Source organism: Canis lupus, chromosome 13 (genome assembly GCF_003254725.2).
Source record: "Canis lupus dingo isolate Sandy chromosome 13, ASM325472v2, whole genome shotgun sequence".
NCBI lineage: Eukaryota > Metazoa > Chordata > Mammalia > Carnivora > Canidae > Canis > Canis lupus.
This window is the reverse complement of record NC_064255.1, coordinates 16,767,618-16,839,706: the sequence shown is the minus strand read 5'-3', so window position 1 is coordinate 16,839,706 and position 72,089 is coordinate 16,767,618. Positions and strand designations below refer to the sequence as shown.

Below are 72,089 nucleotides of genomic sequence, written 5' to 3'. Positions count from 1 at the left end.
ACTATAAAATCATTAGAAGAAAACAAAGGGAAAAGTTCGTGCCGTTGGTGTTGGCAGTGATTTCATGGAGATGACTCCAAAAGCATAGGCAACAAAGCAAAAATAAATAACAGGGATTCCATCAAACTAAAAAGTTTCTGCACAACAAAGCACACAAACAACAAACTGAAAAGACAGCCTATGTAATGGGAGCAAATATTTGTAAACCATCTGTTTGGTAAGGAGTTAATTTTCAAAATATATATGGAACTCCTACCATTCAGTAACAAAAAACAAATACTCAGATTAAAAAATGGGCAAAGAACTTGAATGAACATTCCTTTAAAGAAGACATACAAATGGCCTACAGGTATATGAAAAGGTGCTCAACATCACTAATCATCAGAAATGCAAATCTAAACCTGTTAGGATAACTATTATCAAAATAACAAAAGATAACTAGTGTTGACAAGGTGTTAGAGAAAAGAGAACCCTGTACATAAATGTAAAATGTAAATTGATACAAATACTTTGGAAGGTCCTCACACAATTAAAAATTAAACTATCATATGATACAGCAGTTCCACTTTTGGATATATACCCCAAAGAATTGAAATCAGAATCTCAAAAAGATATCTATACTCCCATGTTTGCTGTAGCGTTTATTTACAATACCAAGATATGGAAACAATCTAAGTGTCCATTGATAGACAAGTGGATAAAGAAAGTGTGGTGTATACATACAATGAAATATCATTCAGCCTTTAAAAAAAAAAAAAGGAAATCTTGCTAGTTGCAGCAACATGAATAGAGCTGGAAGATATGCTAAATGAAATTAGCCAGATACAGAAAGACAGAAATACTGCAGGTCCCACGTATCTGAGTTATCTAAGGTAGTCAAATTCATAAAAGTGGAGAATAGAATGGTAGTTTCTAGGGGATGGAGCAAGGGGAAATGAGGTGTTGCTGTTTATTGTGTATAAATTTACAGTTATACAAGATGAATGAATTTTATAGATCTGTTGTATCACATACTGCCTATAGTTAACAATACAGTGTTGTGCACTTAAAAACTTGTTAAGAGGGTAGATCTCGTGCTCTTGCCTCTGACCCCTGATTAAAAAAAATAAAGTGAGGTGCCCAGGTGGCTCAGTCAAAGTTAAGCATCTGCCTTCAGCTCAGGTCATGATCCCAGAGTCCTGAGACTCTCTCTCAGGAGATGTCCCTCAGACATCTCTCTCTGTCTCAGATAAATAAATAACTCTAAGGACTCCTGGGTGGTTCAGCAGTTGAGCGTCTGCCTTCAGCTCAGGGTGTGATCCCGGGATCCAGGATCAAGTCCCACATTGGGCTCTTTGCAGGGAGCCTGCTTCTCCCTCCGCCTGTGTCTCTGTCTCTCTCTGTCTCTGTCTCTCTTATGAATAAATAAATCTTTTAAAAAAATCTTTAAAAAAAGCATAAAAGCACAGGAAGTCAAGAAATCTTTTCAAGATAATGAATATCTTTATTACCTTGATTATAGTGATATTATCATAGGTATATGTATATATGGATATGCATATATGCATATATGCACTTGGATATATCCAATATATATCCAAATATAAATCAAAATGAATACATTAAATATGTGCAATTTTTGTATATTAAGTAAAAATTAATGAGGCTGAAAAAAGAATACAAGAAAAATTTTAACTAAAAATAAAGCAACCAATTGCATTCAATAGCATATTTTAGATTTTTAATAGAAGAGTGGTACTACTATTAAATTGTTAATATATGTGTGTTTTATGTTAGTTTAGAAAAAAAAAAGAACAGATTTTCATATTACTACAAATATTTTTTTTTTCTCTAAACCCTCCTCCATTCTCCTTTCTAAAGCAAAATCTCAGAAAATTACCCATAATGTACTTTGGGTCAACAGTAGTGTCTCATGCTACATTAGGTGCCAATGATTAAACTGACACCATCTGGTCTGAAACAAGTTATCTTTGCCTGATGTCGAAAGAGCAAAGACAGCAGAAGTCATATTTAGTGTGCTGGTAACTTCTAAGTATCAATCCACAGAAGGCTGCTGAGGTTGAGAAAGCAAAATCCTAATATGTCACAAACAGCTCACCATCCTAGGATTGTCTGGGAAGCCTAAGAAATGAAAGAGAGCACAGCTTGCAGTCTCAGGAGACATCACTTCCCTATAGTGAGAAGGGGGAAATCTGCACCTCTCCTCTGACCCTTTGCACAGAGGGCCCTCAAATGAGATTTGTGCCACACAAAGCCAAGTGGATAGGCCTTAATCTCCATAGTTAAGAGGATGTGAGGCCTCCAGAATTTACGTTGGGATTATGGTCACGCTGTAACAACCCCAAGCCCCGCTGGCTTTAGTGCAGTCAGTAGCAGCCTCTGTTTCCGTTTTGGGTTGTTCAAATAGTTTCAAACATCATTTCGTTGAATTTTTAATAAATAACCTCTTCTGATGTTTATTTTCTAAGTGCAGAATGTCCCATTTTTGCATCAGAAATCTCTGACTTTCAAGAACTTAACTTCTGAGTCATCAGAATCCTGTATCACTCTGAGCAATTGGTCAAACATGCATTAACTCCCCCATAGGACTCTAATAGCCTGTGCTCCCTTATTCACATTTCTGAGTGTCCAAGGTGTTTTTTACAGTGGGCAAATCATAGACAAATCTTAGATGGAGGTGGAGCACATATTAGACATTGCTCCTGCCAGTAGCCCATTTTTTAAATTCTTTCTTTTCTTTCTTTCTTTCTTTCTTTCTTTCTTTCTTTCTTTCTTTCTTTCTTTCTTTCTTTCTTCTTTATATCTTTTTCTTTCTTTTTTTTCTTTCTTTCTTTCTTCTTTCTTTCTTTCTTTCTTCTTTCTTTCTTTCTTTTCTTTCTCTCTCTCTTCTCTCTCTCTCTCTCTTTCTTATAATTTTCAAAACATATTTTAGTTTAAATTTTAGGTTGTTAACATACAGTGCAATATTGGTTTCTGGAGTAGAATTCAGCGATCGTTACTTATATATAACAGCAGTGCTCATCATAACAAGTGCCCTTCTTAATACCCATCATCCACCTAGTCTGTCCTCCAGCCATCTCCTTCCATCAACCCTCAGTTTGTTCTCTATCAGTAAGAGTCTCTTATGGCTTGTTTCCCTCTCTCCTTTTTTTCTTTTCCCCTTTCCCATATGTTTATCTGTTTTCTTTCTTTTTTTTTTTTTATTTATTTATGATAGTCACACACACACAGAGAGAGAGAGAGAGAGGCAGAGACACAGGCAGAGGGAGAAGCAGGCTCCATGCACCGGGAGCCTGACGTGGGATTCGATCCCGGGTCTCCAGGATCACGCCCTGGGCCAGAGGCAGGCGCTAAACCGCTGTGCCACCCAGGGATCCCTGTTTTCTTTCTTAAATTCCACATATGAGTGATATCTTTTATATTTGTCTTTCTCTGACTGATTTATGTATTACGCTAAGTGAAATAAGTCAGAGAAAGACAAAGACCTCCAAGTAGCCCATCTTAAAAAGTCTTAGTACTGAAAGGTAATTTTAGCTATTGGTAATCACTAATTGGTAATTGGTAATTACCACTCACATTGGTAATTCCTCTCATCTCACATTCAGCACGGTAGGAAATAACCAAGTTTCAATGATCAGCTACTGTCTTGACAATTATTTTATCTCTGTTTTATCTATAGATCCGTCTCTGAATTTCTATACATTTGGTATATCAATTAAGATTGTCACAGTAATGCTATGTGAGAACCATTCCAAAACTTAATAGCTCAAAACAGCAAGCATTACTATTTCTCACAAGTCTATGGGTTACCTGGGAAATTTTCCTCTCTGGGTTTAGATGCCCTTGGTTGGCCTCACAGCTGAATCTGCAGCTAGCTAGTGAGTTGGCTGGGGACTGCTGGTCTAGAATGACCTTTCTCACATGACTAGTGAGTACTTCATCTGAGATGACTAGGTTGACTGTTCTGCTCCATGTGCCTCATCCTCTAGAAGACTAGCCAAGAAAAAGGAGGAAGAAAGAGCTGAAGTCCACAAGACCTTTAAAGGCCTAAACTTAGAACTAGCCTTCCTTCATTTCCACTACATGCTGTTACTAAGGCAAGTCACAAAGCAGTTCAATTTCAAGAGTTAGAGGGAACGACTCCACCTCCTCACAGTAGATATGGAACCAATTCATCATAAAGGGTGTGGTTACCATAAACCATTGATACATGCTACTATTGGTAAATTTATTCTTTTGTGTACTGAAAACCTTTACAGTTATCTTTTATTTAGAGGTTGAAAATATTTTTCATTCCTGAACTTTTAATTTATTTTGACTTTCAAGGTGACTCTCAAGAATGGGACTTATACATTCTCAAGGCTCACAGTTTGTTGGACCCCAGAGTGAAGCATTCTGATACTGCTAAATAAGATTCAGATTATGCACAATGGATCAGACTGCCAGGGCCTTAAGAGAAAGAACTTGTGACCCAACCAATAGCTTCTAGCCTTCAACTCCTGCATTTGAACAGGAGTACTCAACCTAACTTGGTCTTTCCTTTGTTCTTGGTCTTCTCTTTCAATCTTTATATATATAAAGTATAAATATAAAGTGTATTTAAATATTAATTATACATATTTAAATATATTTATATATAAACAAATAAAAGATATATTTATATTGAAATACAATAAATACTTATATAAATACATTTGAATGTTTGGGTACATTATAAACTGATGTTTGTGGAAGACCACCTCTCATCTCTGATCTGGTTGAGAAGAGCTGTAGAAATATTGTTTGTGAGTTACAAAATTTGTAAAGCAAATTTATACCAACTAAGTAAATGTATTTATATTAGACATCATATATATACACACATAACACATTTTTGTATGTATACATGATTTGTTTGTATATGTATGTTGTGTTTACATATATATGTATGTGTATATGTATCCACGTACATATATATTTACATGTATCATAAACACACCTCTATAAATTACCTACAATGGTGGCAGGTACTATTAAATATAAGTTTTAGGCTGTGGGTTTTTTTTTTAAAGTTTTATTTATTTATTCATGAGAGACACAGGGAGAGGCAAAGACATAGGCAGAGGGAGAAGCAAGCTCTATGCAGGGAGCCTGATGTGGGACTCAATTGCAGGACATCTGAGCTGAAGGCAGACACTCAACTGCTGAGCCACCCAGGGGTCCTTTAGGCTGTGGTTTTGCTGAGATAAAAGTTATGTGTAAGATTAAGTAAAAGTCAGCATGAAAGTAGGTCCTAAGTCCTGTGAAGGTGAGCAGGGAAGCCCCACAAGCAAATAGGGCAAATCTGACTCTAACCTGAATATAGTGCCTGGAATAGATTTTCAAGACTTGGGTCAATCACTTTATTATCATACTCATGCCCAATTGAGTAGATTAAAATTCCAAACAGCAAAAAACAAAATTCCAAATAAGTCATCCAAGATGAAAAAAAAGTATATGTTCTTCTACCTGAAAACTCCACAAGAAAGACTCTTTCTCTTGGCTCGTCTATCTATAAGCCTGAAGTGTGGCTTGGATCTATCCTATCACCAGGAAGGGGCCTCCAATTAACATATACAAGAAGAGTTTGTCAGAGGGCAGGGGATAACAATGGTCTTTTTAGAAGTTCATCATACCTCTGTCTTTGTTCTCCCCCATCCCCAATAGCCCTGGGCCAAAACTGCCTGGTGCAAAGAAATGGTAATTTTCAAAATCAAACTCCAAAAGAGAGCCTTTGTGTTTCTCCATAAAGATCTATTATATGTGTTTATATACTCTATGAAATGAATTATTGAGAACATGCAGTGTAATAGAAGAAACTCACAAAAATTTTTGCTTCCTGCTGACTTGCTAGTTGGTGAGGCTGAGCTTTTTGGAAATTTAAAAAGCAAACTAATTTGCAAAATAGATAGCAAGGGCTTCCATGTGATTCTCAAGTATAATTTTCAATTTACAAGTCTTTCATCGGTCTTCACTTTTCATCTGCCCTTCCTCCCTTCAATGTTATTTGAACTACAGTGGTTCCATCAGGATGAAGATGCTAAAGAATTGCCTGAAGTTTTCCCCAAGGGGTATAGAACTATCTATTCAGATATTTTAATATACTTTTGATTGTAGGACAGCAGTCTCTGGCACCTGCCCTATGTCATGTGGATTGAGGAAATGCAATCAGCTCAGGGTTAACTTGAGATAACAATAGTAATATCAGTATAGTAATAATACTGACAATAATACTAGCCACCGTGCTGATCACTTCATTTACATTGTCTCCCCAAATCCTGTGACAATCTGTAAGACAGTTCTATTAAAAGCTAAAGAAACTGAGTCAAGTTTTCTTATTTTTTTAAAGTCATTTTTTTAATTTTAAAGATTATTTATGATAGACATAGAGAGAGAGAGAAAGGCAGAGACACAGGAAGAGGGAGAAGCAGGTCCATGCCAGGAGCCTGACATGGGACTCGATCCCGGGACTCCAGGATTGTGCCCTGGGCCAAAGGCAGACGCTAAACCACTGAGCCACCCAGGGATCCCCTGAGTCAAGTTTTCAAAGCCACATTAGCACGTGTCAGAGGCAGGACCGAACTCAGGGTCATCTGACTCCAAAGTTCATATTCTTAACTATTTCTCTGTATTGTTCCTAGAGAAACTGAAATCATGCTGACTTCCATGATGCACAAGTGCTAAGCTGAAGCCAAAGATTATTGATGGCTTTACCTACAGATGCTCCAATATATACACACGACAGGCCAAAACACTGATAAAGGAGATCCATACAGCCAACTTGCAGCAGCTTAATCCAACCTAGACCCTTTCTTGGCAGAAAGAAATAGGTGTAGGTGGTAACTTGAGACAGGCTGACTTGGAGCAGAAAGCATTTTAGCAGCTACCAGGGCAAAGAGGCAGAACGAACGTGACAGATGATACACAGCAGTAGGCATAGCTGCTTATCAAGAATGTGGCACGGAGAGGTTAGATGCTGTGGTCCTAGCCTGGCCATTATCAGCACTTAGATAATTATAAGTAATAGCACTCTTAAAGTGTCAACCTCTAGTTGAGTTCATACATATTACACATATATTTGTATTAGTGAATACTTGTTATACAGAATAACCAGTCTTTTCTATTTTTTTCAGTTATGACATTTCTGCATGCTTTATGTTAAATTCAGTATGTTTTAGTCACTGACTTCTGTCTTTGAAGATTATAGGATGTTGTGGAGAGATAGGCGCATGAACAGCCATTGGGGTCTATTTAAAAAAACAGTCTAGAAATATCATAGTTGAACATTTTTCAAAAATCACTTTGCTGAGTTATGACTGTCATGCAAATAGCTGTATATATTTAATAGATATGACTCGATAAGTTTGGAGATAAGTAAATACCATGAAATCATGGATTCAGTCTATGCTACAATCTTATCTATTACCTCAAAAAGTTTCTACAAAACCTTGTATCAGGCCCATATTGATAAACTGCAAACCATGTTTATTATTATGTAACACAACTTACCAACCATTACCCATGGTAGGCTTGCATTTATTCATTCATTTACTCAATATTATTGTCAATGACTGCGTTCATCACTGGCAAGTACAGTCAATATAGGGTGGAGGAAGAGACATTCTAAAAATACAGAAAATCTATGTTTAATTATAAATGTGATTAGTGCTACAAAAGAGGAGTTCAGGATGCTATGGGGGTGCAATATAAGGGATCTAATCCAGGCCTAAGTGCATCATTTAAATCAAGCTTGAAAATTTAACCCTTATTCTGTAAGGAAGAAGGTGGGAATTTTCTGAGAGAGAAGATTATAATATGCCAAGTCCCTGAAGGAGAAAGTTGGGATGTCTGATGAATGGGAATGTGGCTGGAATAAGAACAGAAGGAAGAGAGGTGCCACGTGAGACTGTAGAGATGGGTCATGGAAGACCTTGTGAACTGTAGTTTGCATTTTAGATTTTATTCTAAGAGCACTGAGAAATTATATGAAGGATTTTAAGCTGGGATGTGACATAATAATAACAAGCCAGAAATTCTTCTAGGTACTTTAAATGTTAGCTCTACGACACTGTCAGGTAGATAATTTGAGCATCCCTCTTTTATAGATGGGACACAAAATTTCAGCAACTGATGTCAGACAACCAGCAAAAAACTGAACTGGGATTCACACCTGGCTCACATTCACAGTCCGGCTCCAGATCCCTAGAACTCTTACATGACGCTGCCTGTAATGATTAGCTTTGTGGTCCAGAGGAGAGTGGATTGATAAACATGTTCCATACACCAGTTATATCATTTGGATACATGAATGAATGAAAGTAGACTAAGACTTCAAGAAGAAATCACTAGTCATCTATCTGCCTTGGGTATGTACTACTGGAGGAGGCCTTTTGACAAATGCGACCATCACTGGCAGAAGTACTTTCTGCACCTATAAGACATTTTGCACTTAAGAAGCTTTGCAAAAATGGGAAGCAGTCCATATTTCAGCAACTTCCATTAAGCTGTCATATACCTTCCCTGCATTTCCTGCCTTATAGCAAGTCTTGGATTAGTATCTTCTTTACTTAGTGGAAGTCCCCCCCCACACACACACACACCTGCCCAGCAATCCTATAGTCTGCTCCTGATAGCACAGTCTAATTACCTTAATGTGAGATGCACAAGGTCACACCCAGATCTTGGGCTCTCTTGCTTGAGTGGTTGTGAGTCATTTGGCAACTACAGCCAGGCTTTAATGATGACAAGAAAGTATGGAAATTTTGGACTTTTTCTTTCCCTCTAATGACTTGTACAAGAGAGCAGTGATCACCCTCCTATGCAAAAATGTCTTTTTTGAAGTTCTACATAAATGTCTGCCTTCCCCAAATCCAGAGTATGAGAAACAGGGGGAATGCAGTGGAAAAAGCTAATCATTTAATTTTGTTTTGCATATTTTTTTTGCATATGGAAAATTCAGAGACTATAGATGTAGAACTCTACATTAAGTATATATTAATTAAGCATTTTATGTTGAAGGTGATTGTTTTTCGAAGTTTATTTTTAAAATGAGTAATAGAGGGGCTCCTGAGTGGGCCAGTAGTTTGAGCTTCCTACTCTTGATTTTGGCTCAGGTCATGATCTCAGGGTGGAGAGATGGAGACCAACATTGGGCTCACTGGGGAGTCTACTTGTCTCTTTCCTCCCTTTTTTCCCTTCACTCTCTGCCTCTCCCCCCTCATGGACCCTGGAGTGCTCTCTCTTTCAAATAAATAAATAAAAATTTTAAATTAAAATAAATAATATATTTATAACAGAAACATAACTTTCCACCAATCTACTAAAAAATATACAGGGATCCCTGGGTGGCGCAGCGGTTTGGCGCCTGCCTTTGGCCCAGGGCGCGATCCTGGAGACCCGGGATCGAATCCCACATCGGGCTCCTGGTGCGTGGAGCCTGCTTCTCCCTCTGCCTGTGTCTCTGCCTCTCTCTCTTTCTCTCTGTGTGACTATCATAAATAAATAAAAATTTAAAAAAAAAAAAAAAAAAAAAAAAATAAAAAATATACATATTTATGTACATATAAAATTCTAGTTACCCATTCTTTAAGTAGAATAAATTGAGGCCTATTTAATGAATGAATGAATTTCTTTGGACAATGTTTTCAGGACGTAGCATGTACAGATTGTGTTTATAGTTCTATAGCTCATGAACCTTGCTAATATTTTGAGTATTATCCAACAGCTGGGAGGATTTTCTCTGAAGCTCTGTGGCCATCAACATCACCATTATTCACACAATTGGCTTCCTCAAATGAGGTAAACTCATTTCTCCTTAGGGATGTGGCCTCAGGAACCAGAATGCACAAGAACAGAAATATTGGAGTACCTGGGTGGTTGAGTAAGTTAAGCATCAGACTCTTGATTTCAGCTCAGGTCATGATCCCAGGGTTGTGAGATAGAGTCCTGCATCCGGCCCCATGATGATCATAGAGCCTGCTTGAGACTCTCTCTCTCTCTCCCTCTCTCCCTCTCTCTCTGGCCCTCCCCCTTGCTCACTCACACACATGCATCCTTTCTCACTCTCTCGCTCTCAAAAAAAAAAAAAAAAAAAAAAAGAACAGGAATACTTTACTTTGAGTCTGCTTAATCCAACCCCTACCTTACCACCTCACTTTCTATGACTAGCAAGCAGTTTTGTCTCTTTGGTTAAGGAGACTCCCTCTTGCCCCTCAAGTTATATTTTCATGTTATACATGTAGCCATAATGAGAAATAAGGAATATAAAATAAAGTTTTAGAGCATGTGTTTGGGAATGACACAATCCTGGGTTTGAATCTATGTTCTATCACTTACCAGCTCTGGTCCAGTCACTTCACCCCCGTGAGCTGTCTCCCATCTGTCACATGGAGGATATCATATATATCATGAAGCTTGTTGAGAGTTAAAGAGGAAAATGTATTTAATTTCTCATCCCAGTACCTGACACCTGGCTAACTTCTGTCATCATTCTTATGGATATTATATCAACAATATATGGCTATCATGATTATCATTTATAATGAGGAAAAGGTTCCTTCCTTCTAGCAGCCTGTCCAAGACTTTGGAAGGGAGATGCCAAGCTTGAGCTACTAATGTGATTTTGATTATTAAATATTCACCAAGTGCTGGGAAGGTACAGCATGTGGGGGGGCAGCCTCCCCAGTTCTGAGTAGAGCTGGGAGCAGAGAGCTGGCTGGGTGTGTGGCTGGGAACAACACAGCCAAAAAAGACCATCTGGCCCAGTGCAGTCAGGGCTCCCAGGAAACCTGTAGGGCCTCTCTGACTAAACCAAATTATTTGGCTTCTAATCAATTTAACATTAAAATTCTCCAAGCCCTCCTGTCTAAGATGCTAATTCCTCATAAAGAGGCATGTGATGTATAGGAACCTACATCAATCAGGCTGCTGCTTTTTCTTCTGCCCCCATCTCACTCCTGTCAGCTGGATTGATCCACTGGAAAACAGAGACTTTTCCCTTATAATAAATCAAAACCCTAATTTGAATAAACACCACTGCCAAACCCTCATTTTAAGAGGCCTAAACTCATTTGGGAGTATATGACTTTACCACTCCAGTAATACTTCTCCTAGAATAGATGCCAGGTTCCCTTTCTTGTTAGGAAATTGGGCTGACTTTTTCAGGCCAACCATACCTTCTAGAATCACCCAGTCCTTGACCTCTAATCCTTCCAAAAATTGTTTGAAGCCCAAGGGTTTCAAGGGTGTCCTGAATTCCGACATAACATCAGTACAGGAGCTGACTCCTCCAACATGTTAATTAGTAACAGGATTCTATTCTAAGTCACAAAATGCACCCTGTAATTGCTTTCTTTATTACCTCCTTGAGCCAGGTAAATGGCATTCCAAGAAGTCTGTGTTCACATTCCCACAACAAGTTAAGTAAGACTTCCTATTAAAATCCTGTTTTATAAATTTGACTTACAGTGGGGAAACTTCAGATCAGACCCTGTGCTTCATTTGCCATTGAATTACTTTGAGTTCTTCAAATATAGTGTCTGGTGTATAAAAGCTGCTCAGTCAATGTTTGCTGAACAGAGTACAATAGTTATGGCCTAAAGAATTATTTCTCAGCCTAAATGGTTTTGTATTTGCAACCTCATGGTCAAGTGGTCTTGCAGGAAAACTTCAATAAGCAATTCTCTACAATTCAAAGAAGCAAATAGTCATTGTGTATACAACTGTGTGTGTTTTAGATATGTTGAAGGTTGGGGAGCAGAAAAGGGGCAGCTATAAAGTCCTATGAAAAGAGGCAAATCTATATGATACAATTTCTACAGTGAGTAGTAATAATAAAATAATGATAATAATAGCCGCTGATTATGTGATAGTTTACAGTCTACAAAGTGCTTTTGCCCAAGATTTCCCATTTGGTCTCCATAACAAGTGCAGGGAGTAAAAAAGATCAAGAAGATTCTTCTTCCCATTTTACTTGTAGTGAGACAGCTCCAGAGTCGGCTGTGAATGATTTACAATGACATAATTGGTTCTGTTGATACCCGTCTTGTTACACTTGCTACCCTCTATTTCCATTTGCTCCCTGCACTCTGCTTTCTTAAAGGCTCAGGCAGGCATCCACGAACCTCTCCTATATTTTAAAAGTTAGTGTATTCCAGGGTGCATGCTTGGCTTGGTCAGTTGAATGTCTGGCTCTTGGTTTCAGCTCAGGTCATGATCTCCTGGGTCTAGAGGATCAAGTGGAGCCTCATCTCAGTCTCTGCACTCAGCGGGGCGTCTGCTTGAAGAATCTCTCCTTCTGCCTCTCCTCTCCCCGCCCCCCGCTCCCCCCCCCCCCCCCGGCTTCCCTCTCACAAATAAATAAATCTTTAAAAAAAATTAATATAGGGGCACTTGGGTGGCTCGGTGGTTGAACATCTGCCTTTGGCTCAGGAGTGATCCCAGGGTTCTGGGATCAAGTCCCACAATAGGCTCCCTACAGGGAGCTTGCTTCTTCCTCTGCCTATGTCTCTGGCTCTCTCTGTGTATCTCTCATGAATAAATAAATGAAATCTTAAAAAAATAAAAAAATTAATATATTCCATAATTATTTGTTCAATAAACAATCCTGTGATTACTTAGATGCTAGGCATAGGATGGGTTCTAGGGGAGGATACAAAGCTAAATAAGACAAAGATCACTGCTTTTGAGATACTTGAAATCTAATTGGGAAAGTCAAATTTGTAAGTAAATATTTTTTTGTGGAATGTAATAAATGCCTACAAAGTGTTGAATAAGCAAAGCAGGTGGAAGAACTAATTTTTCTGAGGGTGGAAGTCAGAGAAGCTTTGGAAAGAGGTGGTCTTTGGCAAGGCCTTAGAGAATGAATAGGAGTCTTTATTTCCTTGGAGTTTTGTTGAGATATAATTGACATATAATATTGTATAAATTTAAGGTGTATAACATAATTATTTGATATATGCATGTATATATACTGAAATGATCATCACAATAAGTTTAATTAACATCCGTTACCTGACATAGATACAAGATTTTTTTGTTGTTGCTATGAGGAGAACTTTTAAGATCTACTGTCTTAGCAGCTTTCAAATATACAGTAAAGTATTGTTAACTATAGTCACACATTACATCCCTGGAATGTATTTATCTTATAACTTGAAGTTTGTAGAATATGAGTTTTTAAGGAGTAGGAGAAGAGAAGCAAGCATATTTCATATAGGGAAAGTGAGCCAGAGTGCAGAGCCATGAACTAGTATGGCCACTTGTGAACAGATGCAGAGCTCAGTGTGCTACGAGTATAGGATGCCTGGGAGAAGTGATAGTGGATGAAACTGAAAAATGAAATCAAACCAGATGACCCCATATTGAAAAGTTTGGTTTTTAATCCTGTGTGTAATGTATAGTCTCAGAACTTAATTTCTGAAAAGGCACAAGATTTATAAGTAAGCATTGTATCTATGTACTTGCTTAATAAACTTTATAATTCCTCCTCTGGATAGAGGCCATGGTTGTGCCAGATATGGATTAGGATATGGGCCTTGAAATTCATGGTGGAAATTGTCTGGGTACCATGACTTCTCCCTGGCGGCTGCATGAAGGAAGGGGGATAGCTCCTGTAGACCTAGAGGAGGAAGCCATACCATCATAGTCAAAAAGGAAAGATATCCAAGTATGGGTTTATTTATTATTATCTTGTTTAAATGGTAGTGATGGTAGGTAGGAGAAGGACTCCAAAGAAGAGATGCATCTCAGGAGCATGGAGAGGAGACTAATAGTTATCTCATCTCCCATCTCCTCCTGGTGATTCTCCTGACACTGATCATGGATTGTATTTCCCTGAGGGCAGTGCTTCACTTTGCACACATGCCTGCACGTGTGTGTGTGTGTGTGTGTTGAAAGCAAAGAATTTTTTTTTATTGGAGTTGAATTTGTCAACATATAGCATAACACCCAGTGCTCATCCTGCCAAGTGTCCCTCTCAGTGCCCATCACCCAAAAACCCCAACCTCCCGCCCACCTCCCCTTCCACTACCCCTTGTTCATTTCCCAGAGTTAGATGTCTCTTATGTTTTGTCACCCTCACTGATATTTTCACTCACTCTCTCTCCCTTTCCCTTTATCCCCTTTCACTAATTTTTATATTCCCCAAATGAGTGAGACCATATAATGTTTGTCCTTTTCCTATTGACTTATTTCACTCAGCATAATACCCTCCAGGTCCATCCACATCGAAGCAAATGGTGGGTATTTGTCGTTTCTAATGGCTGAGTAATATTCCATTGTATACATAGACCACAGCTTCTTTATCCATTCATCTTTCGATGGACACCGAGGCTCCTTCCACAGTTTGGCTCTTGCGGACATTGCTGCTATAAACATCGGGGTGCAGGTTTTCCAGCGTTTCACTGCATCTGAATCTTTGGGGTAAATCCCCAGCAGTGCAATTGCTGGGTCGTAGGGCAGATCTATTTTTAACTCTTTGAGGAACCTCTACATAGTTTTCCAGAGTGGCTGTACCAGTTCACATTCCCACCAACAGAGCAAGAGGGTTCCCCCTTCTCCACATCCTCTCCAACATTTGTGGTTTCCTGTCTTGTTAGTTTTCCCCATTCTCACTGGTGTGAGGTGGTATCTCATTGTGGTTTTGATTTGTATTTCCCTGTTGGCCAGTGATGCGGAGCATTTTCTCATCTGTCTTTTGGCCATGTCTGTGTCTTCCTCTGTGAGATTTCTGTTCATGTCTTTGAAAGCAAAGAATTTTTTACAAGGGGTTTTGGGGTACTTGGTCAATCTTTGATCAATTTGTCTGAAAATGTGTTTTGCCAAGACACAAATCTGCCAAATAGCAACATGTCAAGCATCTGTGGTACTTTCCCCTTCCACCCCATGGAGAGCTCTGCATTTACTAAAATTCCAATTCCTTATCATGGCCCACAAGGCTTTACCCTTACCAGCCTAGCTCTTCCCTCTTCCCCTAGCCTTGCTCACAATGCTCAGGCACCATGACTTCCTTTCTCTTCCTCAAGCATGTCAAGTTCTTCCTACCTCAGCCTTTGCTCACACTGGACTCCCTTTACCTCTGCCCCTTTGTATGTCGGGCTCCTTCCTGATATTCAGGCTCAGCCCCTAAGTCATATGACTTACTTATTAATTTAAGTAAAAAAAAAAAAAGGAGTTTATTTGGGCATAACAGAGGAATTATGCTTCAGGAAAAGCAAACTACAGTAAACCAGAGGCAAGTCCAAAGAGATAATGGGAAGGTCAGCTTTTATTAGGTTTTAGGATAAAATTGGGGAGGGTTATTCTGAACAAAAGCTTATTGAAGAACAAGAGTCTGAGATTGTGTGGTTTCCCATTGGCTGCCAGTGGTAGGTCCTGCACTATTGCTGAAGCAGGGAGGGATCTTCCTGCCTTTTTGTAAAGGCAGGAGTTGAATTCCTATGTGAAAAGGGCCCTGCCTTGTTAAAATGTTCCTTATCTTTCTCCTTCCTATTGGTTTTGCAGGCTGCAGTGAGGGCCACATGCATGAGATCTCCCACTTCAGGGCTTTCTAACTCCATTTTAAATGAAGTTTTCTTACTTTATTTTCACATTTATCAATATCTGAACATTTCTCATTTAAGTCTTTATTTATTGGTCTATTGTCCATATTCCCCATTAGAGAGTGAGTGTCTTGGTCACTCGTAGATGCCCATGCCTACCACAGAGCTTAGCCCATACTTGGCAGCTACTAAGCACTCATTAAATAAACAAGTGGATGAAAAAGCAAAGACAGTTTTAGGGTGACTTAAATTCTGTCCTATATTGGCATTAGTATTTCAAATACCCAATTTCTATTTGACATCACTAAGCAAGGAGGGAAATGCCATTTTGTCTTATGCTTGCATCATGTTATTTCAATGCCCTTCACCCACAATTTATATAATTTGTAGATCAGTTTTCATTATTATCCCCAACATGTTACCCTTCTCTCTTACACCATACACCCTCCTTTACCCTATATCTCCACTCTCTCTGCCTATTCTGTTTTAGTATGTGAAAGGAGAGGAATTTATACTTATTTATGCTGGGCATTTTATATGCATTATCTTAATGCACTTTTCTGTAAATACCTTCTAAATTTTGTCAGACCCTAGAAATTTGCATTATAACTTTCTCTTTATTTGGAAGCTCCTTTTTCCTTCTTTTTTCCATTTCCTATTTATTTCCCTAAATTCCTTAAAATATTTGTATATTCAACAGAATGAATCTAAATTTTAAAGGTCCCTAATATGGGCCAGAGATCTTTTCCTGGTATATTTTGATCATTGGATGCTTCATGTGAGTCCATTCATCTTTCTTTTAAAATAAAGAACCCATACCTTTCATGACACCACATCAATGTGCTTATTAACAAGTTCATGTTTTTTTTTTAAGATTTTATTTATTTATTCATGAGAGACAGAGAGAGACAGAGAGACAGAGACACAGGCAGAGGGAGAAGCAGGCTCCATGTAGGAGGCTGGATATGGGACTCAATCCCGGGTCTCCAGGATCATGCCCTGGGCCAAAGGCAGGCGCTCAACCACTGAGCCCACAAGTTCATGTTTTAAATGCAAGTATCTAGTTCACAGAAGGAGGACACTTTTTATGTTCGTAGTCCATGCTATGTGCAGGCTACAATGAGGAGGTCATTTTAGTTATCTAACAATCACAACAACCTTGTGATAAAGATGGCAATAGTCAGTATCCCCATTTTATTATGAGAAACGTAACTCTACTTCATGATGTAGCCAAAACCTTGCAGCTAGAAAAATGTCCTGGATTAGAACCAGGGGCAAATGAATTCAATGCTAGAATTTATTTATTTATTTTTTAAGATTTTATTTATTTATTCATGAGAGACAGAGAGAGAAGCAGAGACATAGACAGAGGGAGAAGCAGGCTCCTCACAGGGAGCCCGATGCGGGACTTGATCCCGGAACCCCAGGATCACGCCCTGAACCAAAGACAGATGCTCAACCTCTGAGCCACACAGGCATCCCTCAATGCTAGAATTTAAATGTACATATCTAGTGTTTAAAACATAACATATGAAAGAATTGAATGCTTAATCTTCTTATTAATAGCTATTAAAGTCTGCTGGACAAGAGTATGTTACTCTGGATAGGGAAATTAACTGAATACTGTTCTGTGCTAAGTCCATGAATGCAGTCCCTATCCCAACATCATGAAGACAAGTATAGAGAGCTGGTTGCTGAGAGACGATGGCTTCGCACAGCCACCTGGTCATCCTCTTGTCATGGCCTTTCCACTATTCACTCTCCTAGATGACCATTTCACTCTTTCTCCTCTTGCTTTAAATCCCCGTTGCCAACTCCTCCATTGTCACACTCTGTTGATGACCTTGCTTCCTCCTTCACTTAGAAAAATGAAGCAACCAGAAGAGCATGCCAGGCTGCCTCCACCACCCATCTGCCCACCAACCCACAGAATTCTGTTCTCGTAGAATCTTGGGTTTGTAGATAAATTACCCATGCCCCCCTAGAGCCAGCCCAAACACTTGCACAATAGAATCCTTCCCCTCCTGCTTATCCATATATACCACTCTAGTAATTATCTTCTCTCTCTAAGTTAATGATCATTAATACCAATAGTCCATGTGCTTACCTATATTTTCCAGATTCCTTTCAGTCATGTTGGGGTTAATTCTGGCCAGTAGACTCTGAGCAGAAATTAGATATGCAGGTTAAAGCATTGCAATTAACCAGTTTAAGAAGTGGTTAAAAGCCAGCATGTCTCTCCTTGTCTCTCTACCCCTTTACCTCAGAGACTAAATGTTCCACATGGTGCCATTATAAGATGGCCTTCATTACCATGGACACCTTTATAACCATGTGGAGCCTACAAAACCACTACTTTTGTAACTTCAGCTCAGATTTCTCTCCTGAATTGTAGAACTCATATAAACACTGCCCGTTTGACATCCTCACTTTTTTTGTTTAATAACTTAACATGTCTAATTCCAGATTCCCAATCCTGCCCCACCCCATCCTCTCACCCTTCCCCACTTTTTCTTTTTTTCCAGATTTATTGAGGTATAATTGACAAATAATAGTTGTCTATGAGATGTACAACCTGATTTTTTGACTATGTGAAAAGATAACCACAACCAAGCTAATTAACATCTCTGTCACTTCGGTAGTTACCATGTGTGTATATATGTGATGAAAATACTTCAGGTCTGCTTTCTTAGTAAATTTCAAGTATATAATATAGTATTATTAACCTTAATCACCATGTCATATGTTATAGATCTCCAGAACTTATTTATCTTGCAGAAATGGGAACTTTGCACCCTTTGACCAACATTTCCCCCATTTCCCCACTCCTCAGCCCCTGGCAGCCACCATTCTACTCTCTGCTTTTATGAGTTCAGCCTTTTTAGATCCCACATATAAGGAGCATCATGCAGTAGTTGTCCTTCTGTCCGGCTTATTTTACTTAGGATGATGCCCTCAAGGTTCATCCTTGTTATTGCAAAAAGCAGGATTTCCTTTTATTAAGGTTGAGTAATACTCCTGTATCTTTGTCTCTGTGTGTGCGTATACCATATTTTCTTTATCCACTTATCTGTCAACAGACAACTTAAATTGTTTCCATATCTTGGCTACTGATAGCGCTGCAATAAACATGGGAGTGCAGATATCCTTCATTCAAAATACGGATTTCATTTCCTTTGGATCTGTATCCAAAAGTGGGATCAGGGTTCCTGGATCATAAAGTTTTTCTACTTTTAACTTTTTGAGGATCTTCCATACTGTTTTTCATAATGGCTGCACTGGGTTGCATTCCTACCAACAGTGTGCAAGGGCTCTCTTTCCTCCACATCCTCATCAACACTTGTTATCTCTTGTCTATTTGATATTAGTCGTTCAAACAAGTATTGGTGAGGATCATTATGGTATTGATTTCATTTCCCTGATGGTTAGTGAAATTGAGCACCTTTCTGAATACCTGTTGGTTTTTTCATATCTTCTTTTGCTTTCTTTTTTAAAATTTTATTTTATTTAAATTCAATTAATTAACATATAATTTATTATTAGTTTCAGAGATAGAATTCAGGGATTCATCAGTTGCATGTAACACCCACTGCTCATTATATGATGTACCCTCCTTAATGCCTATCACCCAGTTACCCCATCCCCTCATCCCTCTCCCCTCCATCAAACCTAAGTTTGTTTCCTATAATTACACATCTTCTTTTAAGGAATAGCTCATTTAGGCCCTTTACTTATTTTTAAATCATGTTATTTGATTTTTGCTATTGAGTTGTTTGAGTACCTTATATATTTTACATACTAACCTCTTATCAGATGGATGATTTGCAAATATTTTCTTTTATTCCCTAAGTTGTCTCTTCATTCTGCTGATTGTTTGATGTGCAGGAGTTTTTAGTTTGATGTAATCCCATTTATCTATTTTGCTATTACTGTCTGTACTTTTGGGGTAATATCTAAAAAAATTATTGCCCAGGCTGATGTCAAGAACCTCTTCTCCTATGTTTTGTTCCAGTAGTTTTAGTGTTTCAGGTCTTACCTTTAACTCTTTAATCATTGTAGTTGATTTTTGTACATAATATGAGATAGGGGTCCAGTTTCATTCTTCTGCATGTGGAGCTGCAGTTTACCCAACACCATTTATTGAAGAGACTATCCTTTCCCAATTGTGTGTTCTTGGCACCCCTTGTCAAACATCAGTTGGCTATAAATGCATGGAATTATTTTAGAGACCTCTGTTCCAATGGTCCGTATGTCTGTACTTATGCCAATGCCATACTGTTTCAATCACTGTAGCTTTGTGACTATTTTGAAATCAGGAAATATGATGCCTCTACTATTGTCCTTCTTGCTCAAGATTGCTTTGGCTTTTCAGAGTCTTTTGTGGTTCCATATGAATTTGAGAATTGTTTTTTCTATTCCTGTGAAAAATGCCACTGGAATTTTGATAGGAATTTTATCAAATCTGTAGATAGCTTTAGGTAGTATAAACATTTTAACAATATTAATATTTGCAATCTGTGAACAGATGGCATCTTTCCATTTATGTGTTTCTTCTTCAGATTTATTCATCAATATCATATTGTTTTCCACGTATAATTTTTTTCTCTTCTTGGTTAATTCTTTTCCTAAATATTTAATCTAATCTGTTTCAGCACTAACATTCCAAGCTCATCCAATCCTCAAGCCATTGCCCAGTAGTTGCTACTGTACAATGAGAGACACTGATATCTCAGTATATTTGGAGAAAGAAGTGAAGTGAAATACTTCATATTCTGGAACAATCAATAACATTTCATCAGGAAATGTGACTAATTCCATGGTTTGACTGCACCTGAGCAATACCTTTATGAAGTATATTTTTCAAGGTAGAAGCAATGCAGATGTTTTTACTTCTTAGAGTTGATGTCTAGTATTTGAGTATTAATTTTTTTCAGAACCTCCAGGGTTTAGTTATACAGTTATTTCTTAATACATGATAGTAATTGGAGTCTTCTAGACTAATATAAACATAACTAAAGCAATATTGTACTTCCCAACCTTGTGTCTGACAGGTAGTTTATCAATAAATATCAGTAAAATGAGTTGAAAAATGAATTCCATGAGTTAAAAAAAATTAACAAAAAGTCTCAGAGTAGGAGATTAGTGGTATTCTTCAAAATCTATATCTGAAAATGTGTCTACTATTGTGCAAATGTTTGTGCCAAGGTAAAACATTCTCCATCATTGGATGTAAGTAATAAACTCCAGAATATTTACAAGCTATCAAAATAATAATTATGGTAAGAAGAAGGAGGGAGAAAAGAAAGAGGATAGAAGGGAAAGAAAAGATGGAGAAAGAGGTAAAGGAGGAGGAGGAAAACAATTATATGTTCTCATCAACTGCCCTTGATCATAGTACCTCCCTCAGAATTTTCTCTTTAATCAACATTAAAAATGATCTAATCTAAGATTCTAAAATCTCTTCTTTATGGCTTTGTGTTTATAAAGGATTAGAGATTGAATGGAAAGAGAATCTGCTTCTTGTTTATGAATCCAGAGCTTACTGAGCCAAGGAAATCTGAACTGTCCTTTCCCATTCTAAAATTACACAAGGTGCTGAACTCTGTGAGAAAGTGAAAACTAGAAAAAGGACACTTCATCTTTCTAGGCTATTAATTATTCATAGAAAGTATTGCTCTAAAGAATTGTCAACACAGGGTATTCCTATCTTTTGACCATAGACCTCTGCCATGTCAAAGACAGATGTGGAGTGGAGAATGGAATAGTAACAGAAATTCTCGTTCATCATTTTCATGTATATGCCATGGATAAAAACCACTCTTCATCTGTGAAAAAAATGAGAGGGGATGGAAAAGAAACAGGGTATTAGCTTATTAAGTGCCTACAGATTTCCATGTGAAGAGTGCAGTTCAACTTCAAACAAGACCCCAAAGTCACATCTGATCCTGATTCTTTTGTACAGGTTAACTCACCGTGGTTTATAATATCTTCAGTACAGCCGGTGCCCTTTCTTCTTCTGTAATACCCCCAAAACCTCCTAAACTCTACAATCTAGGGAAATCACACTTGAAGGGACCATTGGACTGTGTACAGCAACCACATGGCTTCAATGGCTTCAAATAGGATAATTACGTTTTTAGCAAATGGGTATCCCTTTGAAGGAAGGAAATACAGGGCAATTATACTGAAAGGTTGTCTCCTAGGGCTTGATTGACACACCTGAAAGGGGTGCAATTCAGCTTGACATCTCTCTTCACTTCCTGACCTTTACGGGTGATGAAGCACAAATGTGTTTGTTTTTTTACAACTGTCGAGGGCTACCACTGCCTTTGACCACCATCCTTTTCCTCACTGGGGTTTCATACCGATGACCAAGATGATTTCAAAAGTATCCCTGATTCTTAGATCATCTTCCATTTCCTTTAGACTAATCTGCTTCCTCAATGGGTTCTTTCTTCTGATAAAAGATTGAGAGTAGAAGAGTATATTCTCATTACACTCCTGATTGGTGTTATGAGAAACATTTTCTGCCATGATTTTAGTGATAAAAAGATGATGACTTAACCCAAACTTTCCCTTTTCCCTGATTTTTTTCTAAACAACATACATTAACATTTTAAAATAGAATTTTAACAGGTGCCCAGTAACAGAATGACAAACGTTAAGTGTGAAATCTGAAAGTTAGGAATCTGAGCCACATATGGTCACCTTTTTTTTTTTTTAAATATCCGCCTGTGCTGGACTATTAAGTGGTTTCATCACTGTCACATCAAGCAGGACTTGTAAAACTTGGGATATGGGTATTCAAAGACATTTGCCTTTAATGATTTCTGTAATTAGTCATTTAAACAGATTGCCCTGTGATCCAAATCAGGGAAGGCAGGGAGATGAGCTGAGAAAATCATTTCCTGAAGGTACTTTAAAGCTAATTGTGGAAAATGAGGCTTGTCTCTGTGCAAAATTCTCTGGCCCATAGTTCACCGGGTGGACCTGGAGCTGGAAAGCCACATTCTCCAAGAATCTATAAAATGTACATGCCAGGTGTTTTTTTGGACACCTGAGTGCTAAAGGCCTTTTGTTGCCTCTGCAAAATTTAACAGGTAAGGAAATGGTGCCTCTGTGACAATGACAATTTACAAACCAGAAGAAGGAAACACACCTGGTTAGAGTAAGCTGTGGCTAGGAGAGATAGAGAAAAACCAAGGAAGGGATCCTTCACAGGAGCCAGGGAAGATGGCTGGGAGAACCATGGCTCTGCCTTCTTGAAATGGACGGCTGTACTTTGTTAATAAGTGTACACGAGGTGACTAACTTGGCATTTACTTTAAAGATAAAAGTAGAAGTTGGCAGAGTGTGTCAGAATGGGACTTAACTATTTTAATGAATCCGTGCCTCACGCACTAGGCAGTGCTCTCAGTAGATGTCTTTATCTCAGCAGGCCTCCAGGGCTCCATGAAAGAGCTGTTCAATTCTCACCCAAAATTCTGCCACTGTCTTGTGGAAGTTGTGTCGAAGACTCAAAACCTTTTAAAAGTAGGGATGATATAAATGTCTGTGTTGGTGCACACATACGTATGCACTCACTTCACATATCAGTAAAAGTTAAGATTTACTGAGTGCTAACCACATGCTCTGTACAAGTCCAACATCTTTAAGTGTCCTAATATATTAAATTCTCATACATCTGAATAGGGAGCTTTTACTGATCAGGAGACAGAGGGACAGAGCATTTAAGTAACTCGCTCGAGGTCACAGAGCTAATAAACGCAAGAACTAAGATTCAAACTCAAGCAATCTAACTACAAATGTGATGTTCAAAGTGCAAACATTCTCTTCCTCATGTCCTTGAACATTCCCATTTCCCATCTGTAACCAAACATATGGAACGCATCAATTTCTTTTATGGGCCCTAACATCACCATAGAGTCCTAGATAAATCTTGACTGGGTGCTGGATGACAGAGAAGCATATGAAGGATGGAGGGTGGCAATGAAGTTGGCCTGATTTCAAAACTGTGGAGAATAAAGTGTGTTTCTTTGAATGATGTGAAGGATGTTTTGATACCCAGAAAGACTACAAGGCTACAAAGTAAAGAATTCTGCTATACTACTCCAGGAATGTCAACAACCTGGAGTTCACGATCCTGGACTCCAGGGAAGAGACAAAGGGGGAAGCCGACTTTCAAAATTGATACATGGTGCATAAAGTTCCCTTGGTGTCATCTGCTCTTTTACCTTCAAATCCTAAAAATCCCCATTGCAGATTGTATTGCACTTTATCCCCCAAACATCTACAGTCCAGAGTTGTCAGTCTAGCCGACAAAAGAGGTAGAAATTCAGGGAAGCAGCAGAAATGGTTAGGGGACCATGGGGCAATTCCTTTGGTTGATGTACAGATCCCCCTACCTGGGGGATTATGTTTACCTGGCATTTAGTATGTTCCTGGCATTAAAATAAAAGATAAGTGTGATTTTAAAAAGAAAGCAGTTACCCTAGAACTTGTGTGCTTTCCAGGTCTTAAGGGCTCTATCCTACACAAAATACGGAAAAGCAAAACCATTCAACAGGCTTTGAGACAGGAGGAATGATTTGACATGAACTATCCCTGCCATTTTAAGAGCCAGCTGAGGCAGGACACATTAGTAACCTGAGTGGCTCTAATTCTGGTTGCCTAAACGTGCTTACTGAGGTGGGGGACAAGTCTATTTGTCAGCAGAATGCTAAGTAGTGATTTCGGCAGTGCTGATTGATTTGCAGAGATGGCACAGATGTGACCTCCTCCGTCAAAGTCGATGTTTTCTTGGCCCTCAAAATTTCAGAAAAATACAAATATAAATGAAAAATAATGACAGGACCCACACATAGCCCCAGAGTCATTGCCTCAACAATTATTTAATGCCTGCTAGGTTTCCAGCACCCTGCTGGATGCTGACAATGACATAAAAATCATCAAAGACATAACTTTTGTTCTACAAAATTAATAATGGCAATGTTAAAATTATATAGTTTTAAAAATCAGAGTTGAACATTTCCTTTGCCACATATATTCTGCTTTCAAATTGAAAATTAACAGGTAGGGGCGCTTGGGTGGCACAGTCAGTTAAGCATTCAACACTTGGTTTTTGCTCAGATCATGAGATCGAGCCCCACATCAGGCTCCATGCTCAGCATGGAGTCTGCTTGAGTTTCTCTCTCCCTCTCCCTCTGCCCCTCCTCCTCGTGATCTTTTTCTCTCTATAAGTAAATATTTTTAAAAATTAAAAAGTAAACATGAGTATACCTTCCATATAGTCTTCCCTTTGTCTAGAATGCCCTTTTCTTCATCTGTCTAGACAAATCTCAGATATAAGTCAAAGTCCAGCATGACTATCTCCTCAATAACATGAAGCCTCAGTGGCTATGCCCACATGGCAATGCCCCTTTAGACCCCATCCACATGTTTGCAATTCAAGATATTACTGTAGGTGTCTGGATATGTGTCTGAATCCCCCACTCAATGACCTTCTGTGGTTGAAGTTCTTTTAGACTCCAGCTATTCTTTAGAATATCTCTGGATGTGTTAAAAAACAAAAACAAAAACAAAAACAAAAAAACAGAAGTTTAGGTTCCAAACCATACCCATTAAATCAGAATTTCCAGGGTGTAGGCCTATACTTCTTTATTTTACTTTACTTTCTACAGGTGATGAGTTACAATCAGTGCTAGAAGCACGGAATTATACAATCAATGACTCTGAATGAATCTTACTTTGCCAAATGGACTTGCTCATCTCTCTTCCCTCATGTCCTCCATGTTTTTTTTAACTCACCCCTCAGTACCCTCCAGCCACAAGGGCCTTCCTCATTTCCTCCCATGTACCAAGTTCTTTTTTCATGGTGCCCATTCATGCTCTTGGTTCTTCTAGAATGTACTTCCTCCTAAATTAATCTGGCTATCACCTAGTTTTCTATTCAGGTCTCAACTTGAATGCTGTTTCTTCAGGGAGGCTGTCCATTGACCTCTCCCAATCTAAACCAGCCTCTCCTCCTTTATCACTTACCACTCTTTGTAATACATTCTTGGTATTTACTGGTGGAATGCCTGTCTCCCCAACAAAAGGGAAATAGCTCCATGAACAAAAAGGCCGTATTGACATAGTTCACCAATACTCAGCTCATAGCCTGCATCGACAAACTATTTTTGAATGAATGAATGACATTGATTAAATTACTTAACCTCTGTGAGCCTGTGTCCTTATCTATACATGATGGTATTAATTCCGACTTTCCCAAAGTTGTCATTCAAATGAAATGAGGTGACATATCTAAACAGCCCAGTGCAAAACCTGGACAATAGCTGGGACTCCATAAATATTATTCAATTATTCAAGATCCGGAAGTTCTCAATTCTTTGACTAAATTATTTTCCATGTGACCTGAGATAAGAATTCTGATGCTCTGTGCTTCTGTTCTATTATTAGGTCATACCATATGAAAACACTCAAAAAACAACAATTTCATAATTTTTCATTGGTCCAGAGCTTTTATACAGAAAGTAAAATGTCACTCAATAGTTTTAGGCATATTAAAACATAATTTGTAATTGATAAGGAAAAAGGACATTTCTACCCCATTTAGTAAATAGTGATATGGATAGGGAGAGAAAAGATTCTGCTCCAAATCATATTATAACTTCCTAAGAGAGTCAAGTTATGGTGGGATGTTAAGTTTCCAGAATCTCTTTTAACCTTGCTTGGCTCTTCTTATTTTGCTTCTCATGTTTTCAGAGAATTTTGTGACTTTCCTTGGCACCAATTCCTAATAAGAGTTTCCTGAGTTCAATTTTACCCACTCACTCAGGATACATTATTGAATGGAGAGGAACTTTTTATTGCCTATGGTTACAAACAGCTTTTATTTCAGTCCCAGTCAGGAATAAGACTATAAGACTACACACATTCCTGTAATTGAACACAGCTACTGATGAGTTGATAATCCAATTGGCTGATGAGTCTAAATGCATTTTCATTTATGGTGGATGGACTAAAAAAAGAAGGATATAATGTGCACTGTACTGTGTCATGAATTTCTCAAACTTCTTCCTTTGGTACTTTATTTCTTAGGTTCTAGAAACTGCAGAGCAGCATATAGTGGCCCATCAAAACTGGGAAGTTGACATTGTGACTGAACTAGTCCCGGGGGTCTTCACAGAAAAAGCAGTTGGGGTCCTGGTCAGCTGGAGATTCCATCTGAATGGTGAGCGAGTGCACAGTATAGCTATTGCTGAGGGCTTTAACAATCTCTCTCCGAACAACCTGGCTGTCACGGCTGGCTGCTGTTGGGAAAGAACCACAGTGAGATTGGCACTGATTGCACACACATGGGTGACTGCTAAATTTCCAGCTTCAAGTACTTTGTCTTTGACCTGGTGGGGAGGGGCACAAGAAGAGCACTCAGAAGAAGCCACGTTGGCTCTGACAATCAGTTACATTCACACAGACAAGACAGGGGAAATTCTGGTGCAGCAAAGTACTCATCACTATGGGAACTCTTCCTGCCCACAGTTCTCTTGGGGTCTGGCGTGCTTAGAAGCTGAGCATGGAAGGGGAGATAAGGCCTGAAGAAAGCTAAGACAAAGCTCTTTCTTTCTCATATAGCCCTTTCCGCCAGTCCCCAGAGATCTTTGGGTTGCAGCTCTTGTATCTAATCAGCATTTATATCAAGGCTAGTGAAAGGAATCAGGAAGCATTTAGAGCTCCCCACAGACTCCTCCTAGAGCAGCAACCTTACTTCCATTTTTCTCTTGTTCCAAAAAGTATCAGGAGGCTCTAAGGCCCTCTCCCCCCAATAGCAACCTGTTTACTAGATTCTTCCACCTGCAGTAAAATATTGGTGTAGTGGATGCTATAAATCACCTGTAGCCAGATCTGAGATTCTCAGCAAAGATGAGGATGTCTAAGCCTAACCCTCAAATGCCTGTCGCCGTTGTTGCTGTAGCCTGCCTGCCTCTAAATAACTTCTTGAGTTATTTTTTAGCTGCCTGACATATCATTTTGCCTGAGCTGTCTCCTGAGGCAGTGAGAGATCCTCCCCCCTTCCCCCCACAGCCTGTTTCCCCAGCCCAAGGACACATAATGTGTGAATCACCTTCTATTTAAGAAAGTTTTTAGAATCCAACACCCTAAGAATTATCTCACATGGTACAGAATTTCTAACCATCCATTAATTAATCCCTGCTAGAGCGTCTTTTAGCTTGTTAGAATCTTAAGGATGAGACCTATGTCCCTTCATCTTTTTATCTTCAGTGATAGAGCACCTTAGACCAGGAGATATTCAATGAGCATTTATTGCTGAATTCATCCCATTATTTAACTGATTGGGCACCAAATCAGACAGGTGAGATCCAATTTTCAGAGTTTAAGGCTTTGAGGTTTGGGTGGCATTTAAACCATTTGTTCTACCCTCTACCCTCTGCAGTCTGCCTCAAAGGGATGTCTTCAGTATCATTGTTGCTACGATAACATTGACAAGGGGTGTTTTCAAAGGCCTTTGGTAATAGGAAACACTTTACAGTTGTTTTGACAGGCAACAGACACTAAAGAGAAGCTCTACAAAAAGGAGGGAAATTATTGAGTTTACAGGACAAGGGCTGAATTTTGGCAGGGTGTTTACAAAACTCACTGACCTGCAGCAACATGAGCTGAGAGAATCACTTGGTTCATTGCTAGAGACCAGATGTGCAAGCTGTGCACAGACACCACACCATCCACAGCTAAGATGAGCTCTTTCACATCACTGTAATTCAGGTTCTTAGGTACACCTAACAAGAGGAAGGAGAGGGAGGCTGTTTGTTATTTAACTAAATATAGCTCATCCACAGGGCTAAATGGGGCTGCAAAATCTTCTCCAGAATTTCAACTTGCCCTCCTCTTTTCTGGTTTCTTACTTCAGATGTTTACAAATCAGATTCACTTGACTGTGTCAAAGGGTTTCACATCAAAGAATGTTTGCAAAATTTACCACGCAATAACCAACAATAGCAATCATTCTCTGTTTTCGGGGTGTGTTATTAAACCAATTAAGTTTTTTCTACTATCTACTATTAAGTTATTTCTACTATCTTTGCATACACTCTAGAAACCAAAATGAAGAAACATGGGACTTGTTATGAAATAATTCTGGGTTAGCATTCTGACCACAACTACCATGAATTTACCCAAATCTTGGAACTTCTCTGATCCTCAGCAGATCTATGGTAAAATAGGGACAGTAAGAGCAATATGTATACTGAGTTCTTTGAGGAGCAAGTGGGAAAAAATTTCTGCTCTTTGTACACTACAATGCTATGTAAATCAGAGTTCTGCAATAGGTCACTTACTGAACCTTGTTAATAGGTGATACTAACATTGTAATGCCATCTTATTCGGTTTATAGAATTTTTATTGATCTAGGTACATTACTCAGGGTTTAATGACTGGGTCATATAATGTCAGAGTTTGACATCTTTCTTGATTCCAAAGGAATGGTGTGGGGGCATACAAGAAGGTAGGGATGCTGTCAGCCAATCAGCTATTCTTTCGGGCTGAGGGAACTGGGGTTTCCCCAGCTTGAAGAAGTGAAAGCTCAGGGCTCTTGGGTGGCTCAGTGGTTGAGTGTCTGCCTTTGGCTCAGGTCAGATCCTGGGGTCCTGAGATCGAGTCTTGCAATAGTCCCCCACAGCGAGCCTGCTTCTCCTTCTGCCTATGTCTCTGCCTCTCTCTGTGTGCCTCTCATAAATAAATAAATAAAACCTTAGGGGAAAAAAAGGAAAGAAAAAGTGAAAGCTGAGGGCAGAAGTATCGATCCCTTTTTTCAAATATTGCAAGGATTGTCATTTGGAAGATGAGAGGCTATGAAAGTGCAAGGGTCTTTGCTTTGGCAGAGAGAAGGCAAGCTAATGGTTGGTTAGAATTGTAAAACACATCAGTTTAATATAAGTTTTTTTAATCAACTCAACCAGCATAACAATGATAAAGCCACTTGAGGCAATAATTAAATCCATGCCAACTAACGATGACCCAAAGAGGATGCTGTAGAACAGATTTCTAAGGATGACCACCTTTTAGCTCCTACTTCAATCATATATACACAACACAAACACCTGGTGTGTTTGTTAAAAATAAATATGCCTTAGCTCCATTCCTGTCCTTCTGAAGAAAATTTCTATGGATAAGGCTCTGAAATTGACATGCTTTCAAAGTGGCTCTCCACCTTGAATGCATATTAGTATCCTCAGAAGAGATTTTAGAAATCCTGATTACCAGGTCACACCCAGGACCAATTAAATTAGACCCTCTGGGGATAAGATGAAGCATCAGTATGTTTATAGCTCATTTGGTGATTCTAACACACAGCCAAGATTGAGAACCATTGCACTGACATTAACAAACCACTGGGCAGCCCTACCTTGCAATAGTTCTCAAGTTTGCTTGCATGTTAAAAAAAAACCCATCAAAACAGGCCCTAAACTGAGTCAATTAAATCAGAATCTCTGGGTATGAGGCCTGTGCATAAGTATTTTTAAAAGTTTCCCAAATGATTGTAATGAGCAGCAAGTCAAGAACAACTTACTTAAAGGAATAGGAAATCCTTAATCCTCCTTTTTCAGGATTTAAAAGGCTTACTCATGGGGATTTCCATCTTAAAGCTAATATTAAAATTCTCTACAGTTTGAGTTTATTTTTTTAAGATTTTATTTATTTTATTCATGGGAGACACACAGAGAGAGGCAGAGACATAGAACGACAGGCAGAGGGAGAAGCAGGCTCCCCATGGGGAGCCCACTATGGGACCCTATCCTGGGACTCCAGGATGACATCCTGAGCGGAAGGCAGACACTCAACCACTGAGCCACCCAGGCATCCCAGTTTGAGTTTACTTTTTATCTCACTTCATATTGTTTCATGGAGGTAACAAAGAGCTGGTCAACATGTTCTTTTATTCTGTAAAATAAAAGGTAACAAAGAGCTGGTCAACATGTTCTTTTATTCTGTAAAATAAAATTCTGAGTTGCATAGAGCTCAGACCACTGGAAACAAGAGTTCTTAGATTAGTCATAAATAGAATGTGTATGGAGTCATGGTCGACATTGTTATATTGTAATGATAATAACCCATCTTTACCGAGAAATGGCCATATGTCGAGGTTTGCGCTAAGTACTGCATTCATAGTGCTTATCTTACTTAATCTTTGTAAGAACTTTAAGGGCTAAATGTCAAGGTCACAATTCCTATTTAATTGGGGGAGAGGAAATTGGGAGTCAGAGAGGTTAAGAACCATTGCTAAGGCTACACAGAGACCGGGGATGTCAGATTCTCAAGCCCATGGTTTGAGCGTGAAACATGATACAAATGGTAGAAGTCTAAGTCTTGCAACCCAAAGTTGCCTATTATGCCTTATGTATCATCTCTGAGGAGTTTCATGTGATCCTCTAAAAACCTATTGTCATTGTCTAGGACCCTTGAGATAAAATCACAATCCCACTACCCCCTTCCCTCTTGCCTCACTTATATCTTTACTTTTATAGAGAATACAAGTTCACTGTTACTTATTTTACTATATAAAATAATGTTGACAAGCAAGAGGATATGTTCTCACTGGCTTCAGTGCTCCATCATATACTAGAGTTTTGTTTTTTGTTTTGTTTTGTTTTGTTTTGTTTTTTCTGAAGGAGAGCCTGTGAAAGTATTAATACATCCAGGAAAATACCAAAATTAGTCTTTAAAAAATAATTGCCCAGGTTAATAAATATATGAAAAATCACTCAATATATCTCATAATGAAGGAATTACATATGGAATCAATAAAATATAATATTTCACCTGTCAGATTAGAAAAGAATCAACATTTTGATACTCAGTGATGGTGAGGATGTGAGGAAATGGGCATTCTCAGATGCTGTTGGCAGGAAAGAAATTGATATGGTATGTTTGGTAGAAATGGCAATATCTATCAAATTTTTAAATGCACATAACTTTTGAAACAGCAATATCACTTCTAAGACACAGATATTCAAGCACTAAAAAAAATATATATGGACAGAATGGTAATTACACCATTATCTATAATGTCCATCAATAAGTAAGTACATGCATCCAGGGAAATACTTCATACCATGAAAAGGAATAAGAAAAAAAAAAAGAATAAGATGTATCTCTGTATGTGCTAATATGAAAAGACCTCCAAGTGAAGAAAGTAAGGTGAACAAAATAGGAATCAATGCATAATTCTGTTTATATAAAAAAACACACTATATATGTACACATATATATGTAAATGCCTAAATATTTTTGGACAGATACATATCAACTTATTAGTAGGTGTTATCTCTGAAGAATGGGACTGAGAATTCAAAGGTGGAAAAATGAGGAAACTTTTAATAATTTTATACCATTCCATATTTTTAGAAAACTTCATTAAGTACAAGTATTATTTTATGCTAACCTAATTTGAAAACCTAATTTAAAAATTAAGCATTTTCCACGTAGGAGTTACCTGCCAGTTTCAATAATTAGCTACGTTTTCCTTAAATAAAAAGAAATAGTCACCTGAGAAGAGCTGTACTAAGAGACAGAGACAGTGGAATATACTCATCTCCAATGTACACCAACTTGTTTTTCTCCATCTGTAAGTCAGCAAAGTCCCATATTAGGAACAGCTGCAGCTCAGCACTCAGCCCTCAGAAAGGAAATAGATGCATCTGTGACTTAACAAACCAAATATTGTCACTTTCAAAGAGAGGAAGTCCACTTGTTCCACAGTGACATTTGACTCCCTTTTCTGTTTCACTGTTGTCAACATTATCATCCTCTAACATTGTCTTACATCTGTCTATCATCCTCTTACAGTGCCCAATGGGATAAAATCCTTAAACATGTGATCAGTAATGAACACTAAGAAGTGTGGGCTTTTGTGAAGGCACCTGCACTCTGAGATTGTGTTAGCCTTATGTCAAAATGTGCTGGGCAAAAAAGAAAAGTTCAAGCCAAGATCTGGATATTTTTGATTGTCCAAATGCTTGATGTGATGTAAACCTCTAATTCCGATTGAATTTTCTACGTGCTACTCTCAGTGCTCTCATGTAGTAATCCTTTAAGTGGTATGAAAAGACTATTCCAGTGGTTCTCAAAGTGTGTTCCCTGGACCAGCAGTGTCAGCATCTTGTTAAAAATTCCAATTCTTAGGCCCTACTCCAGACCTACTGGTTCTGGAACTATGAGGGTGGGCCCAGCAGCCTTAACAGACATCAAGTGATTCTGATGCACTGAAGTTTAAGGACTGTTAGCCAGGTCTACAAGGGGTTTTAGGCAAGCCCTTCATAGTAGTTATAATGCTGCCTGAGAGATAGATTATCCAATTATTCTTAAGTCTTTTCCATATATTTAGGGAGAAATTTCTATTTTTGCAATATCTCCTTCAGTGTCTGTCCTTAGTATTTGTACATATCATTTTTATACCATGCCATATCATTTAATAGTTGCTGGAGGAAAAAAGAGAAACCAGCTCTTTTTATTTGTTCCCATATGAATAAAAAAATAATATCTGTTTTCACAAAAACTCCTTATAAATTTATATTTTCCTTAGAATGCAAATTAACAGTGAATGTGCCCTGCTGTGATTATAGGGAAGAAAAAACATTGATCCTGGAAATAATAATAAAATCACTCCTACCTTCCATGAGTAAGATGGAGAAGTCCTTTAAGACAGTGATGGTGCTGGCCAAAACCAGGATGGAAAAGACAAATGTGCAGATGGGGTCAGCCATTTTATAGTCTGGCTAAAAAATACAGGGACTTTAGTTAACTGAATTCAGGCCTTCCATGAAAAGTTTGATTAATAGAATGAATAATCATCTCTGCTTCTTTTTCACATTATCACCCTTCGCCTGCCTGACATTTGGCGTCCAACTCAGAGGTAAGACTTCCTGAAGACTCAATCCTTCTTTTAAGCTTCAAACTATCAGTGACGGAAGAAATTTTAAAAAGTAAATCTAAGATGTAAAGGGAAAATATCCTTGAGTTTTCTCTCCAAAGGCCTGATTTGACTTTTCTCAAATTAATAGAAGCGCAGAGTATGTGATTAAAAATATGCACAAGTTTATACAGTATTCAATGGCTTTTAGCCTTGGTAAGAGGAAAGGGTATCACCTGCCCAGAGGTGGCATATGACCAAGGTCCAGCTGGAGCTTGGTCTTGGCAGACTGGGGTTAGTTCCTTTCTTTCCCTCCTCAGGATGACACATATTTGAGGCAGGCATTTTTGATTAAGTCCTAAGAGTATAAGCTGAGGCCTCATTCTTGGCACTGTCTCACCACTGGACCCCTTAGCCTCAGGGATACCTGTTCCTCTGCCCTTGAAATTTTGTGCCACTAAAAAGTCCATGCCCAATTACCTCTGAGAAACTCTCAAATTCTACTAACCAGTGCAAGTTTGAACAATTTTGCCTTAAACTTGAAGCTTTCAATGAATATATGCTCAACTGAATTCAGATATGTCTGTAATTTTTGTTTATATGTTTTTATTTTTTAATAAAAATGATAAAGAATCCCTGCTAACTGGATGATCAAGATGCAAATAACAAAGCTAAATGCTCTTCTCCATTACTTCTACCTCCACCTCAGTGCACTTCCATCAGTTCTTGGCCTAACAGATCTGTGGTAAATGTTTGTTTAGGGTCAGAGGTTCACCCAGGATCCATCCCAACTTCCCATTAACACCCTGACATTGGGAGGAGAATTATCTTTCCCCCATTGTGGGTAATATTGGTGAGACAGTCAATCAGATTCTCTCCCTCCCAAGCCAAGCAGCAGGTACAAGATCCTACCTTAGTCTGTTGGACTCTTTCCCAGAAATACACATTTCAGCAGAATGACAAGAAATGGGGGGAAATGGCTGAGGCACATTCATTTTTACATTGGTACTTGGGACAGAAAGTGGATAGTTTCTGAAATCTAAGACACCCAATGTTGTCTTTATTTCTACCTTGATTTCTGTCCAAGAGTACATCAAATAAATTCCAGTCAATAAATATATTTTTTCTTAAGTAAGCTAGACATCTTTTCCCTTACTTATAACCCAAGAATCCTAAGGTATCCATTGTTCCATTGCTGTTCATCTTAGCTCCATAACAAAAGTAACTACTTTTTGGAAAGACTGGTGCCCCTATAGTTTAAGACATAGCACTTAGGAATTTGGAAAGTCTAAGGTTTCAGGCTTTGGATATTTGTTTGTGTGTTTAAACCTTGCAAAGCAGTTGGTATAGGCAAATATAGGCTGTCCACCTCATTTAAGTTAATATTGGCATGTCAGCTCCTGTACTACAAAATCTATAAATTTACTATGACAGTGAGCAAACTCAAACATTCTCACCTTAAAGTAGATAATAAGTGCACTGGTTAGCACACTGATGCTCTGAAATAGATCTCCAAGGGCATGCACAAAAGCCGCTCTGACACTGGCATTAGCTTGCACTTCCTTATGATTGTGGCCAGGGTGTTTTTGGTGCAGAATCACACTTAGCCTGAAAAAGAGAAGGGTATTCTTGGCACACGTGAGATTAGCCCGTGAAAACCTATGCAGCATAATGGGGAATTCACAAGACCATGTATTATCTAGGATTGCAGATAGTTGAAATATTAATGCTGTAAAATGTACTATTTTGGACTAATTTTTGAAAACAAATGTATCATAGAATTTTAAATTTTTACACAAGGAGAGACAACAAAAGTTCACTTCAGATAGTTCTTCTATCTACCCAGTGCTACTATGGTTCACCTGAAAACTGGAAAGTATCACTTCCTAAATGAAACTATTTGATAATGAAGAGGGAAAATATCATTTATTGAGGGTCTACTGAATGTCAGGCATTAAGTTAGGCTTAAAGCTGTGCTTTGGTGGGAGCTAAATTAAATGTACTGGTTTCAAATGCAAACGACAGCAAAGGGGGTAAAACAAAAATAAAATTTCATTAGGTTCAGATTTTTAAAAAAATATTTTATTTTACTTAATTTTGTTCATTTCTATGAGAACTTAAAATCTGAATAATTTCTTAATGGCCAATGATGATACTCATGTGCTTGTATATATGTAGCTATTAATAAGAAACTAAAATGTTTTAATGTATTTTAAATATATATGTAAATATTATGCAATTTAACATGTAAATGTATATAGAAATGCAAACATATATAAATTTTATACAGTCCTAAGAGTATAAGCTGTGGCCTCATTCTCTCTCTGTATATAACACATTGCAAAATTTAACATCTCCTATCCAAGTCAAAGAGATAAGTATTAGCCACAATAAATTATGTATCTGATTTTATTTTGGAACAAGGATTTTTAAAAAATTATTCTTTAGTACCACATATCTCAGTCTAAAGTGCCTGTTAAATTGAATGTCATCACCACAAAGTGGGATGATTGCTCTCCAGCAAGATTTGATCATTACATAATGTACGGTTTTTAGATGGTCACTGTTTGGGCAGAAATTCATCCTTAATTAATAGTTACCACTTAAGAATCTTCAGACAGCCTGATATGCCTGGCAGTTAAACATACTCTCTTTCTAGGTCTATTCATATGTGCTTATCATATTGTCACTCATTCTTTTACTCATTTTATTAGAAAAAAAGTACTTAGGGACTGTTGTGTGCCAGGCACTGCTAAATGCTTGGGGTATAAAGGTGAATGAAACATGGTCCCCCAAGTAGCTTTAAGTATAATGGAGAGGGCAGAGATTTTTAAAAGACCCAAATAAATGAAAATTCTAATTTTAATAAGTCTACTAAGAACTTGTGCTATGGATAACACAACAGAGAAGTCTGATTTAGTTAGACAAAGCAATTGAATTGGAGCTAAAGGTTATGTTAGAGTTAAATTGTAGGCTGGAGAGGAGAGAATGTTTCCGGCAGGGAAAACAGCATGCGATAGCCTTAAGGCTCTATCACTAATCCTCATCCTAGAACCCCTTTGCAACTTCTATTAGAACTTTCTTTCCTGATTTTGGGTCTCCAAAGAATAGATTTATTCCAGACTATAGTTATGATATTTCTATATTCAGACAACACAGCATCTAGCAACACTTGAAACCTATAATCCCAGTTCTGGGAGAAAACATTATAGTCACTCGGTATATTTATCCACAAATAACTATCTCCTTGCACAGGAAAGTCACCACTTTTCAATTCCCTTGTCTTTCTAAGTATGAGAAGTACCTTCAATGTTAAGGTCAAAGTTCAAAAGCAGTTTCAATAAAAAAAAAAACAAAACTTGGATGGTATCAATTTAGAAAGTCAAACTTGATCATCAAGGTTCTAGATTTATGGGGTAGTTAGCTGGGTGTATCTTTCATATTCATGTAACATCGACACTACCTATGTGACATATGACTCTCAGGAAATTTTTAATATTTTCATTTTCCCTGCTGTTTTGTGGACATATTATTCTCCTTATGCAAAGATGATGTTATTGACTCCTACTCAGCGGCACATGTGCTCTGCCTTATTTGTCTCCTTGTGGTGATAGATTTGCATTGATCTCCACACGCTTTTTCTCCCACTGCCAATATGAAACACATTCTCAAGTTAGCTGATTGGAAGTAGGGACCTACTCAGTAATAGCAGTCAAATTCCACTCTTCTAACTGTTTAGCTCAGAGATTCTGACCAATGATTTGCACACTAGGAGGTAAGGAACTGAAACAGGCAGAAGGTAAAGGGATTAGAGTGACCTGAGGAGCTTTTTCAAAGTGTCTATGTTCAGAGTGTCTCTCTTACAAGGATCTTTCTGTTACATTGGGCCTATCTAGATAACCCAAGAGAGTCTCCCCATCTCAAAATCCATTCTTAATCAGATTTGCAAAGTTCCTTTTGCAATGTAAATTAATATACTCACAAATTTCAAGGGTTAGAATGTGGAAATCTTTGAGGGGCCATTCATTATTCTGTCTACCACAGATGATTGATAAATAGATAGATGATACAGTTTTAAATAGTGTTGCCCAGAATCAAGCTATCAAATGGTAAGGAACAAATCAACCAAAAAATATCAAAGACCTGGCCTCAAAACCCCCTTATCATGAACAATCAAATAGCTCATTAGGGTAAGAGAAGAGCAATATAGTAATGATCACATGTCCAGTAAGGCATCACATGTCTCATAAGAATAAATTGCCTGTGTAAGAGAGTGGATCAACAAGTGGAAACTAAAGAAAGAGTTTAGCTAATACAGCTTAAGAAGCAATTTTCATATAGTCACAATGATACAAAGATAAGAGAGACTGCTTTGAAGAGAAATAAATTCCCGGTTATTAGTTCTGTTAAAATATATGACACTAATGACTATTTTATTGGGATGTTGCAAAGGAGAATTCAAAAGTAGAAAGAAAACTGAAGTAAATGAAATTTAAGATCCCTTCCAACCCATAATGTGTTGTTCATGTAACAAAAACTAAATAGGAATAAGTCATATCTCATATGGAACCATCACTATGCATGAGAGCAAACTGGCCAGGAGCTCGATTCTGGGCCTAGTAGATCTAGATTCAGATCCCGGCTCTGCATTACCTCACTGACAATTTATTCAATTTATCATCTTCAAAAGTGGAAGAATTAAACAAAAACAAACAGGGTTAAAGACAGGGTTAAAGACAACTTTTATGGGCAGTGTGTGGAGTGACTTACATAATGTTGGCTGCCACAGCACAGCCTGAAACCAGGATCATCACCGTCCCCTGGATCTGGTAATCGGGGTACAGCAGGCGTTCACATGCCAGGTACACCAACACCCCAGTCACCACCCAGACGCACAAGATGGACAGCAGGGCACCTAGGATCTCTGGGGATTCAAGCACACAGATACCCAGACACAAAGAATTTGTGAATTACCTTAACCTCTCAAGAATCATAAGGCATTAACATTCCTTGCCAGCCACCCCCCTCCCTGCAAAAGAGGCTTTAAACTCATTCACTCAGTGATTCACAAAGCAAAAGTGTGGATGGATTTTAACACCAAGATGAGACACTTTAATGTTGCATTCATAAAACACCAGCGTCTGAGTTCATTATGCTCCATATTACTAAGTAATTCAAGCAAATGTTTAAAGTATATTAATTGCTATCTGCCATTGCTGTTTTCCTTGGGGATTTTAATTTAAACAGGTGCTAAAATGATTGAAACTTATTAGGAGATGAAATAATGAGACACAAAGAATAAAATGTGTTTAGAAACTCTCAATTTCACCATAAAACATTTACAACTTGCCAGTACTGGTACCTTGTGTGGAATAAAATAGTAACAAGGGAAGGCTTCAGAAGGTACTGGATGAAAATGAGTTTCATTTGCCAACCCAATGTATTGTAAACACAGAGGCAAGCTCAGAGGTATATCAACACTCTAACTGCATTTTAAGAGCAACTATATGGAAAAGAAAGATCAGAGTGGAGACATTTACATTAATATTTAAAGCTAAGATGGTGTTCAGTCTGCAGGCTGAGTAAAGCATGTTTGCTTACTTGGGAGTTCCTTAACACTTCACCCTGAACTTTAATGTAACTTCGTAGGTAGGTACTAAAAGCCTAGGAGGGCCTAGAAATATTCTGGAAGTCAGTGGTCAGGCACATTCCATACTTTTGGCCCTCCCTCTTTTAAAGCAGAACAATAGAACATGTTGTCTCCCAGGCTTCAGTCATTTATACACAGCCTTCGTGATTTTTACCACATCCACATGCCACCTGTCGTATTAGCCACTTAATACTTCTTAATAAATTCACTTTTTATACTTAGCTTCTTCCTAAACAAAGTCATCCATGAAATTACATGTTGACAAGCTAGTTCATTTTCATCTATACATCTGTAACAGTGCTGCCTAATAGGGTAACCGTCATCGCATGTGGCTGTTTTCATTTAAATTAAGTAAAATTAAAAGTCCGGTTCTTCAGTAGCAGTGGCCACATTTTAAGTGCTTTGTTGGGGGCACCTGAGTGGCTCAGTTGGTTGAGCATCCAACTCTTCAGCTCAGCTCAGGTCCTGATCTCAGGGTTGTGAGTTCAAACCCCATGCTGGGCTCCATGCTGGGTGTAGAGCATACTTAGAAAGAATAAATAAAAAGAAAATAAAGTGCTCTAAGGCCACGTTATACTCTGTATTATAGAACATTTCTCTTGAAGCAGAGAGTTCTATTGAACAGCACTGGTCTTCTAGAGTATCAGTGTTCATGGACTTCCATCACCAGGATGAGAAAGTACAAGCAGTATTCTAAATTCTAGGGACGCCTGGATGGCTCAGCGGTTTAGTGCCTGCCTTCAGCCCAAGGCATGATCCTGGAGTCCCGGGGTGAGTCCCGCATTGGGCTCCCTGCATGGAGCCTGCTTCTCCCTCTGCCTGTGTCTCTGCTTCTCTCTCTGTGTGTCTCTCACTAATAAATAAATAAAATCTTTTAAAAATAAATAAGTAAATAAATAAATAAATAAATTCTAAAAGTTCTGAGTTCTGTCTGTGTTTACAAAACATCCTATGTTTACAAAATAGCTTTGACCAATAGCATCAGAAAGGAGAAAGTACATATAAAAAATGTATACAGACAAATGACAAGTGCTCAGACAAAGACATGTTTTCCAAGTACAGCACTGATCAGGGTCTGGAAAGCATCTTCATATCACATCGTCACAAATTCTTTTTATTGATGTTTATTGCCTCATCTCTTCTTCTCCCCTTCCTTTTCTCTGAGCATTACAGGAAAGGCAATCCAAAACCCTTGTGATGATAAATTATTTGGTGTGAAATCAGAACTTTCCGCCATCCTAAGCTTGAAAAACCACAGTGCATATTGCCATAAGTCATGGTCTGTATCTAGAGGCAACTTTCAGTGAAGGCTGGTCATGTAAGAGGTTGGCCACCCTTGCTCTGCCCTAGATTTTCTTCACATTTTATTCTCGATTTATCTATGAGAAGTTCTTCAATCTCTGTAGCTCTCTTGGGCTCTCTGTGCCTTACTTTGCAAAATGGTAGAAGTTTTATCCCATCCTCCCTCCCAGATGCAGAGTAACTGAATGAACGGTACCACACCCTGAGACCCTTGGGCTGGGGCTCTTGCTAAAGTGATACAAGTTCCTGCTGTCCCATTGGAGTAGAGGGAGCACAATTAATCTGGCTTTTTGACAAATCAACATTGAGAACATGTGTTCCCAGGCACGCATCCTCTTAATCCTGTGCGCCGATGTGCCTAAGGGATTTTTGAATGAGGCTTTGCTTGTCTCTTCTGTTTTTATCCTTAGTTTGACTGTATAGCACTGCTTTGCCATTAATGCTCAGTGGGGGAACTGTACCTGCCCGGTGCCATCCAAATGTCAGCTGCTTCGAGGGAGGCTTTGATGACAACCACAAGGAGAAGAGACTGAGCAGGAAACTGGTCAGGTCAATTAAGAGGTGGGCAGCGTCTGTGATGACAGCAAGACTCCCAGCAATGTGGCCACCTAGGGAATGCAGAACATTACGTGGGATTAGGGCCCCCTAGGGGCCCCAGGATTAGGGCAACTAGATTCACATGCATACTAACCATGGTGAAAATTGCCACAGATTCACAAAGCTTTGTAAGACAAAAGATATCAACATTGATTTAATCCACCTCTTCTCAATTTGATAAGAAACGGACACCCATAGAGTACATAGGATTTGAACATGTGGAAAAGGATTTCAAGGGAGCGGCCATTCCTGGGAGAGGGAAAGTACAGAGACTGGAAAGTGTAGGCACATTTAGAGAACATCACAGTTAGACTGGGACATCAGAGTTCAAAAAAAATATGAAAAGATGAGCCTGGAGAGGAACTTAATCCCAGGACTCCAGGATCATGACCTGAGCCGAAGGCAGACATCTAACCACTGAGTCACCCAGGCGTCCCTCTCAGCCTTTGGCTCAGGTCGTGATTCCGGGGTCCTGGGTTGGAGTCCCACATCGGGTTCCCCACAGGGAGCCTGCTTCTCCCTCTGCCTGTGTCTCTGCCTCTTTCTCTGTGTCTCTCACTAATAAATAAAATCTTAAAAAAAAAAAAAAAAAAAAGATGAGGCTGGCGAGGTATGGGCTGGATTTGAAGAATCTTGTACTGAAGTCGGAGGACCTGGACTACTGTCTATAACCCAGGGGTTGTGGTCAGGCCCACAGCTGTGTTTGGACTTGACTTGTGGTTTTACCAAGGTTTTTACCACTTCCTTCTGCTCTCCTAATTTATATTACCCACCTGAGTTCAAGATCCCTATTATGAACAGTGGGGGGCAGTAAAGGAAAGGGCAGACACGTTCCACTGAGGTCTTGAAGTGTAACCACTACCCAATAAACTGTAGGAAGGGAACCCAAGCCATGGACATCCTGACTTGCCTTTCTTCCTATTTGGTTTGCCTTCTTTACCTCCTTCTAGCTCTGCAAGAAAAGACCTCCAGCCCCCAAAATAGAAATCAAAAGAAACCTTTGTTTCTTCTTTCCCAAACAGGGCTCCTTGTTTGAGAACAGTCTTTATTGCTACATCTTCCTGAAAAAGAGCTGCGCCAACCAGGTGTCTTCCTGGCAGCTGTTTATCGCCTGTGTATGACAAGCGACAGAGACTTATCAGTCACCAGCCCCTCCATCATCAGACTCACCTTGTCTCAACTAATGATTTTTAAAAATTACATATATGGCTCATAATTGCAATAATCCCCACAGACCACTGGCTCTAGCTGTAGTTAATAACTGGTTTGTCAAAGTTTAATGGTCTGAAGCAAAGTAGTCTTCAAGCTTGTTACTGAGCTGTCAGTGCAAAAAATCACAATGATTCATTAGCCAAAAGGCAACATTTTGCTAACAAATCAGCTTTTCTTCCAATTATCCTCTAATGTTGCTCTCTCTGCCAAACTCGGGGGTCTGATAATAAAGCTGTGTTAATAATGCAGTATTTCTTACCGGGAGAATGGCTACATGCAGATTAGCAGCTGACCACCATGTCGGCAAGGAACAAGAGTGAGGATTCCATGCTCAGCTCAAATTGTAGCTTAAGTCAAGGGAGAGGAGTCCTATAGGGGCTCTTCAACAGGCTCAACTGAATCAGTAGATGACTGAGCGAGAAAGATAACTTGCTTTGGAAGAAGCATATTGATTTGGACGCCCAGGAAGTGAGAACCACTTTGCATCATCATTGCTACTTCTAAGAACAGTCCAGAAAACTGTGAGCAATCATGCTGAACCCTATAGAGAAAACTGTGCAAGAGGTAGTTTCTGACTCAACTTGCATTTGCTTCTGAAAGCATGGGTTAGGGCAGCCCGGGTGGCTCAGCGGTTTAGCGCCTCCTTCAGCTCAGGGCTGATCCTGGAGACCCGGGATTGAGTCCCATGTCAGGCATGGGGCCTGCTTCTCCCTCTGCCTGTGTCTCTGCCTCTCTCTCTCTCTGTGTCTCTCATGAATAAGTAAATTAAAAAAAAAAATTTTTTTTTAAACATGGGGTATTATTGATAATGATTGTTGTCATCCAGCCAATATCTATTGAGTCCTTCCTGTGCTCGGTACAGGGATGGGGTACACAAAGATACACAAAGTTACACAAAGATACACAAAGATACACAAAGTTCAACAGAGTCCTTGTCTTCAGTGATCTCATTGTCGAGCATTCACCACACTCAAGACTGTACCGTGGGCTAGGAGGATCAGAAAACCATTCTCCTTGGGAGCATTGAGGAATTTTTCACAGGAGAGGGGGGGTAAGACAGAGCTAGAAGGGAAGAGTTTTTCAGGAAGAGGTAAGAGCAAGAACCAAAACAGAAAGAAATGAAAGAAGATGGCACCTTTGTGGAAAATCAAGAGGTGTGGAGTGTTGGGTGAATAGCTAGAAATGAGAGTGGAAATGCGGGTTGGGGACCCACTTGTGGGAAACTATGTCAGGCTGGAGAATTTGAATGTTATCCTATGGGATAAGAGAATCTACTGTGATTTGAGGCAAGGTTGTGATGTACTCATATCTGTATTTGAGAGAGAGAGAGAGATCTTTGCCGGCAATGTGGAGGCTGACCTGGAGGGAGGAGAAGCTGGAGGTTAAGACGCAACAGCAATAGCCAAGGAAATACAATGAAGGCATGAAGGAAGGCAGGAGCACTCACACATGTATGGATTACTGGCAAGATAGAGAAGGCAGTGCACTGATGACAAGACAGGAGAGGGACTAGGGACTAAGTTCTGGAAATGCACTCTTCCTAGGGCCTGTGGGGTGAGTGGACAGTGGGGAGCCATTGGGCCTGGGTCTCATACTAACCTCAGTTTCAGAGAGTGGGTGGTAAGTACACATGGCATGTTCTGTGGAGAACAGACACATACTTACCAAAAGGAAAGAAACAAATGTCTCTCAGACAACATTAGCTTGTATCTCATTACTGGACATCACCACTATATAATTCATATTTTAAAAATCCTCTATCTTATGAAGAGCATTATTATACTATATCATAGTATATTATTAATAATATATAGTAATAGAATTATTATACTATATAAAACAAAATTATACTATCAAAAACACAATGCACTGAGTTGTTACTTAACAAGTATTTAACATACACCACAGTTTGCATAGGCGTGTTTTGACACCTCTTAAATTTTTAATATCAGAAACCTCAAAAAATATAAGTGGCCTAAGCCTCTGAGACACCGACTCTAGTACAAAGTAAGCCTCCTTATCAGTAAAGCTTGTGGTTATCAAACCACCCAGCCATAGCTCTCTCTAAGAGAAGTTTCTTACTCTGAGATATTCACTATCTCCCCCAGGCAGCTCCCAGCTCTGTTTTCCTATCTAGCATCCTCCTGCCTCCTCCATCTGTGCTTCACACTCTAAATAGTCCTCCTGTAGGATGTCTCTCTCTCTCTCTCTGACCATTCTCAATTGCTTCCAGTAATTGCCATAGTTAAGCTGATTTTTGTGAGTTCTTGGTGTCCATATAACTGTCTTTTTAAATAGGGATATGCATTTATATGTGCATGTTAGGGCCTTTCCATAATTAGGAGTTTTCACAAGCAGTCAAAAAGAGTTCCAATTCAACAGATTCAAGGCCCATTAACAGTAGACACACTAATGCTTATAACCTTCTCTGATTCCTCCCACCAGTCTGCTTTGTGGCCAATTCTCTCTCTAAACACAGCCCTATGACCTGGTTCTCCCCTGTTCTAAATGTCAATTATCCTATAAGGCCTACAGAATTAATCCAGGTTCCCTAGCCAGGCCTCATGGTCTTTCTTGAGCCCCAACTACCATTCTGCTTTTATTCAGCACTCACCCTGTTTTATTTTACATCACTTATTTAGATAGATCTTAGATAGGTTCAGTTGTAAGTCATAAATGTCTTAAGCAAACTGGCTTCGACAACAACCACAAAATGAACATTGGCTCAAATAGCTAGAAAAAATCAGGGTAGGATTGGATCCAATGCATTCTAATCCTAAGGTTCAAAAAACGTTTGGGATGGGGTGGGCTCTGCCCTGTCTCTAACTGTTGATATTTATTGTCTTACTGGAGACAGACTTACTTCACCCTTGGCAAGAAAAGTTGGACACTAGAAGCTCCAGGTTTCTATCATTTCAGCAGAGTATTTGTAGAGGATAAAGAGCTGTTCTCCCCTCTAGTCTCCCTATAAAAAGACCCAGAGACTCTGAGTAATCTTGCTTGGCATCTCATAACCAGTCTTGCCTCTGAGCATGTGGTTTGTGGTCCAGGAGGACCAGAACTGCATTCAGTACAGTGAGTAGGAGGAAGCTTCCTGTATAGGCAATCCTTGACCACGACAAACAGTGACACCAAATGCAGCTAGACATCAAGAATCACTTGAATTGCTTTCTAAGAATACAGATTTCCTGTACTATTGAAGACCTACCTGCTTAAAATCTTTCCAGGCAACGCTGATATTTACTACCTCCTGGACCACAGAAGTAATCAGGTGCTGCTCATCAGAGTGCTCCCTCTGGAAGGCCTTTTCCATCTCCCTCTTAGCCACTTCTCAGTGCCTACACAAACTTTAAGGCCTGTCTCAAATCCCATACCCTGTATGAGGACCTCCCAGATTCCCAAAAGTGACCTGAGAATAACAATAGCTTTCTCTGACCTGGTCAAGAATGGCTTTTGGTGAGGTTTGGCTGGGCTTGAATGATGATCAGGGTTTTGATGAATGTGGGGGATGAGGAGAGGCCTTTTCTATTCAAATAAAAAGACATAAGCAAAAGCTACAGAGACTTTAAGATATAGTGTTATTTTGTACAGGATGGGGGAAACAGCTGAAACAGAAAAGTCATGTAGTAAAGTAGTAAGAGAAAAAGATTGATAGTTGGTTTGGCAGCCAGATGGTGGGATGACTTGAAAGTCAAAGTAAGAACTTTTCATTTTGTCCAGAGTGCAGAGTTTTCAAATATATTGATCTCTTTTTACCTGGGGACCTAGCACAGAGGCAGCCCCTGAACCAGCTTCTCCCTGCTGCAGCACACTTTTGGGTCTACCCCCATACCCCCATACTCAGTAACATTTTCTGTGCTTGCTGTGATGGAGGAAACATTGTGAAGCCCTGAAATAGGCAAAGCAGAGCCAGTGAAGAATTCTGAAGACATATTTAACATGATGAGAGCAATGTTTTAGGAAAATCAGTTCAAAATCAATGCAGCTCGAATTCCAAATGAGTCTGTCAGTATCCACTTAATTCCTTAATGACAACATCACTTTCTTCTGGCTCTCAACTGAAGCCAGATTAGAATTTATAGACTAATTAATTATTAAGAATGAAAGAGAAGAGGGAGATTGATTTGCTCACTCCAAGTGAATAACTTTTCAACACCCCTCCCCCAAAAATATGAGTAATTTTAAAATAACACGACAGGGCATAGGAAAGGTACAAGGAGAAAAATGAGTTTTATGAATGGGAGACCATCTCATTTCAGACTGTTGATTAGACATCAGCTAGGGAAAAGATGCCGTCTGTCCTCAGCATCTACATGGATTCTGGGGAAAGCAGAGTAAGAAAGTAGTGGAGAAAAACAAGCCAGTTTCTACATCTTGCTGAGCTGTGTTTGCATATAGTGTTTGCCAGTACTTTATCTGGAAAGCTATAAATTTCCAGAACATCGCCTTTTTAAGCCACATTTTGAGTAGGTTCTGTTTTTTAGATTTTCCATTTTGTCCATCTCTTACATAAGCAATAGAATACTGTCCATAATCTTATGAATTTAACTAATAAAAAAGGAATATACCTCTGGCATAAATATCAGTGGATTTTTGCAGTGAGTTTTCAAATTGGAATTGCTCAAAGTAAATTCTTTGCAATTTCATCAAGCTATTAAGTTGGTTCCTTCAAAAAACTTACCCTGGCTCTAGAAATTGTGTGATATCAATTATTTTTATAATCTTTGACTGGAAAATTATTTGCCAACCCTGGATTTTTCTTAGACTGGATGAGTCTAGGTTCTTTTCCAGTTTTCAAAAGATAAAAGTCTGAGTATAAATATAGAGGCCATAAGACTCCATAGGATTCAGAAATCAATTAATTCTGATTATTGGCTATGATAGTGCAAAACCCAAACCAAACCAAAACAAAACTAAATAAAAACAAAAACTTGGCAGGTTCTATTTTTCTTTAGTCTCAGATACTATTAATTTAGTCCTCCTTTTGGGTAGAAGAAAATGAAACCAAAATATTGATAAGATTGTAACAAGTAAGAATTGTCATGGAGTAATAGTACCTTATAATACTGTATGCCAGCTAGTTTCTAGTGTTCCTTTTTTATTTTGGGGGTGGAAAAATAAGAAAAGATACATGACATATCAAAACTTATAGATTAAATTCATAGCTAAACATAATTTTATTAAAAAAAGAAAGCATAAAAATATTTAGAGAATGATATAACTCAAGATATTAAGACATGCAATAAGACTACAACCCTGAAGAAACATGGAGAAAGTAACAAACTTTTTTTTAGTAACAAATATTTTTAAAACCAAAATTCTAAATTAAAAACAGAAAAATTTAGATGATAATAATAATAATAGTCTCAATAAACTAGATATCCACCCAGTTAATCAAGGAAAAGAAAATATATCAACAATATTAAAATGAGAAAGTAGCTAGAATAAACAAAAGAATATTAATATGAAACTGTCATGCTCCAATGTATGATAATAAATTGGAAAATTTCAGTGAGATGGTTGACTTTGGAAAAACATTATGACCAAAATACACTGGAGAAGTAGAAACTTTGAGTACATCAAATAATAAGGAAGAAGCTAATAAATCTATCTTAAAAATTATTTCCAAGACTGTCTCTAAAGCTAGACAATTTGCCAGGGAATTCTTTAAAAGGAAGAGATAATTACAATGTTACATAAATCATTTCTATTGTTTTATTTTTTAAAAATATCATTAAAATTAAACTTTTCACTTTAATATGCATAACTCTATTTCAAAAACTGAGAAAAATAGCTCCAAACATAAAACTCTCAATTTCAGTTATTAATAAAAATAAAAAATCCTAATGAAAATGTAAGTGATCCAGACTGAGCAATGCATTGAAAGAATGGTCCACCACAGTCCACTTAGAAGCACTGTAATAAGAGCCTAGCACCAGGAGCTCCTGAATTCAGACTGCCTGCTACTCAAGTAGAGTACTCAACAGTGTTTCTATTCTTCATCTATATAGTGCAATTAATAATAGGACCTACCTCACAGGGATTTTGACAGGATTAAGTAAGGTAACACAATGGCAAAGACTCATCACAGTTCCTGGCACATAATACGTATTAAATAGATATTTATTATCATCATAATGCCAGAAATGCAAAGACCATATTATATTAGGAAATCTCTGAATATGATACATATCAACAATGTGTCAAAAAAATGCTTAACAGTATGTTTAAAAGAAAAGTTACTTGATAAAAGTAACAAGTGTCTTTAATTATCTGTTAATCATTTAAAAACTAGGGAAAAAACCCACTTCGTTCACATAATGAAATACTTAACCTCTCAGGAAACATTTCCCTTAACAGTTAATAGTTTAACATAAGATTTGATTTAGCATATTATTTAACATGATAAAAATATGAAACATACAGAAGAGCTAATTTATTGAAAAAGAAGAGAAATACGTTTTTTGCACAAGAAAGTGTTACCTCCTAGGAGGGAGGAGGATGGATGGATGAGAGAAAAACAAAATGGGTTGAAATACATTTAGAATGAAAATAATTCTAGTATACTGTTGAGTATAAAATGAATATGCAAAATGGAAAACTTTCCAGAATACCAAAAGTAATCACCTCAAAAAAAAAAAAGGACATGCCAAAAGGAAGACCCCCTTCACCTCTGAAAAGAATAAAAAAAAACACACCTAAATAAACATGGCAAAAAAATAGGCTGACTCTGAACAAACAAATAACCCAACTACTAAAATCACAAAACATATGAGAGATGTAGAGTATTTGGTTAAATGGAGAAACATACCATATTCTTAGAGGAGAAAACTGAGTACTTTAAAAATATTTGTGTTTCCAAATTATCTTACATACCAGTAAAACCATAATTTGATTTTGGAGGGAACTGAACACAATGGTTCTCATGTTTAATTAGAATAATAAACAGAAATTAATGAGCTTTTCCTTTTTTCTTTTAAATGAGGAATGATGAGAGAACAACAGATTTTATAACATATAAATCTACATTAATTAAATGCTACTAGTAACAGAGAATAGCAATACAGATCAATAAAACATCTTAGAACCAATCCCTTATTCTTTATAAAATATTGATAAATGATAAAAGAAACATCAAAAATCAATAGGAGTAATTATTCCATAAATAATTCTGAAAACTCTGTTATTCATAAAAAGAATTTTTAGTCCTTAGAGTATATCTAATCTCACATTGATTTAAAATTAAATGCAAAAAAATGAACAACAAAATGGTATTTATCTTCTTACTATACAGGGACGAAAGCACTAAAAGAGTGAAAGAGCAGTAAAAGAAATTAGCTCAAAATGGGATGTCTGGTACAGTTACATATATAAAATTTAAAACTTATCTACATCTAACCAAAAATTAAAGACAAACAATAAACTTAAAAGTACTTATAACAAATATAAAAAGTTCAGTATCCTAACTATATAAAGAGCTCCCAGAGATCAATATAAAGCATTACAAATTATCTATAAAACAAATGAGCAAGAAATATTAAGAGGCAAGAAGGAAATGCATCAACAAAAGGAAACATAGATTACTAATAAGCATGCAAAAATATTCTAACAATAACAAAGAAATGAATATTAAAATAAAGGATATTCACCTATATATTAATAAAGATTCTAAAAGATTAAAATAAGTTCTGGTAGAGATTTGGAGAATCATTTTCACATACATCATGCAGACATATGAATTGTTTTAAGCTTTCTGGATACCCGTTTGGCAATATGCATCAAGAAGTAACAAATATATTTATGTCCTTCAATCAATTTTTCCACTGTTAGGAATCTCTTTCAAGAGATTAACTAGAAAGGCAGGCAGACCTTTATTCATGAGTTTTTATTACAGCCCGTCCATACATAGCAGGAAAAAAAAAACCCTCCCTAAATTTCTAACAATAGAGAGATAGTAATGTAAGGCACAGTAGAGCGTTATTATAGAATATTGTTCAGACATAAAAATGTTTTTGAAGAGTATTTGATGGCATGGCCAAAAACATTCAGTATGCTCTCAGTTATGTTAAAAAACTGAGTTATGACAGATAAGTATATTGGAAAAAACACTCCACAGTATTATTAGAGGTTATTACTCAAATGTGGGATGGTGAGGAATTTTGTTTTCTAATATTTTCCCATCTTATCGACAATGAGCATATTGTTACTCAGTACTTACAGAAAATATGAATTCTTTATTTAAAAGGAGAACTTACGGGATCCCTGGGTGGCGCAGCGGTTTGGCGCCTGCCTTTGGCCCAGGGCGCGATCCTGGAGACCCGGGATCGAATCCCACGTCGGGCTCCCGGTGCATGGAGCCTGCTTCTCCTTCTGCCTATGTCTCTGCCTCTCTCTCTCTCTCTCTCTCTGTGTGACTATCATAAATAAATAAAAATTAAAAAAATAAAAAAAAAAAAAAAAAAAAAATAAAAGGAGAACTTACATAACTGTCCTGCGGTGATGTGGGGTTTTGTTTGTTTGCTTGTTTAATCAGAGAAGTCTTTTTAAATAATACTCACCCACGACCTCTGCAATCATGAAAATGAAGCATACTCCCGAAGCAGCATAGAGTTTCCACTTGGCGTAGACTTGCTCGTTTGCTCTGTTCTCTGTGGCCTTGGAGTTGCTGTGGCAGTGATAGATGGCTCCTGACTCCAGCTCCTCTGGCTTCTCTCCAGGACATTGATCTTTATTCAAGGATTTCTGCTGGAGTTCCACACTACAGATGAGTTTGACAGAAGCAAGAAGTGAACATGGTTGCAAACAAATACCTCAATGACAGCCCTACCCGTTCTCAGAACTGTTATTAGGACATCTGCTAACTAGCTAGGAAGTTGCTGTTCACAGCTCCTTCCATAAGAAATACCAAGTGAAGGAACAAGCAAGAAATTTCCTTCTGAATTCTCAACGACTAAAGGTTTTGCTTTTATTCTGTCAAGGTCCTATTCAGTCTATTACCAGCAGCGATTACGAGATATCAAAGGAACAGGAGAAAGGAAGCAGATACACTTTGATGCATTTTCTTCCAAATTACTGCATTTTTAAAAGATTTTGGACCCCATGTAACACATTTTTAAAAAGGAGGGCAGGGCGATCTTAGATATGTGCGTATGAGCCTGACTGTTGATTCAGATACTCACTATTAAATGCCAAAACTCTTCCTTTCTTCTCCACAGCAACACTGTTAATAGATCATAGCACTTTCTCTTGCTGAGTCCACGTGGACCCTCAGAAACCTTAACATAACTTTGCAAACAATCTCTATCATCTATCAAAACTGTATTGGGAGTTGATCTTGCCTATACTTCTTAAAGCAGGCAATACATATCAGCTCTTCTCAAATATAAAATTTTATTTAGAGGCATGTATAGACTTCTAGAATTTCATAGATGGAAAGATAGTAGATAACATTCAGTCCAATCCCATAGCTTCTTAGCTGAAGTAATCAAGGTTCACAGGGGTTAAGTAATTGCCTGAGACCATATAACCAGGAAACAGCAGAAGTGGGATTCCAAGCCTAGTGTTTTTTTCCCACTGGGCTCCACTCTGCCCCCTACCTGAACTTCAGTACACCTAAAACCAATCTCTACTGATGGCAGTATCAATGTCCATGAATTTTGAGCTGATAAGACTTTAATTTCTTAAATAAAGTTATTAGAAGACATTAATAAGATTCTTAGAATGAACTTAGCATCCATGATTTTGAAAGGTATAAAAAGAGAAATAAGTTCACCTCCACTTGAAGAGCTAGTTCATTTGTCTTATTACCATCTGGAATTAAAGGTCTGAAGGTTTTGGCTTAGATTATGGTGATGATTATGATCCTAATTATCATTTTATTTTAGTTTTCCTGAATAAACTAACATATATATTCATTACAAATGAATTTCTGTAATTCTAGATTTTCTAGAATAGAATTCTGGCACAAAGCAAAGGGAGAAATTACTGGTAACCTTATCTCCAAAAGACAACTACTGCTGATATTTTGTTGTTTACTTTGTAATATATAAACACACCTTTTTAAAATATAATCAGAGTCCATAACTAATTTGAATGTTTTTGGTTACAAGTACTGAAAACAAAGCTCATGCTAGATTATTAAATGGGAATTATTGGTACTACAACTGAAAAATCTAGATATATTAGGCTTTAACCTGATTTAGGAAGACTCCAGATGCATCGCTCTGCATTCTCTAAGTACACTTTAACTGCAGGCTGTTTTTCCTCATGGTAGTGGAATGGTTGCCCAAGGTAATCAGAGTTGTGTACTTGCCTTTTCTTATACAGAAGAGACAATGTCCACTCCCAAGTCCTAAACAAGAATCCTGAGTTGCATGCTGATTTGACCAAATGGGAACCAACTTTTATAGCCAGAGGAATATGAATAGGCTAGTTGGCTTGACCTTGTTATAATCAGATTGGCTAAACCCTACCATGCTGACCCCTGGAGCTGAGATTGGGGTAGATGCTACCCAAATCATGGCTGCAACTCAATGGGGAGGTCTGGAATGGGTTATGGATAAAATGACAGTGTCACCATGGAATCCTACCAAAGACAAGCTTCGGAACCTGATTCTTAGCTATATGTATTATTGACATTTTCTCAATTTATTAAATACTCTACACTATTATTTTTAACACAAAGGGAGCACTGTATTTAGCATAAATATGTCATACATAATGAACTGATTTCCTTAAACAATTCATTCTTTTCCATTTATTTGCTTATATAAGTGAGGCTGTTGATCTTTATAGTTCATCTTTACTCTATATATTATCATCTTAGAATGTAACTCTAAAAGGGCAATTGTCTGGTCAACAGGTATCTACATTTTTAAGGATTTTGGCGTTTATTGCCAAATTGACTTTGGAATCTTTATATGGATGAAGTTAATAGCACTCAGGATTTTGAACAGTTCCCAATAATCTTGTTTGTTAGAATAGGAACCATTTGGCAATAAGCACATAAAGTATTTATATCTACACATTTTTGTCTTTGTAATGTGATACATAATCTGATAATAAAAATATATATCATGGGGCAGTGTGGGTCACCAGTGGCCATCAACTCCGTGGAACCAGAGAACTAAAAAGAAAGCATGATAGAGGTTTCCTCTTCCTTTGTGCTGAAAAGGCAACATGAGCAAGACAGGGTCACCGATTGGTCTGGCACTATTCATATGACCACTGATTTGCTGGTGTCATATGAAGCTTTGTTTTATTTTATACTTTTCATTAATCTTGTGGCCAGAGAAAACAGGTGGTAAGTGACCAGGAGAAAGAACTTATTCTGGGGGCAGTGCAGAAGGCAGACAAAGGCAGGAGTCCTACTAGGGACACAGCCTCAGGGCAATCTCATGAGAAGAAAAGTGCAAGAAACCTGGCCAGTTTTTACTTTTAAATACTGCTTTGTTGTCCTAGCCTCAAAGATTAACCAATACGGTTATACTTTAAGCTGAGATTGTTCCTTGAGATACTAAGCAGGCTATCTAAACATGGGTTTCAGAGACTCCATTGAAATTGGATACGATGTGTTCATATGTATATTTGTGTTTTATGTGGGAGGAATGCAAGAGCCCACAGTTTTAACTGAGCTCCTAGAAAGGTCTGTAATCCCCCCAAAACTTAAAAATCCAAAATTAAAATACATTTCTCATTGCCTCACTAGAGCAAAGTGGTCTGCGTACCTACAGATGCAGAACAGGCTCTTAATCTAAAAAATGATGTGAATCCTAAGAAGAATTTTAAGAAGGTTCTAAAAAGCAAATGCTATAATGCATCAAAAACTGAATTGTGAATAAATCATCATAGATTCCCATGAATTCATAGATGGTTTGAAGCTCTGAAGAATAGGAATAGTAGGCCAGAGCAGAGGAAGTTACTATAGCATCAAAGAAAAAAAGGAGTAACAGGAGAAATAAGGAAATATTCAGAAATTTTCTTGCAATAGCCTAGAACTGAGTTCATTTCTTAAAATACTAATTAGAATATGAAGTTTATTTTTTGACCTTGGTGAAGCCTTTCTTTTTCTTTTGTATTTTCTGTGTGTTTGATGGTAGATGTTAAACCCCTTTGTTTCTGGGTCTCTAAAGTAGAGCTAGTAATACTTTCCACCCTCTTATTTCATATGTTGACTACATAATGAAATCACTTCTATTTTGTGCTTCTACATCACTTCTCCCAAGAACCTAAAATCACTATTCCTATTAGAAGATGAAAGCTTACATCCCACCATGCATATCCAATACATCATGTATTCGTTCATTCGACAAATATGTACTGCATGCCTGCAATGTGCTTGCACTAACAAAGATGCTAATTGATACCATGGTCCTTGAGACTAAGTTCCTGACCTTAGAAGCTTGTATCTTAGCAGAGGCAGACAAAAGTAAGCCAGCTGATAGGCACAGAGGCTATGTGGTCAGTGACTGGGCAAGAGAAGCTGGGGCTACTTTAAATAGAGCCGTAATAGGAGGCACCTCTGTAGAGATATCTCTGCAATGAATTAAAGGATAACCAGGAGTAGACTTACGTGGAAGAGAAACATCACAAGTGGAGGGTATTGCTGGTGCAAAGGCACAGAGGCAAGAAAGAGCTTGTCTTGTTCAAAAGCTTGCCTTGACAGAAAGGGAACTACATAGGTGGCCACTGTGAGATGAAGAGTGACATTGGATGACGTCAGAGAAGTAGGCAGAAATTAAATCATGCAGAGCTCTGTGAACCATTAAAAAGGGTCTTCTTTTCTTCAAAGTCTGCAGGGAGGCAGTTGGAAAGTTTTGAGCAGGAAACATTATGTGGTTCACATTTCTAAAATGATCACTTCTGGTGATGCTTAGAAGGCTTGAATATAAAGAGACAAAACATGGAGACCATTTAGGAGGTGGCTGGAGCAGAGATACTGGCAATTTGGACCAGTGCCGTGAGAAGGAAAATGGGAAGAAGCAGTCATAAAGAGGGATGTTTGGAAGGTACAATCAATGGGACTTACTAACCAATAACATTATTTAAGGTTGAATGGGGGAAGGGTGGGACTGGAAGATGGTTCATGGATTTCTGGTTACAACAGCTAGGCAAAGGGCATACCAGTTTCTGAGTTAGGCTGAGTGGATGACAGTACTGGGAGGAAGCTGAGAATTTGGGCTTTGACATCCCATTGCTAAGCCGACTCCCAGCTTTACCACTCACTAATCATATGACTCTAAGAAAATCACTTCTCTGTGCCTCAATTTCCTCATCAGCAAAAAGGGATAATGATAACATCTCTCTCATAGGGTCACTCTGAGATTTTAGCAAATTCATATAAATACTTCAGAGTTGTGTTTGGAACAAGATAAAAGATAAAAGTGTGGATTTTTACATTAGTCTACCATTTTCACATTACATGGGTATCACTGTTCTTCAGAAACTATAAAGTAAGTTGTACTGCGAAATAACTTTAGGCTAGGGGTTCCTGAGTGGCTCAGTTGGTTAGGTGTGGGACTCTTGGTGTCAGCCTCTTGGTTTCCACTCAGGTCATGATCTTGTGGTCTTGGGACCAATCAAGTCCCAATGGAGCTTTGTACTCAGTGCAGAATTTGCTCCAGATTCTCTCTCCCTCTCCCTCTCACTCACTCTCTCAAAATAAACAAATAAATAAACAAGCAAATAAATAAATAAATGAAATCTTTAAAAAAAGAAATAGGCAACTTTAAGAAAAAAAATTTTTTAAAGAGAAATAACTTTAGGTTAAGCAATTTTATGTGAGAGCTTGAATAAACAAAAAGCAAGCTTTTCTTTTGTTTCCCCTTTGTCCATATCCATTATTCTAGATTCTACTCAAGTGACAATAAGGCATCAGTTTTGTATGAATTAACCCTGGGAATTGAGCCTCTATTCCTAAGGACAGGATAAGTATCAAAGAGGGAGAAAACATTCATACATCCCTTAGCAGTTCCTGGCCCATTTCACCCTCTCAACCACTTTCCTCCATCTGCACTAGAAAGACTCCTGTGCATTCAGTGCCTGGGACTTCATCTTGAACACAGTAGATATTCAGGACACATCTGTTGAGATTATGCTTGATTAAATGTTTGTGAAATAAATGAGTGATGTGAAGAAGTGTTTTGAGGGGAGAGAGCTAGAGGGAGTGGAGAATAGAAATGTTAGCAGAATCAGATGTAATTTCCCATCCTAGAACAGGTGTCCAATTGCTCTCTCCTTTTTAAAACAGCTTTATCAACCTATATATATCATCCATATGCCACACAAGTGACCCATTTAATGTATACAATTTAATGGGTTTTAGCATATTTGCAGAGTTGTGCAACCATTACCACAATCTAACTTAGAACATGTCCGTCAGCCCAAAAAAGGAGCCTTGTACCCATTAGCAGTAAATCCTCAATCTCCTTGCATACAACTCTACCCCAGACAGCCACTAATTTACCTTTTTTTCCTCTCTTGCTGCTTTTAAGACTTTTTCTGTGTGTTTTGTTTTCAGTATTTTCACTATGACATATAAGAGTGTAGATCCATTTTCCTTGATTCTTCATAGCATCTGTTGACCATTGTGGATGTACAGATTAATATTGTCACCAAATTTTGGAAAATTCTAGACATTATTTCCTTAAATATTTCTCTCCTCCTTTTTCTCTTCTCCTGGTACTCCCATCATGAATGTGTTAGGGCATTTAATGATGTGCTACATTTCCCTGAGGTTCTGTTACTTTGTACTCCTTTTTTTTTTTTCTCTTTGTTCATTATGCTGCGTACCTGTTGATCTGTTTTCAAGTTCACTGATTCTTCTGTCAGTTCATCATCTACTACTGCATCCTTTTAACAAATTTTTTATTCTACTTATTCCACTTTCAACTTCAGAATTTCCATTTGGTTCTTTTCTATATGATTTCTATCTTTTTATTGACATTATCTGTTTGATGACACACTGCCATTATACCTCTTTTTAATTTTTTAAGCATGATATCATTTAGTTCTTTAATCACATTTATAATGACTACTCTGAACAAAGTCCAACATCTGGGCTCTTTTAAAGGCAGTTTCTATTCCCTGCTCTTTTTACTATGCATGGGTTGTTTTTTGCGTTTCTTTGCAGAGTTTGTAATAGTAAACTCTAGCAATTCTGGATACTGATCCCCTATGGGCCCAATGTTGCTGACATTTACTTGTTTGCTCTTTTATGTGTTTTAGGAATGGCTTATCTTATTTAGTGGCATCTATTTCCTCTGATGTCCACTACATGTGCAACTTCTGTTATCAATTTATTTTCTCGTGGTTCTGGAGGCTGAAAATCCATGATTAAGGTGCTGGAAAATTCAGTTTCTGGCAAATGCTCTCTTCCTGGCCTACAGATGGCTGCCTTGCTATAACCTCACGTTGTGGAGAGGGATCTCTGGTATCTCTCCCTCTTTTATGAGGATATCACTTCTACCATATCAGGGCTCCATCCTGGAGACTTCATTTAACCTTAATCACCTTTTGAAAGGTCCTATCAGCACAGTCACATGGGAGTTTGGGCTTCAAGATGTGAATTTGAGTGGGGGCGGCGGGGGGGGACACAAATATTCAATCCATAGCAGACTCCTTTATAGGGGGGAAATATTTGAGGCCATAGGAAAGAGAATGAAGACTAACCAAAAGCTGGTACAAAACCCCCAGACATGTGAATAAAGCCATCTGGGAACTTTTGGCAGAGCACAGACACCAGGAGAACGCAGCTCCATGAGCAAACCCCGCTAACCCACAGAATTGTGAATAACACAATGATTATTATTTAAGCTACTACATTCTGGGACTGGTTTGTAGCCCAGCCATAGATAAATGAATCACTCCTTTTGTGGAATTAGAGAGAAAAGATTCCTTCAGATTAAGTTTCTCAATGCTGGCAACAATTTAAATGGAAAGCTGATTATAAGTAGAAAAGAGAGAAGAAAGGAGAAAAGAGAAGGACTATCCGAGGAATAAGTTGTCTGGGAAATAGAGACGGAAGAAAATATATGAGAAACAAGGTTGGGGAAGTTGACAAAAGGAAGTGAATAAGTGAAGAAGTCAAGGTTCATGTGACCTCAGGAAGAAATAGATTATAGATTCAGGAGGCCACAAGGTTAAAGTGTAGGTGCAGGAGAGGTGAAGGAGGAGGAAGCAGACACTAAATTCACAAACAGGAGGTGTGTGTTCAGACCCAACTCTGTCATAATTAGACATCTGAACTTGTTCTCTTTGGCATTCAGGTTCCTAACTGGCAAAATGACAGATCAGCATAAATCATCTCTCCCAAGTTCAACTGTTATTATATGAAAAGAAAATAAAAATGAGTTTGACAGTTTCTATCATCACCATATCCTGAAATCCATACCCGTTTAGGAAGTGAAAGAGAACCTGTAACTATAAATTTATAAATGTATAATGTAACTATAACTGTCACACTTTGTGTAACAGAGTGCCAGTGGTCTATTTTAATGAGAAGGGAGATAGTGTTATTTTAATAATGTAGAGATGCTCTTTTAATAGTGTCCATAGTATTAACAATTCATTGTCTAAAATTTCTGCCTGACCTAACATGAGGATTTATTATTTATGGTCTTAATAAATCATACCTAATACTATTTTCTAAGAAAAATAACTCTTATAATGTGAGATAATAGATGTGCTAGATTCTACCAAACATTTTTAAGGCAAAATTATAAAGAAGTCCCTTTACAGCTCTTTAGACATTTCATGCTATCAAGCACAAATTTGCTACTCTTTAGAATATGAATTTGGTTCCATGAAACAAACACAGACATTACACATATCATTAATTATATGTATTCTCTTGAGCTCTCCTCCTATCATGAATTCATTTCACATTTTTATTCATTCATCTGTATGTACTCTGCATGTTTCTCTTTGCTCTTCATTCAGCTCGAACTCTCCAAATACACCCACTCTTATTCTTACATGTCTCTGTTTTTACCAGGCAATTATCTCAGTCTGAAAAATATTCCCTAATCCTATTTTCCATATGGAGTTTTCCTAACCTTTTTCTAACTCCTTTTCATTTTTCAATTCTTATTCTACCACTTCCTAAGTGCTTTCTGTGACCCTTAAAGTCCAGCTAAGACCTAGGTTCCTTTGAGATTTTCTCATTAAACATCCCCAGGATGACACTTCTATGCTATTTTATAATTGCTTATTTCCTATGAGCGTTCCACATTAGACTAAAGGTTGCAAGAGGACAGAGATCTGAGAGCAGAAATGTTTTCTTCCTGTTATATATCCAGGTGTATTCAATCAATAGTAGTTCGATAATGGAGGATGAATGAATATACTGTATGTGGTACCGTGGAGATATTAAATGGAACTAGAATTCTGCAGTGCATTAAACTCAGCTATATTCATTATACTTGTGTACGTTTGATTATGGCATTTTATGATTAAGAAAACAGCAGTTAGTTAAAGAACAATGTAGCCACAATTCTGTCACATAGTTGAAAAGCCTTAATTTTTTTTCTAAATATAATTTAATAAAATTTGCTTAGAACTTTAAGAATGATAATAATTGAGGAAAAGAAAGGTAAACACATTCGATCACATATACCTATTTCCTGGAAGATAAACTACAGGTGAAAAATATATTAATAAAATGTATATTTTGTGCATTTAAGGAACCAAATCTGCATTTTTCAGGATGCAAATCATATAGATCAGTCAACAGTTTATCAAATTTTACAAACTGCCCCTGAGTTGGAGAGTGAAAGTTTCCAGTTTTGAAGCAATAGGGTCTGAGGATTTATTAAATAGTCAAGATAGAAAATTGTGAGGCAGAAACTGATGTCTGTTACCTGTCTAGGTTGAAGGCATACATCTTGGTGGCTCTGTCATTCACAAGGTAAGTTCTTTCAAGAAACTCCATGGTGGTCAGGATGACAGCTTTGCTGTTGTTTGTTGTGGCAGAGGCTGCTGCTCCTTACCTCACTGCCCAGTTTGGGAAGCAAAGCAGCATTACAATCATTCACATACTTTCCAAAGAAAAAAAGTAAAAAGGCTTCCGGGATTTAGAATACCAAGCCTCCTACATAATGTTCTTGGTAGGTCCTCTAAAATTACAGCCTCCTTAGACTATCACCTGGTCTCATTTTCTCACCCACAGAAACTCCTTTCCGAAAGAGACTTGCAGGAAGGACCAGGTGAAGCGTGTGTGTGTGTGTGTGTGTGTGTGTGTGTGTGTGTGTGTGTGCTTCCCATGTTATCTGATTCCACTGTGCTTCCTGAGAGGTAGAGAAGCTCAAGAGTTTCCTGTTAAATGCTGATGTAGAGGTTTGGTCTTCAGAGCACACCTGGATGAGCTGCAGACATCCTTCTGGGCACTCGTCTCATGTTTTTCCTTTCTTTTCCTTTCCTTTTGGTTGGGGGAGAACTCTTTCTCAACCTAAAAACATTTCTCTGGAGATTTAGTTATAAGATGACCTCTAAGCAGCTGTCAGGATTTATTTCTCCTCTCCTAGGACCATTTTGGGATTTCACTACTGAAGGGAGGACATGGGTCATTAGTTGCTGAAGTCTGTAATCTGAAACAGTTCCTGGTGTGGCAGCTTTGAAGCCCTTTTGACAGGCAGGGAAAGGGCAGACTCAGCTGCTAAATAAATTACAGCCCTCAATCATACCCACAAGGCCTGGAAGGATCAGTATTCCCCCTGGCTAGGGTATCCACTGCTGACGATAAAAGTCTCATCCAAGGAAACCCTGTCAGGCAAACAAGTCACAACTCAGGAATGGCATCTTCTGAGTTGATCCCAAGGGACCTTCAACCCCCAAACTCCTAGGAATTCACATCTCACTTCATTTTAAAGCATTTTCCTTTCCAAATAAGAGAAGGAGGGGATCCCTGGGTGGCTCAGAGGTTTGGTGCCTGCCTTCGGCCCAGGGCGTGATCCTGGAGACCAGGGATCGGGTCCCGCACCGGGCTCCCTGCATGGGGCCTGCTTCTCCCTCTGCCTGTGTCTCTGCCTCTCTCTCTCTCTCTCTCTTTCTCTCTTTATCTGTGTCTCAAATAAATAAACAAACAAATAAATACATCTTTAAAAAAAGAGAGAAAGAGAAGGGACTATAGCCTGAAGGCAGCAGCCCTTTCTGATAGGCATTTGTGGGGAGACTGAAGAGCATCCGAGACCTGTACAGATGCATGTGGGGAGTAGGAGCGCATGCAGACTGGGGAAGAGGCCATAAATCTCCAACTACTGAGTCCTCATTTCCTTCTCCTTCTGTCAACACTCACTTCCTAGTGAGGAAACTCAGACAGAGTAGTATAGTCTTGGAATAACCCAGTTGTCCTCAACACTGAACAGAAGTCTGCCATCATGGCCTAATAAGATAAATTGTCTCTGAAGAAGAAAATGGGATTCAATGGCAATTTCAATAGCAGTGAGAGGAGAAGTCACTTTTGGCGGACATTGAGAGCCTTATGTGTCCTATCACATCTGCAGCGAAGCTGTGCCTCATCTTCAAGATTTCAAACAGTTTCACCCATAACATAAATTCTAAGGTCTTTCCATATGACTCCATTGCCTAAGCAATCATTAACTTGGTTCTGAGAGATGGAAACCAAAGAAATGGCTCTGGGAGACTGTTTTCCCTTGCAGGAGAAATTCTGAGTCTAGAGTTACTAGAATAATCCAAAATATTTCCTTCTCATATATCCTTACTCTTAACTTTAGAAAATAATAGGTTATTCTAGGGATGCAAAGTAGGAAACCAGAAAAGAATGACTAATCCTTCTGTGTAACACACTGCCACACTTTGCAGCTTGAATAATTTGTGAATTGTTCCTAGCACCTATCAGAGAAATAGAATTCAAGTGAATGAATGTAAAAGGGTGAAGAAACTACTTAAAATTAGGCTGAAATCCATTAAGAATAATAAGTGCAAAGAAGAGAAGAGAAGTGATATTCAAATGCAGGGAAGAGAATATTTAGTTATAGATCTCAACAGGAAAAAATAATCTGCAAGTTTGTGATTTTGCACCATGAGTTTGTCACTAACACATATATAGATGCACAGACATATTTACATCTGTTCATGATTCTGTGAGCAGAGAGCTACATACCAGATTGTTAATGTGAATTGTCTGTGAAGCAAGAATAAGGTAAGGATACATGGGAAGTGTAGGGTAGGACTGATACAGAATAGGGTGAGGTGGAGATGAAAAAAGAGGTAATGGGGACCCCAGCAAAGAAGGAGAAGGGAAAAAATGTATTCTGGAATCTCTGCTATTTACTTATATGTTACAATATATAAAATTGTAATTTTTATAATTTTAACAGTCTAAAATCAGCAAATTCATATGATGTACTAAAAAACATGGCACACACATATACAAACCTATAAAATATATATGTGTACATGTGCGATACATTTAGTAATAAAAAATTAAATATGTATATTTTAAAAGAATTACAAAATTGCACAATTAAGAAATACACAAAAATCTGATTTCTGTGAACTTCCAAGTGCTACCCTTGAAAATAACTACTCTACTATAAGTCAAAACTTCTGGTGTCAGTAGCATAAGAACAGCGAAGAGTGCATCCCAGCGAATAAAATTTTTATGTTAAAAAAAAGTGAGTTAAAAAAAAGTGAGTTTTGCTGCTATAAATGTAGGTTTAGATAAACTACGATTAAGAATTGCCTGCATGTCACATTGTATGAAATATTCACCTGTTGATAACTTTGTCATTATATAAACTCATTTTAACTACACGACCATTCCCTTCCCCCTAGTATTCGGTCAGCACAGTGTTTATGAAGAATTTCCCGTCCTCCCTGACTAACATTTGGCCCATTTTGGCATGCACCGCCCACCAAGGACCAATGGTCCTAATCAGACTGGCAAAAGCCACAAAATATGTGACTTGGAAAGCAACACAGATAAAAAAATAAAATAAAATCTTTTCTCTTATTGACAGTTGGTTTTGGTGGGCATTATGCTGCTTTTTTCCAGTTTCCAAGGCAACCAGCTTCCAAACCATCCTGAATTACAGGTTGTCCTCTCCGCCCACTCACCATCACAAGCTTGTAGCAACTGAAGAGGTAAAATGCAATTTATAACAGTTACCTCTGGGAATAAATATCCTGTCAGCCACAAGAACATCACTGACATGACCAAAGAACTGGTTCAGCTCCTCAGTGCTAGCTGTTGTTGGCAACAATTTCTTAATAGGATTTTACAAACAGTAGTAACTAATACTTCTGCAAAAATAATTTACAGGACCTGTGGGTGGCTCAGCAGTTGAGCGCCTGCCTTTGACCCAGGGTATGATCCTGGAGACCTGGGATCGAGTCCCACGTCGGGCTCCCTGCATGGAGCCTGCTTCTCTCTCTGCCTATGTCTCTGCCTCTCTCTGTCTCTCATGAATAAATAAATAAAATCTTTAAGCGAATAATTTACACAGGTGTCTTACACATCATTTGATATTTTACTTGCAGAAAAGGTTTTTTTTTTAAAGATTATTTATTTATTTATGAGAGACACAGAGAGAGAGGCAGAAACAGAGGGAGGCAGAGGGAGAAGCAGGCTCCCCACCGGGAGCCCGATCTGGGACTCGACCCCAGGACCCCAGGATCACGACCTGAGCAGAAGGCAGACGCTCAACCACTGAGCCACCCAGGTACCCAGAAAGGGTTTGTTTATGGAAAACCACCATGACCATCCTTAGACTCATCCTAAAGTACTGAGTTCCCAAGATTTGCATTCCCCAAATTTAAACTCTTATTTCAGAAACACTTCACATTGCCATCGTTTGTATGTAACTATCTTTTAAAAAGAGACATGACAGTGTGCTCGTTTTAAAATAATAACGTGGATTTTCATTCTCTTTGGGTTTTTCTTGTTTGTGTGGAGAGGCAGTATAATAAAGCGGCTTGCTGCATGCATGGGCTTTCGAATCTGATAGACTTAGTTTCTGGCTTAACCACTTCCTTACATATGTGACCTTGAACAAGTTACCTGGCCTCTGTGCTTCTCATTTTCTCATTTGTAGAGTGGTGCATTAATGGAGTCTCTTTCTACAGAGTGCTTGTGAAGGGTAAAAGAGATAATGTGTATAAAAGTTCTTAGCATAGCGTCTGGCATATAACCAGTGTTGTATATAAGTGAGTTGCTATGGATTTGGCCACATCTAAGTAAAATGTCTTGGCTGTCCCTGAGAAATTGACCTCAGTCTTAACAGAAGGCTAAGAATTACCCAAGAATGGAAGAATCTGTCAAGGAAGTAGAAGTTATTGCAAAGAAGACCTGGGGACTTAAGCCTGCCATCAGCTATATGACTGGGTAAATCCGTCAAACTCCCTGGGCCCAGTGTTCTCACATAATCTGTGATTTGTGATTTCTCAAAAGCTTTGTGCCAGCCTCCTTCTACCCACTTAGCAGTCAAATGCAATTCAGAATGTGTCCTCCATAAAGAGGACAAAACAGGAAGGAAATGAGAACTCAGTCAGGATAATCACCTGCTGAAGATTCTGGACTTCTGTATTCCCACCCAGGCTATAAACATATTATTTCTAAGCTTGGTGGCATTTCCTTAGCAAGGTGGTTTTATGGTTATTACTACAGTGTGAGTTTTTTAAAAGTTCATCCAGAAATGTGAAAACAAAGACATTGAAAATTTAATTGGATTGTATTTTAGAGAACGTTGTGAAAATTTCATTTTAATCTAAAGTAAACATGTATAAAACACAATCCATTTCCTGATATTTCATACTTTATGTGAGAATGGACTGAGCCATCAGAGTTTTATTTTCTTCTTGATAAATTGGGACTATGTAATTCTTTCTTTTGCCATTTTTATTTTTAAAAAGATTGAGCCATAGAAATGTGTCAGTGCAAATGCAATTTGTATTTGTTGAAAAAGAAAAACTTGATAAAATATTGATACTAAAACAATAAAAGAAATACTTTATTAAGTCTGATAGATGCAAATAAATAATGCAAAAATAAACCAGCACTGTTTGGGTAGGGGGGGAATATTGGGACTAGGTGGTTAAAATGTTTATGAAGTGCATATTTTATTGATTAGCCTCCATGTCCCACAATTCTTTTTACAAGCACTCTACGAACTTAAACTCATTAACCCTTAAATGCACTCTCCAAGATAGAAATGGCTGATTTTGTCTTGCAAACTCCAAAGTTGTTATCTGCCAGCTTCACATTTTTATAACTATATATGTCTCTCTTTATCATTTTATTTACTTTGACAACCAAGAGAGGGTTCTAAGGACCCAAACCATGATTTAAGGCATTAGAATAGGAGGGGCGACTGCCTTTGGCTCAGGTCATGGTCCTGGAGTCATGAGATCATCAAGTCCTGCATCAGGCTCTCCCCAGGGAGCCTGCTTCTCCCTCTGCCTATGCCTCTGCCTCTCTCTCTGTGTCTTTCATGAATAAATAAATAAAATCCTTTTTTTTTTTTAAAAAAAAGGCATTATAATAAGAAAGGCATGCAAAAGAAAAAGAAAGGAAAATCATGATTATTTCAATAGATTCAGAAAGAGCATTTGGCAAAATACAACATCTATTTATGATTAAAAACTCTCAAGAAAGTGGTCATAGAGGGACTGTATCTCAACATAATAAAGGCCATATATAATAAGCCAATTAGTGGTGAAAAGCTGAAAGCTATTCCTCTAAGATTAGGAACAAGACAAGAATGCTCACTTTGCCGCTTTTATTCAACATAGCATTGGAAGTCCTTACCAGAGTGACTGGGCAAGAAAAAGAAATGAAAGGCATTTAAATTGTAAAGGAAGAAGTAAGACTGTCACTATTTATAGAGGACATGCTATTATGTATAGAAAAAAAAACTGTTAGAACTAATGAACAAATTCAATAAAGTTATGGAACAAGAATCACTACACAAAAATCTGTTGTATTCCTATAATACCAATAATGAACTATCAAAAAAACAAATAAAAAAAAAAAACAATCACGGGCGCACCGATAGCTCAGTCAGTTAAGTGTCTGCCTTCGGCTCCAGTCATGATCCCAGGGTCCTGGGATCAAGTCCTGCCTTGGCCCCCTGCTCAGTGTGGAGTCTGCTTTTCCCTATCCCTCCCCTGGCTTGTGTCTCTCTCTCACTCACTCTCTCAAATAAATAAATGAAATATGTTTAAAATAAAAAATAATAATTCCACTTACAATTGGGTCAATAAGAATAAAACACCTAGGAGTAAATTTCATCAAGGAGGTGGAAGACCAGTATATTGAAAATTATAAGACATTAATGGAAGAAATTGAAAAGGACACAAATAAGTGAAAAAAATATTTTATGCTCATGGATTGGAAGAATTAATATTGCTAAAATGTCATACTACCCACTGCAATATATTCAACACAATCTCTATCAAAATTTCAATGGCATTTTTCACAGAAATGGAACAAAAAAATCCTAAAATTTGTATGGAAGCGTAAAAGACTCCAGGTAGCCAAAATGATCTTGAGGAGGAGGAACAAAGCTGGAGGCATCACACTCATCTAATAGAGATTAGACTATTTAATATAGATTTCAAACTGAATTATAAATATATAGTAATTAAAAGTGTCGTATTGGCATAAAAATAGACACATAGATGAGTAGATTAGAATAGACAACCCAAAATTAAACCCACACATACCTGATCAATTAATTTATAACAGAGGAGCCAAATATATATAGTGGGAAAATATAGTCTTTTCAATAAATGATGCAGAGAAAACTGGACAGCCACATGCAAAAGAATTAAACTGGACCACTAACATAATATATAAAATTAATTTAAATAGATCATAGACTTGCACAAAAGACCTGAAACCATAAAACTCCTAGAACATAGCCAGCAAGCTTCTTGATACAGGTCTTGGTGATGATTTTTTTAATCTGACACCAAAAGTAAAAATAATCAAATAAGTCTACATCAACCTTAAAAGCTATTGCGGAGAGAAGGAAACCGTCAACAAAATGAAAAGGCAACCTTCTGATTGGGAGAAGATATTTAAAAATTATGTATCTGATAAGGGAATAAAGAAATCATGCAACTTGATAGCAAAAGAATCATTAAAAAATGGGCAGAAGATCTGAATAGACATTTTTCCATAGAAGACAGAGATGGCCAACAGGTGCATAAAATGTTCTATATCATTAATCATCAGGAAAATGCAAATCAAAGCCACAATGAGGTATCACCTCACACCTATTAGGATGGATATTATCAAAAAGATTAGAAATATTAAGTGTTGGCAAGAACGTATAGTAACAGGAACTCTTGTGTACTGTTGGTGGAAATGTAAGCTGGTGCAGCCACCATGGAAAAAAGTATGGATGTTCCTCAAGAAACTTAAAATAGAACTATCATATGATCCAGCAATTCCACCTTGGGGTATTTACCTAAAGAAAACAGGAATATTAATTCAAAAGATATATGCACCTTGTGTTTTTTGCAGCATTGCTTACAATTACCAAGATATGAAAACAACAGAAGTGTCTATCAATGGACAAGAAATTATGGCATATATGTACAATGAAATATTATTTAACCATAAAAAGAAGGAAATCTTGCCATTTAATAACAACATGGACAGTGCTCAAGGGCATTATGCTGAGTGAAATAAGTCAGACAAAGAAAGATAAGTACAGTATGATCTATCTCATCTGTGGAATCTAAAATATGTATTTATATATATATAAATTTAATGTATACAAAAATCTAAGTTCATTGATACATAGATACAGAGGACAGACTGGTGGTTGGCGGAGGTGGGAAAAATGGATTAACTATTTTTTAGTTTAAATAAATTTTTAAAATTTTTAGTTAAAATAAATTCTAAAAATTTTTAAACTGAAAGCACCCTTAGGGGATCCCTGGGTGGCGCAGCGGTTTAGCGCCTGCCTTTGGCCCAGGGCGTGATCCTGGAGACCCGGAATCGAATCCCACATCGGGCGGTGCATGGAGCCTGCTTCTCCCTCTGCCTATGTCTCTGCCTCTCTCTCTCTCTCTCTCTCTCTCTGTGACTACCATAAATAAATAAAAATTTAAAAAAAATTTTAAAAAAAAAGAAAGCACCCTTAAATATTCCTCCAAATTGTTATCACCTGGCTTTTTGGAAACTACAAAAAAATGTAATTTCTTTTGAAAAATGGCAAAGAAAAAGCAATGATAGAATCATTTTGGCCTATGTGTACCATGTAGGGATACCATTTAAGAAGGTCAGGGAATTAGCTGTCTAGTTATATTGTAGATAAATTAAAGATAATTTAGGATGTTAATGGTAAAAATGGTAAATAATTTCATTGAGTAAGCTTGAGATTACCATCATTGGATGACAAAAAGTGAACCAGAAAAAAAACAACCAGAAAGAAAAAAATGTATTTGAAATACTTGAAGAAAAAAATGTTATAATTTCAAAATTCCTTGAGACAGATTATTATGTCCTTTTGGGGCTAGCAGAGGGGAAAAATACATCATTTGACTGCCTTTTGCAAGAGATATAAATAAATTTTAACCAAACAAATAAAATTAGAGCTTTAGCATGATTCACAGTTGGATTTTATTTAGAAGGTATCACATGACTCCTATGTCACGTGGTACCAGGCCTCTCACTAAACTCTAGAGAACAGAAGATAAAAGACACAAGTCTCAGAAAGTTTACGTGTGTGTGTGTGTGTGTGTGTGTGTGTGTATTTGTTAATTCATTTGGCTAGGCTCTGTGCCAAGTACTGATGGAATTAATGAACTAAAGAGTCTATTGCCTAGAGTGATTACAGATCAACAACTCACTGCAACAAACTACTGTGCTCTTAGGGAGATCAGGACAGACAGCCTTCATCCCTGTAGAAGGTACCTGGAGGAGAACACTCAAGGCTGCCAGGGGGGCTGCCCTGAGTTTGGTGAGCTTGCAGGATCTTGAAGACTCCGGTCCACAAGAGCTCCACATTGAAAGGAGGATCCTGGTGCATGGTTGGCCAGGGACCTTCATGTCCAGAAGGGTCACTTCTCTGTCATTTCTGCAGGTCCCTTTCATCCAATTAGTTTTTCTTACCCTTGCTGATTGCCTCTTGCATCTAGTGGAGGTATACCAAGGGTCACCTAGAGATTGTTTCTGCCCATCCAGCCCACTGCTCTCATGTCTGGCAGTTTAAGTTTTACAAAGGGCTTTTCAAAAGTCTCTCAACTTGGCAATTATCTCTTTTATCTGTCTGCATTTTGTTTTCCCTGGTCATATCTCTACTCTGTGAGAAGCGAAGGCACAGAGTTTGGACCTACAGTGTCTAATTGTCAAGGAAAGAGCTGACGGACGATAGCTCCTCAGAGTGGCTAATGAGTATTTGTCCATGACACCACTGTAGAAAGTCAGTCTATCTCTCAGGTTACATCAAAAATTTCAGTCAAGCTAGGTTTTATTCTGCTGTGGGCTTCAAGACAACAATCCCATTGGTCTGTTTTGTCTAATCACCAGAATTTTATTTCTGTTGTTACTGCTTTTGGACATTTCTTGGATGTTTGGTACTATTATCTGAGCATTTTTATTGCGACTGGCAAATGCTTGTATTGGTCTATCTGGAAAATTACTTCCCTATTTGAGTCTTTTTCAAAAAACGGTGGACAGAAACATACTTTCTAATATTCCAGCTCCTTGGTCTATATATGCACAAAGCATCATTGAAAACTAAAGCACTGAATTCCTGAATTAAAAAGAGAGAGAGAGAGAGAGAGAGAGAGCAAGCCCCTTGTCATTACCCAGAATGCTACCATTTAATTTGTATGAGTACAGTTTACTTTCCTTTAGTGAAAGGTCTGGAGGGGCCTTTGGTCTTAGGAGAAGGATTTTCACAGCAAGTCCCCAGATGAATGCCAAGAGAGCAAAGACATAGCTCATCTCCTCCTCTGAATCTTGAAGTCTGGATTTATTTGACTAGAGGCTGACAAGATTGCCTCTGAGGAGATAGTCCAGAAGACAAGACGGGAGCTGCCTGGAAGCTTTCCCTGAAAGACTAAGCCACTGCTTTTCATATCAAACCCAAAATGCATCAAGGGGCGGCAGGTGGGTTTTCTGCTTGAAAGCACAACCACAAGGCGCTGCTCACTAATTCATCTCTTCTTTGGGTATTAACAAATTTGCATTCAGTGAGTCTACCTTTTAAAATGCCACCAACCCCATTATAGCAAGTCTCTCCGCCACCACCAGGGGATGCGTTCCTTGAATTTACATCCAATGCACAAGAGTGAGGTATCCTATTACCTTTTGCAATCCTAAATTCCCTACTCAATCACCCAGATATTGGTCAAGGAACAGGTGATGGGAGCTTGCATTTCCCTCCAAGACAGGTAACTCCAAAAGAGAACAAAAATGTGTATTTGTCATGAACAAATATGTAATGCATTATTGAGAGTATTACATTTTGTAATGGATTATTTTAGGCTTCAAATACCCAGGGTAATAGTACCCTTTACCCTTCAAAACTGAAAACTAAGATTTTTCTCTCAGTCTTCACCAGAATTGTGATAATTCATCATTCACAGAATAAAAACTTCATTTTAAACATTATAAATGCCCAGATTAAACTGCCGGAAAAAATAACATCCAAGGCACAATGACAATGTCCTCATATTTTAAGTATTATTTATGCAACAGAAATCAATATGACAAAATAGTATGAATGGCTTTTGATAGAAGTTGGGTAGAGTGGGATTTGGTATAACCTGCATTTCCTAATCACCAGTTAGTTTCCAAGAAAGCTGGTAAATAAGTAATGTCAGATGCCCTTGGCCATTTTCTCCTGAAGGAAACAAGAGAAATCGATTCTATGATTAATGCAATGTCCCAATGAATACTAATTCTTCATTACTTCTTAGAATCATCATTATTATGGATGTTGCTGTCAGCAAATGAAGAATTGTTGCTTTATACTACCTAGCCATTTCTACCTTAACCTATTAATAAACCAGCCCCCGAACTGAAGCAAGGTCTACTGATTAATCCTAAGATTTGAACACATTGGATTCATTGTCTGTTCATAAATATCCTTTCCACTGTTGACTGGCCAGATGATAGGCCTTTGAGCATTCCACTCTAGCCCCTGTGATCATTAGATACTAATTCAAAGTCTTTGCCAGGTAGATGTGGTTATTTAATTTCTACCCAATGGCTTAGACAATATGGCATACTTCTACATATTAAATTCTTCTCTGAGTATATTTCTCCTCAGAACTATCATATTTGACACCTGAATCCAGGCCAATCACCCATTTTAACTGATACTACTGCTGAATTGACTATGCTATCATGCTGAGTGCACCCAGTTAGTAATTTGGAGGCTGTAAGAGCTAAGACTGTTCCTTTTGCAGATTTTCAATATGTCAATCAATAAATAAGTTTGCTTCTTTCTACCCCAATTTCCTAACCAGAAAATTTTGAAAATAGTACTGAGCCAACTCAGAAGACTCTTGTGAGTAAAAGCAATCCACTTCATCCTTTAAAGGTAACAAAATAATTTCCAAGTATTTAATATTGTTAAATACATTAAAATTTGAGAGGTCATTTATGGATAAAACAAATAAAATGTACCATAGGGTAAATACCATATAAATAAAAATTTTAAACTTGTTTTTAGTTTAAAAAGTAAAATACATACACAGCAAAATACATTAAAAATTCAGAAAGATAGACAATGGTTAATATGTCCTCCACCTAAGATCCCAGGCTAAGATCCAGGGAATAACTCAGTTTTAAGAACATCCTGAATATCTTCATGAAATTCTTTGTGTAATTACAGATACACACACACACACACACACACACACA

General features: G+C 38.0%; 1 protein-coding gene across 2 annotated transcripts; it reads right to left on the bottom strand.

Annotated features, from left to right (window-relative positions):
• Positions 1-24,418: 24,418 nt before the first annotated feature.
• Positions 24,419-60,355, bottom strand: SLC30A8 (solute carrier family 30 member 8). 2 transcript variants are annotated; one of them, XM_025450984.3, is made up of 8 exons: positions 60,103-60,355; positions 50,803-51,002; positions 40,897-41,043; positions 38,254-38,407; positions 34,941-35,091; positions 33,244-33,349; positions 28,220-28,354; positions 24,419-26,866 (listed from the first exon to the last, which is right to left on the bottom strand). In XM_025450984.3, the coding sequence occupies exons 1-8, from the start codon at positions 60,171-60,173 to the stop codon at positions 26,724-26,726; spliced, it is 1,107 nt and encodes a 368-aa protein (XP_025306769.1). In that variant the 5' UTR covers positions 60,174-60,355; the 3' UTR covers positions 24,419-26,723. The 2 variants fall into 2 exon arrangements, with proteins under 2 accessions (XP_025306769.1, XP_025306768.1); XM_025450983.3 differs by having other exon boundaries at positions 24,419-26,869; positions 60,103-60,344.
• Between the last annotated feature and the right edge of the window lie 11,734 nt (positions 60,356-72,089).

Excerpts from the sequence above, each read along its gene's own strand:
- SLC30A8 (XM_025450983.3), bottom strand. The coding sequence starts at position 60,173 with ATGGAGTTTCTTGAAAGAACTTACCTTGTGAATGACAGAGCCACCAAG. Across the intron at positions 51,003-60,102 it reads TATGCCTTCAACCTAGACAG|TGTGGAACTCCAGCAGAAAT; the intron begins GTAACAGACATC and ends ACTCATCTGTAG. Across the intron at positions 35,092-38,253 it reads GCTGTGGCAGCCAACATTAT|GCTAAGTGTGATTCTGCACC; the intron begins GTAAGTCACTCC and ends TCTCTTTTTCAG.